Raw genomic sequence first — 72,089 nt, 5'->3', positions numbered from 1 at the left:
TAATACTATCTTTTAAAAACATAGATAGTACTTGTATGAGAAAAGCTAAAGTGTGAACAAGGCCTAAAAAATGCTTTAAACATTAGAAGTGTTAACAGTATATTTTTATCAATTTACTAGTGAGCAGCTTGCATACTCGTTGCTTGAGTTTTCCCCGAGCATGCTCGGGGTCCGCCGAGTATTTTGGTTTGCTCGGAGATATAGTTTTCATCGCCGCAGCTGCATAATTTGCGACTGCTAGACAGGCTGAATACATGTGAGGGTTGCCGAGCAACGAGTATACTCGCTGATCACTATGAATTTGCCAAATGCTAGATGAATGAAGAAAAGAGAAATCTAAGTCAAATCAATATCTGTTTTAACCACACTTTGCCAACAAAATAGCATACATTCTTCTTGATATACTTGCACACACATTTTCAAGAAACATCTTTGTCAGCTAACCACAGATCTTTGATGGTTGTAGACTTGTGTAAATCCTTGTGTCTCTTCATGTATTTCCATACAAACTTAATGAAGTAAAGATTAAGGCTATGTGGAGAACATATTATCACTTCTAGAACTCCATGATGTTATTTACACTGACAAAACAGTTGTTTTTAATTACATTGGCTGTAAGTTTGGGATCGTTGTGACTTTAGGATAAATTTGGATGTATAATGCTTTTCTGATGATAATGCATGATGTACAATGTGTACAATTATTAGGTGGGTATTTTGAGCATATCATCATTTATGCATATTTTACAACTACAAGCTGTATAAACTTTAACCCCTTCATGACCGGGGGATTTTTCGTTTTTCCGTGTTCGTTTTTCACTCCCCTCCTTCCCAGAGCCATAACTTTTTTATTTTTCCGTCAATTTGGCCATGTGAGGGCTTATTTTTTGCGGGACGAGTTGTACTTTTGAACAACATCATTGGTTTTAGCATGTCGTGTACTAGAAAACGGGAAAAAAATTACAAGTGCGGTGAAATTGCAAAAAAAGTGCAATCCCACATTGGTTTTTTGTTTGGCTTTTTTGCTAGGTTCACTAAATGCTAAAAATGACCTGCCATTATGATTCTCCAGGTCAGTATAAGTTCATAGACACCTAACATGACTAGGTTATTTTTTATCTAACTGGTGAAAAAAAATTCCAAACTTTGCTAAAAAAAAAAAAAAAAAATTGCGCCATTTTCCGATACTCGTAGCGTCTCCATTTTTCATGATTTGGGGTCGGTTGAGGGCTTATTTTTTGCGTGCCGAGATGACGTTTTTAATGATAGCATTTTGGTGCAGATACGTTCTTCTGATCGCCCGTTATTGCATTTTAATTCAATGTCGCGGTGACCAAAAAAACGTAATTCTGGCGTTTCGAATTTTTTTCCCGCTACGCTGTTTAGCGATCAGGTTAATACTTTTTTTTAATTGATAGATCGGGCGATTCTGAGCGCGGCGATACCAAATATGCGTAGATTTGATATTTTTTTTATTGATTTATTTTGATTGGGGCGAAAGGGGGGTGATTTAACCCCTTAAGCCCCGAGGGTGGTTTGCACGTTAATGACCGGGCCAATTTTTACAATTCTGACCACTGTCCCTTTATGAGGTTATAACTCTGGAACACTTCAACGGATCTTGGCGATTCTGACATTGTTTTCTCGTGACATATTGTACTTCATTTTAGTAGTAACATTTATTCGATATAACTTGCGTTTATTTGTGAAAAAAACGGAAATTTGGCGAAAATTTAGAAAGTTTCGCAATTTTCCAACTTTAAATTTTTATGCCCTTAAATCACAGAGATATCTCACGCAAAATACTTAATAAGTAACATTTCCCACATGTCTACTTTACATCAGCACAATTTTGGAACCAAAATTTTTTTTTGTTAGGGAGTTATAAGGGTTAAAAGTTGACCAGCAATTTCTCATTTTTACAACACCATTTTTTTTTAGGGACCACATCTCATTTGATGTCATTTTGAGGGGTCTATATGATAGAAAATACCCAAGTGTGAGACCATTCTAAAAACTGCACCCCTCAAGGTGCTCAAAACCACATTCAAGAAGTTTATTAACCCTTCAGGGGTTTCACAGGAATTTTTGGAATGTTTAAATAAGAATGAATATTTAACTTTTTTTCACACAAAATTTATTTCAGCTCCAATTTGTTTTATTTTACCAAGGGTAACAGGATAAAATGGATGCCAAACATTGTTGTACAATCTGTACTGAGTACGCTGATAGCCCATATGTGGGAGTAAACCACTGTTTGGGCGCATGGCAGAGCTCGGAAGGGAAGGAGCGCCATTTGACTTTTCAATGCAAAATTGACAGGAATTGAGATGGGACGCCATGTTGCGTTTGGAGAGCCACTGATGTGCCTAAACATTGAAACCCCCCACAAGTGACACCATTTTGGAAAGTAGACACCCTAAGGAACTTATCTAGATGTGTGGTGACCACTTTGACCCACCAATTGCTTCACAGAAGTTTATAATGCAGAGCCGTAAAAATAAAAAATCATATTTTTTCACAAAAATGATCTTTTCGCCCCCAATTTTTTATTTTCCCAAGAGTAAGAGAAGAAATTGGACCTCAAAAATTGTTGGCCAATTTGTCCTGAGTACGCTGATACCCCATATATGGGTGTAAACCATTGTTTGGGTGTATGGCAGAGCTCGGAAGGGAAGGAGCGCCATTTGACTTTTCAATGCAAAATTGACTGGAATTGAGATGGGACGCCATGTTGCGTTTGGAGAGCCCCTGATGTGCCTAAACATTGGAACCCCTCACAAGTGACACCATTTTGAAAAGTAGACCCCTTAAGGAACTTATCTAGATGTGTGGTGAGCACTTTGACCCAACAAGTGCTTCACAGAAGTTTATAATGCAGAGCCGTAAAAATAAAAAATCTTATTTTTTCACAAAAATGATCTTTTCGCCCCCAATTTTTTATTTTCCCAAGGGTAAGAGAAGAAATTAGACCACAAAAGTTGTTGTGCAATTTGTCCTGAGTGCGACGATACCCCATATGTGGGGGGTAAACCACTTTTTGGGTGCATAGCAGAGCTCGGAAGGGAAGGAGCGCCATTTGACTTTTCAATGCAAAATTGACTGGAATTAAGTTGGGACGCCATGTTGGTTTGGAGAGCCCCTGATGTGCCTAAACATTAAAACCCCCCACAAGTGACACCATTTTGGAAACTAGACCCCATAAGGAACTTATCTAGATGTGTTTTGAGAGCTTTGAACCCCCAAATGTTTCACTACAGTTTATAACGCAGAGCCGTTAAAATAATTTTTTTTTTTTTTTCGCAAAAATTATTTTTTAGCCCCCAGTTTTGTATTTTCACAAGGGTAACATAATAAATTGGACCCCAAAAGTTGTTGTCCAATTTGTCCTGAGTACGCTGATACCCCATATGTGGGGGGGAACCACTGTTTGGGCACATGGCAGAGCTCGGAAGGGAAGGAGCGCCATTTGGAATGCAGACTTAGATGGATTGGTCTGCAGGAGTCACGTTGCATTTGCAGAGCCCCTGATGTACCCAAACAGTACAAACCCCCCACAAGTGACCCCATATTAGAAACTAGACCTCCCAAGGAACTTATCTAGATGTGTTGTGAGAACTTTGAACCCCTAAGTGTTTCACTACAGTTTATAACGCAGAGCCGTGAAAATAAAAATTATTTTTTTTTTTCACAAAAATGATTTTTTAGCCCCCAGCTTTGTATTTTTACAAGGGTAACAGAATAAATTGGACCCCAAAAGTTGTTGTTCAATTTGTCCTGAGTACGCTGATACCCCGTATGTGGGGGGGAACCACTGTTTGGGCGCATGGCAGAGCTCGGAAGGGAAGGAGCGCCATTTGGAATGCAGACTTAGATGGATTGGTCTGCAGGCGTCACGTTGCATTTGCAGAGCCCCTGATGTACCCAAACAGTAGAAACCACCCACAAGTGACCCCATATTGAAACTAGACCTCCCATGGAACTTATCTAGATGTGTTGTGAAAACTTTGAACCCCCAAGTGTTTCACTACAGTTTACAACGCAGAGCCGTGAAAATAAAAAATCCTTTTTTTTCCCACAAAAATGATTTTTAGCCCCCCAAATTTTTATTTTCCCAAGGATAACAAGAGAACTTGGACCCAAAAAGTTGTTGTCCAATTTGTCTCGAGTACGATGATACCCCATATGTTGGGGTAAACCCCTGTTTGGGCGCACGGGAGAGCTCGGAAGTGAAGGAGCACTGTTTTACTTTTTCAATGCAGAATTGGCTGGAATTGAGATCGGACGCCATGTCGCGTTTGGAGAGCCCCTGATGTGCCTAAACAGTGGAAACCCCCCAATTATAACTGAAACCCTAATCCAAACGCACCCCTAACCCTAATCCCAACTGTAACCCTAACCACACACCTAACCCTGACACACCCCTAATTCTAATCCCAACCCTAATCCCAACCGTAAATGTAATACTAACCCTAACCCTAACCCTAGCCCTAACCCTAGCCCTAACCCTAACCCTAATGGGAAAATGGAAATAAATACATTTTTTTTAATTTTATTATTTTTCCCTAAGGCTAGGTTCACATTGCATTAGGGAAATCCGTTTAGCACTAGCGGATTGCGCTAACGCAATGTCTTTTTAGGTGTCGTGTTTAGTGGTCGCGTTAACGTCCCCGCTCTGGAAGATCGGGGATCGGACCTCGGGCGCGCCGCGGACGCTGCAAGCAGCGTCTGAGGCGCGCCACAAAAGAACGGCACCTTGCTAGCGCGAGCCGAAAATGGCACGCTCTAGCGATGCGCTACACCCGAAAATCACATTGCTGTCAATGGTTGTGCTAACGGACCCGTTGCACGGCGTTAATTGTGACATTTTCGCCGTGCAACGCTGTCCGTTAGCGTTAACCCATTAACGCAATGTGAACCTAGCCTAACTAAGGGGGTGATGAAGGGGGGTTTGATTTACTTTTATAGCGAGTTTTTTATATCGGATTTTTATGATTGGCAGCCGTCACACACTAAAAGACGCTTTTTATAGCAAAAAAGTTTTTGCGTCTCCACATTTTGAGACCTATAATTTTTCCATATTTTGGTCCACAGAGTCATGTGAGGTCTTGTTTTTTGCGGGACGAGTTGACGTTTTTATCGGTTACATTTTCGGACATGTGACAGTTTTTGATCGCTTTTTATTCCGATTTTTTGTGAGGCAGAATGACCAAAAACCAGCTATTCATGAATTTCTTTTGGGGGAGGCTTTTATACCGTTCCGCGTTTGGTAAAATTGATGAAGCAGTTTTATTCTTCGGGTCAGTACGATTACAGCGATACCTCATTTATATCATTTTTTTTATGTTTTGGCGCTTTTATACGATAAAAGCTATTTTATAGAAAAAATAATTATTTTGGCATCGCTTTATTCTCAGGACTATAACTTTTTTATTTTTTTGGTTATGATGCTATATGGCGGGTCGTTTTTTGCGGGACAAGATGACGTTTTCAGAGGTACCATGGTTATTTATATCCGTCTTTTTGATCGCGTGTTATTCCACTTTTTGTTCAGCGTTATGATAATAAAGCGTTGTTTTTTGGCTCGTTTTTTTTTTTTTTTTCTTACGGTGTTCACTGAAGGGGTTAACTAGTGGGCCAGTTTTATAGGTCGGGTCGTTACGGACGCGGCGATACTAAATATGTGTACTTTTATTGTTTTTTTTGTTTTTTTTTTTATGTAAAGAAATGTATTTATGGGAATAATATTTTTTTTTTTCTGCTTTATTTAGGAATTTTTTTTTTATTTTTTTTTACAAGTGTGGAAATTTTTTTTTTTACTTTTTCACTTTGTCCCAGGGGGGGACATCACAGATCACCGATCTGACAGTGTGCACAGCACTCTGTTAGATCGGTGATCTGACATACAGCCGGGCAGGATTAGAGCTGCAGCTGCAGCCTGATCCTGACCCGGAAGTGCTCCCTGCAGGACCCGGATGCAGCCCGGCGGCCATTTTGGATCCGGGGACTGCAGGGAGAAGACGCTCGGTACACGGTGAGCACATCACCGTGTACCGATCGTCTCAGGGAAGCCCGCAGGGAGCCCTCTCCCTGCGCGATGCTTCCCTGCACCGCCGGCACACCGCGATCATCTTTGATCGCGGTGTGCCGGGGGTTAATGTGCCGGGAGCGGTCCGTGACCGCTCCTGGCACATAGTGCCGGATGTCAGCTGCGATAGGCAGCTGACACCCGGCCGCGATCGGCCGCGCTCCCCCCGTGAGCGCGGCCGATCGCATATGACGTACTATCCCGTCCATGGGAATTAAGTCCCAGGTCACCTGGACGGGATAGTACGTCATATGGGATTAAGGGGTTAAACTTTTATGTTTTTTTTATTTTTTTCACATTTTTTTAAACTTTTTTTCTTAACTTTTGCCATGCTTCAATAGCCTCCATGGGAGGCTAGAAGCTGGCACAGCACGATCGGCTCTGCTACATAGCAGCGATCTGCTGATTGCTGCTATGTAGCAGAAATGGAGGTGTGCTGTGAACGCCGACCACAGGGTGGGGCTCACAGCCACCGCTCATCAGTAACCATAGAGGTCTCTGGGACCTCTATGGCTACAATATACAAGCATCGCCGACCCCGATCATGTGACGGGGGTCGGCGATGACGTCATTTCCGGCCGCCCGGCCGGAAGCAGTAGTTAAATGCCGCTGTCTGCGTTTGACAGCGGCATTTAACTAGTTAATAGGTGCGGGCAGATCGCGATTCTGCCCGCACCTATTGCGGGCACATGTCAGCTGTTCAAAACAGCTGACATGTCCCGGCTTTGATGCGGGCTCACCGCGGAGCCCTGCATCAAAGCAGGGGAGCCGGCATCGGACGGTATAGTACGTCCGATGCCGGTAAGGGGTTAATGTAAATCAAAAAGTAAAGATAGGAAGGCAACTAGGCAATCGTAAGGTTTTTCTCAATCTCTTAAAACATGTGGTTCAGTATAGGATCATTGTGGCATGTATTCCAAGATCGCAGCTAGTGGGTGGTGCTCAGCTATAAGAAATATCGTCTTGATCCAAACAAAGAGAAATGAAAGTGGCACTCACCCCGATGCTGCTGTCAAGTGAAGTCCTTTATTCCAGTATATACATGGACAAACAAGAGTTGAGGAGGCGGCTGGTAGTGAGCAGGGTGCGGGAAGGAGGAAGGGGGACGACGGCCGTTTCGTGCGTGTGCGCTTCTACGGGTCCATGTGTGGGAGTTAGTAACGTCATTTCCTATATAGGAGGCTGGACGACTCGATGTGATCAGGTGAGTGATTAAAATAATACTTTAAAAACACCACAAAACATCAATATGCACTTTTTACAACTTCGGTTAGACATTACTTATTGCAGAGTAATATAAAATAAATCCTTATGGAACAACAAACCCTTATGAAATAATACATTCTTATAGGAAAATAGTCATATCCAATCTATCATTTAAACCGATTGGTCCCTGTGCGTTGGTTTCAATAATCCATCTGGCCTCGCGTTGCAGAAGAAGTTTTTTGCGATCACCACCATTAGGTGGGTTATCAACTAATTCTAAGCCTGCGAATCGCAGGACATTTGGATCCGCATTATGCGTTTCTTTCATATGCTTAATAAAGCGAGGACAGCCTTTTCCTGAGGACATTGAATTATAGTGTTCCCTGAATCTATGGAACTTTGGGCGTATAGTTTTGCCGATATAGAAGAATTGGCACGGACAGGTAATTATATAAACTACATATTGGGATTTACATGTGATAAATTGGCGGACTGTGTAATGTATGGGACCTATATGAATGGGATTTTTAAGGAATCTTAAGCGGCAGAATTTACAGTTGCCACATTTATAATTTCCAGTAGGTTGTGATTTTTTTAACCAGTTACTGTTATCTTTCACAGTGAGACGATTTTTTACGAGGAGATCACCTAAGTTTTTTGTGCGTTTATAAGCGAAGGTGGGATGATGCGTCAATAGAGTAGATAAATCTCTGTCTTTTTGTAGAATATGCCAAAAAAAAATAAAAAAATAAAAAAAATAAAAACTGGCATATTCTACAAAAAGACAGAGATTTATCTACTCTATTGACGCATCATCCCACCTTCGCTTATAAACGCACAAAAAACTTAGGTGATCTCCTCGTAAAAAATCGTCTCACTGTGAAAGATAACAGTAACTGGTTAAAAAAATCACAACCTACTGGAAATTATAAATGTGGCAACTGTAAATTCTGCCACTTAAGATTCCTTAAAAATCCCATTCATATAGGTCCCATACATTACACAGTCCGCCAATTTATCACATGTAAATCCCAATATGTAGTTTATATAATTACCTGTCCGTGCCAATTCTTCTATATCGGCAAAACTATACGCCCAATGTTCCATAGATTCAGGGAGCACTATAATTCAATGTCCTCAGGAAAAGGCTGTCCTCGCTTTATTAAGCATATGAAAGAAACGCATAATGCGGATCCAAATGTCCTGCGATTCGCAGGCTTAGAATTAGTTGATAACCCACCTAATGGTGGTGATCGCAAAAAACTTCTTCTGCAACGCGAGGCCAGATGGATTATTGAAAACAACGCACAGGGACCAATCGGTTTAAATGATAAATTGGATATGACTATTTTCCGATAAGAATGTATTATTTCATAAGGGCTTGTTGTTCCACAAGGATTTATTTTGTATTACTCTGCAATAAGTAATGTCTAACCGAAGTTGTAAAAAGTGCATATTGATGTTTTGTGGTGTTTTTAAAGTATTATTTTAATCACTCACCTGATCACATCGAGTCGTCCAGCCTCCTATATAGGAAATGACGTTACTAACTCCCACACATGGACCCGTAGAAGCGCACACGCACGAAACGGCCGTCGTCCCCCTTCCTCCTTCCCGCACCCTGCTCACTACCAGCCGCCTCCTCAACTCTTGTTTGTCCATGTATATACTGGAATAAAGGACTTCACTTGACAGCAGCATCGGGGTGAGTGCCACTTTCATTTCTCTTTCTTTGGATCAAGACGATATTTCTTATAGTTGAGCACCACCCACTAGCTGCGATCTTGGAATATATGCCACAGTGATCCTATACTGAACCACATGCTTTAAGAGATTGAGAAAAACCTTACGATTGCCTAGTTGCCTTCCTATCTTTACTTTTAGCATAGCATGAACTTTATATCTCTAGTGGAATCGAGCACAGGCGAGCTTATCTAAGGCTATAGAAACAAAGCTGGTACTTCAGCGATCAATGGAGATCAGTCACAATGAAAGCATGGATTCGGATCCAGGCACATCCAAGGAGCATGGATTAATGGCTGGTAGAGAGGGTGCGGAGGAGTTCTTTATGGATTGCCACCATAAAGACGAACTTTCATTAATAAGCACTAAAACACTAGAAGCAAGAATATACTCTCTAGCTGAGAGAGAAATCCGATTATACTGGACTATTAAATCCTTAAAATCTTACGCAGACTGTGGATGGGTCCCAAGAGGACTTCATGTCTATAAGGAAATATCCCAATTTGCTGGAGACGATTCTTTCCAGAAATCTTGGGAAAAAATTCATTTACAGTGTTCACGGAATTTATTGACGTTGGTAATCACCCAAAATGAAAAAGAATATGCGGTTCTTTATGAACAGCTAGAAAATGCGAAGAAAGAATTCATCTCTCGAGTAACAGACAATCAACATAAATTGTTTTTTAAAAAACTCGACAAAAAATTGGTACTAGTTCAGATAGATACAAAACAGAAGAAAAAAGATAAATTCTTGCTGGACAAAAACGATTTCGCCACGGGACAAATTTTCTCTTGGAATAAAAACAAAAGAAAAAACTATCAAAGAAATTATCCTCCCAGAAAATCCAATAAACGCAAACAGCAGAGAGACGGATGGGTTACAGACTCCGACTCCAGCGGTATCGAAGAACAAGGAGAAAATACCAACGCCCCGGCATCTACCTCAACAACTGATATCCCTTTAGGAAGAAAATCAGAAGAAGCAGACGGAAAAATAAGCAGTCAGAAAAAACGCAAACAAGTATCTTGGAGAAGATAGAAACTGATAATAATGCACTCCAGATAATAAATTTGTCTAAAAAGATTCTTACACCCGAACAGAAAAATGTATTATCGTTAGGACTGAGTTTCTGCATCCCGGAAGAATTTAACTTCACGGAGTTTAAAATCGACCTATTTAAGGCTACAAGGAAATTGCATCTAAAAAAATTTTTCGCTCATGAAAATAATAATAAGAACTTTACAATAAATTCTTCTACAGAAAGCCCAGCCACGATCGGAACGTTGGGCTTCATGGCATTTCCCCCTACAGATCCGAGAGATATCGAGAACGCATGGTTATTGGCGAACGTGGATGAATCCACTTCGGTATCATATGATAGTACTACTGACAACGACACTGTTCCCAATTTCGAACCTTTTAAAAGTGGAATACAATCCACCTTTATGCCTCCCATTTCTCCCGGAAATACTATTGATCTGTTCCAAGATCTTGTACTGAAGGATATAGAAGCTGTATTATACCCTCATCCTCAAAAAAATCTTACTACAAATGAAGAAAAAGCAATACGAGAAATACAACAATGGGATGATGCAATTATTAGGAGAGCGGACAAGGGTGGCAATATCGTTATTTTAGACAAAACATATTACATCGAAGAAGCTATGTCTCAATTAAGCGATAAAACCACATATGCCCCCCTAGAATGCAATCCCACTATTAAATATAAGGAGAAATTGAGAACACGGTTGAATAAATATGTAGCAAAAGGGGTGTTATTAAAGAATAAAGCCGAAAAATTACTACCGGAACATCCCATTATTCCTAATTGGTACAGTTTACCGAAAATTCATAAACATGCTACCAAACCGCCAGGGCGCCCTATAATATCTGGGATCGGTTCCCTAACAGAACCCCTGTCCAAATTTCTCGACTGGTTACTCAAACCATTATTATCAAAAATTCCATCTTTTATAAAAGATTCTGGAGACTTTCTACTGGCTCTACAAACTATCGACTGGCAACCAACTTTTTCCCTCGTCTCAATAGATATCGTCAGCTTATACACGAGAATTCCTCAAAATAAGGGCATTGAAGCCATTCAAGCGATTCTATCTAATACAAACAAAGATCAAGACTTCATCGATTTTATTACTGAAAGCTTAGAGTTCGTATTGTCACATAATGCCTTCAGATTTCTCGACAAATGGTTCATTCAACACACAGGAACCGCGATGAAAATATATCACCTCTGTTTCCAATCAATATTTACAACATATACGAACATATCTAAGATTCGCTGATGATATTTTTATGGTGTGGGATGGATCAAAAACAGACTTTGATAACTTTGTACATTATCTCAACACTACCAACAAGGAGAATATGAAATTTACTGCCTGTTTTGGGGGTAATACACTTGACTTTCTAGACGTTAAAGTAGATATAATTGAGGGTAAAATCAATACATGTGTGCACAAAAAACCAAATGCAACAAATAATCTGCTTCATTATAATAGCGCCCATCCACATCATACGAAAAACGCTATACCATATAGCCAAATGGTTCGCTATAGAAAAATTACTAACAATGAAGCATCATTTAAAGAACAAATATCAAAATTAAAAACTAATTTTCAAAATAGAAATTACCCTTCTAAAATTCTCACAAACGCAGAAAATAGAGTAACAAAACTTACACAACAGAATTTATTAAAAAAACGCAGAAGGCCGACATGTCCCCCAAAGGAAAAATCAGGAAAATTTGTATTTACGTTTACACATAGTCCTATGGACAAAGAAATCCATGCGGCCATAAATAAAAACTGGCATATTCTACAAAAAGACAGAGATTTATCTACTCTATTGACGCATCATCCCACCTTCGCTTATAAACGCACAAAAAACTTAGGTGATCTCCTCGTAAAAAATCGTCTCACTGTGAAAGATAACAGTAACTGGTTAAAAAAATCACAACCTACTGGAAATTATAAATGTGGCAACTGTAAATTCTGCCACTTAAGATTCCTTAAAAATCCCATTCATATAGGTCCCATACATTACACAGTCCGCCAATTTATCACATGTAAATCCCAATATGTAGTTTATATAATTACCTGTCCGTGCCAATTCTTCTATATCGGCAAAACTATACGCCCAATGTTCCATAGATTCAGGGAACACTATAATTCAATGTCCTCAGGAAAAGGCTGTCCTCGCTTTATTAAGCATATGAAAGAAACGCATAATGCGGATCCAAATGTCCTGCGATTCGCAGGCTTAGAATTAGTTGATAACCCACCTAATGGTGGTGATCGCAAAAAACTTCTTCTGCAACGCGAGGCCAGATGGATTATTGAAACCAACGCACAGGGACCAATCGGTTTAAATGATAAATTGGATATGACTATTTTCCTATAAGAATGTATTATTTCATAAGGGCTTGTTGTTCCATAAGGATTTATTTTGTATTACTCTGCAATAAGTAATGTCTAACCGAAGTTGTAAAAAGTGCATATTGATGTTTTGTGGTGTTTTTAAAGTATTATTTTAATCACTCACCTGATCACATCGAGTCGTCCAGCCTCCTATATAGGAAATGACGTTACTAACTCCCACACATGGACCCGTAGAAGCGCACACGCGCGAAACGGCCGTCATCCCCCTTCCTCCTTCCCGCACCCTGCTCACTACCAGCCGCCTCCTCAACTCTTGTTTGTCCATGTATATACTGGAATAAAGGACTTCACTTGACAGCAGCATCGGGGTGAGTGCCACTTTCATTTCTCTTTCTTTGGATCAAGACGATATTTCTTATAGTTGAGCACCACCCACTAGCTGCGATCTTGGAATATATGCCACAGTGATCCTATACTGAACCACATGCTTTAAGAGATTGAGAAAAACCTTACGATTGCCTAGTTGCCTTCCTATCTTTACTTTTAGCATAGCATGAACTTTATATCTCTAGTGGAATCGAGCACAGGCGAGCTTATCTAAGGCTATAGAAACAAAGCTGGTACTTCAGCGATCAATGGAGATCAGTCACAATGAAAGCATGGATTCGGATCCAGGCACATCCAAGGAGCATGGATTAATGGCTGGTAGAGAGGGTGCGGAGGAGTTCTTTATGGATTGCCACCATAAAGACGAACTTTCATTAATAAGCACTAAAACACTAGAAGCAAGAATATACTCTCTAGCTGAGAGAGAAATCCGATTATACTGGACTATTAAATCCTTAAAATCTTACGCAGACTGTGGATGGGTCCCAAGAGGACTTCATGTCTATAAGGAAATATCCCAATTTGCTGGAGACGATTCTTTCCAGAAATCTTGGGAAAAAATTCATTTACAGTGTTCACGGAATTTATTGACGTTGGTAATCACCCAAAATGAAAAAGAATATGCGGTTCTTTATGAACAGCTAGAAAATGCGAAGAAAGAATTCATCTCTCGAGTAACAGACAATCAACATAAATTGTTTTTTAAAAAACTCGACAAAAAATTGGTACTAGTTCAGATAGATACAAAACAGAAGAAAAAAGATAAATTCTTGCTGGACAAAAACGATTTCGCCACGGGACAAATTTTCTCTTGGAATAAAAACAAAAGAAAAAACTATCAAAGAAATTATCCTCCCAGAAAATCCAATAAACGCAAACAGCAGAGAGACGGATGGGTTACAGACTCCGACTCCAGCGGTATCGAAGAACAAGGAGAAAATACCAACGCCCCGGCATCTACCTCAACAACTGATATCCCTTTAGGAAGAAAATCAGAAGAAGCAGACGGAAAAATAAGCAGTCAGAAAAAACGCAAACAAGTATCTTGGAGAAGATAGAAACTGATAATAATGCACTCCAGATAATAAATTTGTCTAAAAAGATTCTTACACCCGAACAGAAAAATGTATTATCGTTAGGACTGAGTTTCTGCATCCCGGAAGAATTTAACTTCACAGAGTTTAAAATCGACCTATTTAAGGCTACAAGGAAATTGCATCTAAAAAAATTTTTCGCTCATGAAAATAATAATAAGAACTTTACAATAAATTCTTCTACAGAAAGCCCAGCCACGATCGGAACGTTGGGCTTCATGGCATTTCCCCCTACAGATCCGAGAGATATCGAGAACGCATGGTTATTGGCGAACGTGGATGAATCCACTTCGGTATCATATGATAGTACTACTGACAACGACACTGTTCCCAATTTCGAACCTTTTAAAAGTGGAATACAATCCACCTTTATGCCTCCCATTTCTCCCGGAAATACTATTGATCTGTTCCAAGATCTTGTACTGAAGGATATAGAAGCTGTATTATACCCTCATCCTCAAAAAAATCTTACTACAAATGAAGAAAAAGCAATACGAGAAATACAACAATGGGATGATGCAATTATTAGGAGAGCGGACAAGGGTGGCAATATCGTTATTTTAGACAAAACATATTACATCGAAGAAGCTATGTCTCAATTAAGCGATAAAACCACATATGCCCCCCTAGAATGCAATCCCACTATTAAATATAAGGAGAAATTGAGAACACGGTTGAATAAATATGTAGCAAAAGGGGTGTTATTAAAGAATAAAGCCGAAAAATTACTACCGGAACATCCCATTATTCCTAATTGGTACAGTTTACCGAAAATTCATAAACATGCTACCAAACCGCCAGGGCGCCCTATAATATCTGGGATCGGTTCCCTAACAGAACCCCTGTCCAAATTTCTCGACTGGTTACTCAAACCATTATTATCAAAAATTCCATCTTTTATAAAAGATTCTGGAGACTTTCTACTGGCTCTACAAACTATCGACTGGCAACCAACTTTTTCCCTCGTCTCAATAGATATCGTCAGCTTATACACGAGAATTCCTCAAAATAAGGGCATTGAAGCCATTCAAGCGATTCTATCTAATACAAACAAAGATCAAGACTTCATCGATTTTATTACTGAAAGCTTAGAGTTCGTATTGTCACATAATGCCTTCAGATTTCTCGACAAATGGTTCATTCAACACACAGGAACCGCGATGAAAATATATCACCTCTGTTTCCAATCAATATTTACAACATATACGAACATATCTAAGATTCGCTGATGATATTTTTATGGTGTGGGATGGATCAAAAACAGACTTTGATAACTTTGTACATTATCTCAACACTACCAACAAGGAGAATATGAAATTTACTGCCTGTTTTGGGGGTAATACACTTGACTTTCTAGACGTTAAAGTAGATATAATTGAGGGTAAAATCAATACATGTGTGCACAAAAAACCAAATGCAACAAATAATCTGCTTCATTATAATAGCGCCCATCCACATCATACGAAAAACGCTATACCATATAGCCAAATGGTTCGCTATAGAAAAATTACTAACAATGAAGCATCATTTAAAGAACAAATATCAAAATTAAAAACTAATTTTCAAAATAGAAATTACTCTTCTAAAATTCTCACAAACGCAGAAAATAGAGTAACAAAACTTACACAACAGAATTTATTAAAAAAACGCAGAAGGCCGACATGTCCCCCAAAGGAAAAATCAGGAAAATTTGTATTTACGTTTACACATAGTCCTATAGACAAAGAAATCCATGCGGCCATAAATAAAAACTGGCATATTCTACAAAAAGACAGAGATTTATCTACTCTATTGACGCATCATCCCACCTTCGCTTATAAACGCACAAAAAACTTAGGTGATCTCCTCGTAAAAAATCGTCTCACTGTGAAAGATAACAGTAACTGGTTAAAAAAATCACAACCTACTGGAAATTATAAATGTGGCAACTGTAAATTCTGCCACTTAAGATTCCTTAAAAATCCCATTCATATAGGTCCCATACATTACACAGTCCGCCAATTTATCACATGTAAATCCCAATATGTAGTTTATATAATTACCTGTCCGTGCCAATTCTTCTATATCGGCAAAACTATACGCCCAATGTTCCATAGATTCAGGGAACACTATAATTCAATGTCCTCAGGAAAAGGCTGTCCTCGCTTTATTAAGCATATGAAAGAAACGCATAATGCGGATCCAAATGTCCTGCGATTCGCAGGCTTAGAATTAGTTGATAACCCACCTAATGGTGGTGATCGCAAAAAACTTCTTCTGCAACGCGAGGCCAGATGGATTATTGAAACCAACGCACAGGGACCAATCGGTTTAAATGATAAATTGGATATGACTATTTTCCTATAAGAATGTATTATTTCATAAGGGCTTGTTGTTCCATAAGGATTTATTTTGTATTACTCTGCAATAAGTAATGTCTAACCGAAGTTGTAAAAAGTGCATATTGATGTTTTGTGGTGTTTTTAAAGTATTATTTTAATCACTCACCTGATCACATCGAGTCGTCCAGCCTCCTATATAGGAAATGACGTTACTAACTCCCACACATGGACCCGTAGAAGCGCACACGCGCGAAACGGCCGTCATCCCCCTTCCTCCTTCCCGCACCCTGCTCACTACCAGCCGCCTCCTCAACTCTTGTTTGTCCATGTATATACTGGAATAAAGGACTTCACTTGACAGCAGCATCGGGGTGAGTGCCACTTTCATTTCTCTTTGTGTAATGTAAATCAGTTTAAAGATTATCAGGTGATGTGTATTTGTATAATGAGGCATAATGTGACCTAAAGATATCAAGACATCAACACCTTATATCGAGGTGTGCATAAATATTAGTCAACTTGTTTTCCTCTAACAAAATGGCCTAAAAAGAGATATAACTAACTCTGAAAAGTCAAAAAAGTCTGACAGAGGAATATATCACTCTTGAAATTGCTAACATATTGGAACATGATCACAGAAACATCAAAAGATGTGTTGCAAATATTAAACACGGTTACAAAAAGCTTGTTAAGAAAAAAGGACGCACATTAACTGCCTAAGTTTTGAGAAGAATTAAATGCGAAGCGAACAGGAAGCCATTATCCTCCAGTGCTGTCATACTCCTGAACTGCAACTTCCCTGGAGGCTCCAGAAGTACAAGCTGTTCAGTGCTCAAAGACATGGTCAAGGTAAGGGTTGAAACATGACCACCACTGAACAAGACACAGTCAATACTGTGCCAAGAAATATTTGAAGACAGACTTTTCAAGGGTTTTATGGACTTATAAGATAAGAGTGACTCTTGATGAACCAGATGGATGAGCCTGTGGCTGGATCAGTAACAGGCACATAGCTCCACTTCAAATCATAAAATTGAGGTTTTCTATACAGTACAGAATAATGCTCCATTGCATGCATCAAAATACCTTATTGCTGCGCAAGAAAGTAAAGGCCTTAAAGAAAAAGAATAATGGCATGGCCCCCTTCCTTATGTGACCTAAACCCTATTGTGAACTTGTGGACCCTTCTTAAGTGAGAAACTTACAGTGAAGGAAAAATGCCTCCGCCCTATTTGGTAGGCTGTGGTTAGTGCTGCCCAAAGAGTTAATTGTTAACAGATTAAGAAACTGCTAAACTCCATGGATTTACAGCTTAAGATTGTTATTGAAAAGCAGCCTTGCTATCTTGGTCACTCATACATTTTTGGCCTTTCGGTCAACAAACTGTCTTCTGTTACAGCATAATATTTCAGATTATCTGATCATTCAAGAGCAAACTGAACTGTTTCCATTTTTTACACCCCAATTCATACAGTGGGGAAAAAAGTATTTAGTCAGCGACCAACTGAGCAAGTTCTCCCACTTAAAAAGATGAGAGAGGCCTGTAATTGACATCATAGGTAAACCACAACTATGAGAGTCAAAATGAGAAAACAAATCTAGAAAATCACCTTGTCTAATTTGGCAAGATTAATTTTGCAAAATATGGTGGAAAATAAGTATTTGGACACCTAAAAACATGCAAGATTTTTTTCTCTCAGAGACCTGTAATTTCTTCTTTAGGAGGCTCCTCTGTCCTCCACTGATTACCTGTAATGGCACCTATTTGAACTTGTTATCAGTATGAAAGACACCTGTCCACAACCTCAGTCACAGTAGAAACTCTACTATGGTGAAGACCAAAAACCTGTTGAAGGACACCAGAAACAAAATTGTACCCCTGCACCAGGCAGGGAAAACTGAATCTGCAATAGGCAAGCAGCTTGGTGTAATGAAATCAACTGTGGAAGCAATAATAAGAAAATTGAAGACATATAAGACCACTGATAATCTCCATCGATCTGGCGCTTCACACAAGATCTTACCCCATAGGATCAAAATGATCTCAAGAACGGTGAGCAAAAATCTCGGAACCAAATGCGGGGACCTAGTGAATCACTTGCATAGAGTTCAGACCACAGTAACAAAGGCTACTAAGAGTAACATTCTACACCGCCAGAGACTCAGATCCTGCAGTGCCAGATGTGTCCCCCAGCTTAAGCCAGTACATGTCCGGGCTCATCTGCAGTTTGCTAGAGAACATTTGGATTATCGAGAAGAGTATTGGGAGAATGTCATATGGTCTGATGAAACCAAAGTAGAACTGTTTGGTAGAAACAAAACTCATCGTATTTGGAGGAGACAGAATGCTCTAGTTGCATCCGAAGAACACCATATCTGCTGTGAAACTTTGGGGTTGTAACATCATGCTTTGGGGCTGTTTCTCTGCAAAGGGACCAGGAGGACTGATCCGTGTACATGAAAGAATGAATGGGGCCATGCATCGTGAGATTTTGAGTGCAAACCTCTTTTTCATTAGCAAGGGCACTGAAGATGAAATGTGGATGGGTTTTTCAGCATGATAATGATCCCAAGCACACCACCAGGGCAATGAAGGAGTGCCTTTGTAAGAAGCATTTGAAGGTCCCGGAGTGGCCTAGCCATTCTCCAGATTTCAACCACATAGAAAACTTTTGGAGAGAGTTGAAAGTCCATGTTGCCCAGTGACAGGCTCAAAGCATCACTGCTCTAGAGGAGATCTGCATGGAGGAATGGGCCAACAGACCACCAACAGTATTTGCCAACCTTGTGAAGACTTATAGAAAATGTTTGACGACTGTCATTGCCAAAAAAGGATATATAGCAAAATATTGAGATGAAGATTTGTTAATGACCAAATACTTATTTTCCACCATAATTTGCTAAACAAATCTTGCCAATCAGACAAGGTGATTTTCTGGATTTGTTTCCTCATTTTGACTCTCATAGTTGTGGTCTACCTATAATGTCAATTACAAGCCGCTCTCATCTTTTTAAGTGGGAGAACTTGCACAATTGGTCACTGAGGAAATACTTTTTTCCCCACTGTAAGTTTTTGTACACAGTCGAGTTCCTTGGCCTTATTTTTCATGTCGAAAGTATTACTTTGCAGTTGCAATTCCTCCATGAATGCCTTTTGTGGCCTGAATTCTCTGAACAGTAAACGTATGTAGCTGGCTGCCAATGGTTGCTACCCATTTTGATCCAATGGCACTGTTGTACATATTTAAGGGGAAGTTAGCACAATGTGTCTTTAATAGTGTTGAGCGATACCTTCCGATATCGGAAAGTATCGGAATCGGATTGGATCGGCCGATATTCAAAAAATATCGGATATCGCCGATACCGATACCCGATCCCAATGCAAGTCAATGGGACCAAAATATCGGAATTAAAATAAACCCTTTCTTTCCTTGTAGGTTCATTCTACATGAAGGAAAACAACTAAGAATAATGCAGGATGTATTTGGGGAGTTGGAGGAGACATTAAAGTCATAGAGGTTTAGCCCAATCAAATAGAATAGCATATTTTTTTTTTTTTAAAGACGTTCGGAGTGACAAAGCTATTGACTATGTAATTTTTTTTTTTATTTTGTCAGATATTGATGTCTCACTATTCCACGCCCCTCCCCTTCTTTTTTTTTTTACTTTTCCCACACTTTAATCTTCTTCATCATCAGCATCTTTGGCATCAACTTCTTCACCTTATTCATCTTCTTCATCTTCTACCTATTTTTTTTTATTACATTCTTCATATTCATTTTATTCAACTATTATTATTCTTCCTATTCTACTTCTTCATGATATTCTCATTTGTGACAGGCATTCCCGTAGTTGTTATCTATAAAAGTTTGAAGATTACACCTTCCGTTCTGCCAGTCACAAAAGTTACATTTGTCCGCGTTCAGTTTGGCCTGCAGCATCAGGCTTTATCCAGGGGCACCACGAAAAAGAATGGACTCACCCCCATACACTGCTTAGTCTTCTTCTGCATATAATTTAGATAATATCTTTTGCTCTGATATTAAGTGTTATGCTTAATGTTCTTCTGCTCTTTGTTCTGCAGCCTCTTGTTCTTCTGCTTCTCGGTCTTCCATGTCGTCGTCTCCAGGGTCGTCGTCTCCAGGGTCGTCGTCTCCGCCGTCGTCGTCTCCGCCGTCATCGTCGTCGTTGTCATCGGGGTGGTCTTCAGGGTCGACATCTCCAGGGTCGTCGTCATCTCAGTGGTTGTCGTCTCTGGTGTCGTCGTCATCTTAGGGGTGGTCTTCCGTGTCGTCGTCTTTAGGGTCTTCAACTTGGAAATGTAGCAGAAGGTAGAAGAAGACTGAGAAAATGTCGAGAACCAGCTGATGGAACTGGAACTCGGCTGGCTACCCGAAGGTCCAAGAGCCAATGGAACTACCGAGGACCAGCTGACGTTACAGGAACCCAGTTACTAAGCAGGAGGTACCCGTGCTAAAAAGCACTACCAAGGACCGCCTGACGTTGGCGGAACTCGAATACCCAGAAGGAGGCACCTAAGCCAAAGGCTCTGCCCAGAACCAGCTGACGTTACTGGAACCAGGATGGGGAGCAGAAGGTACAAGAGCAATAGACACTGTTGAGAACCAGCTGACGGTACTGGAACCCGGATGGGTAGCCGAAGGTCCAAGAGCCAATGGAACTACCGAGGACCAGCTGACGTTACTGGAACCTGGTTACTAAGCAGGAGGTACCCGTGCCTGAAAGCACTACCAAGGACCACCTGATGTTGGTGGAACTCGGATACCCAGAAGGAGGCACCTAAGCCAAAGGCTCTGCCTGGAACCAGCTGACGGTACTGGAACCAGGATGGGGAGCAGAAGGTACAAGAGCAAAAGACACTGCCGAGAACCAGCTGACGGTACTGGAACCCGGATGTGTTGGCCAACTGTGCAAGAGCCAATGGCACGACCGAGGACCAGCTGACGGTGCTGGAACCCGGTTACTAAGCTGTAGGTACCCGCACTTAAAAGCACTACCAAGACCCGCCTGGCGTTGGCGGAACTCGGATACCCAGGAGGAGGCACCTAAGCCAAAGGCTCTGCCCGGAACCAGCTGACGGTGCTGGAACCAGGCTGGGCACGAGGGAGTACCCGTGACAAAAACACTGCCGAGAACCAGCTGGCGGTGCTGGAACCCGGATGCGTTGGCCAACTGTGCAAGAGCCAATGGCACGACCGAGGACCAGCTGACGGTGCTGGAACCCGGTTAGTAAGCTGTAGGTACCCACGCTTAAAAGCACTACCAAGGACCGCCTGGCGTTGGCGGAACTCGGATACCCAGGAGGAAGCACCTAAGCCAAAGGCTCTGCCCGGAACCAGCTGACGGTGCTGGAACCAGGATGTGGACCAGAAGGTCCACAGGAGAGGAGAGAACAGCTAGACCGCGAGGCAGCCGCAGTTACTGAACACCAACAGTCCTACAGGGGGAGCTTGGCCTACTGGCACTACAGAACCAGCCTTGACTGCCAATTCACACAGCCCACATAGGAAGCTCCTAAACTGGAGGCACCATGGAGTTGGCTTACCCGACCGCAACACGACGGGGCAACGCATAGGTGTCTCAGTGAGTTTGACACTACCCGGAACCAGCTGACGGTGCTGGAACCAGGCTGGGCACGAGGGAGTACCCGTGACAAAGACACTGCCGAGAACCAGCTGGCGGTGCTGGAACCAGGATGCGTTGCCTATTCAAGTTGTCTTCCTAGAGCCCCAACTAGCGGTGATGGAGCAAAAGGGAAAGCAGGGGGAACAGAGTGTAGGCCGAAGCCTGCACTGGAGGCAACTTTGTGTCTGCGTTGCGTTTGCAGGACACGTTGCCGGCTACACAGCGGGGGAACAGCTGGCGTTGCTGAACCCCACTGACACATTGGCTGGTGTTTTTCTCTGTGCAGCTAGCACTTCCGGGCAAAAACTGGCGGTGTTAGAGCCCAGGGTCTGAAGGAGGAGAAGAGTGTAGGCCGAAGCCTAAGTGAACCAATTTCAAAGGTAACCTTTAACCCACCCTCAGGTGTTACAATGTATAAGAGCCACACCTTGTGCAGCAGTAATGCTCCACAAGTGAAAGGTTGCTCTTTAAATTTTGCTCATTGCACACGCAGAATGAAAGACGTACACAATTTTGCCCATTGTACAGTAAAACTGTATTGGAGGCGTGACTTGTCTTTTTAAGGAGACTCAGCACAGGTGTCCAAAATAACGCCTTGGTGCTGGGCGCATCCTCCTGAGCGTTGTTATTTGCTGTACAGGAGTCTGCGCTCTTGTTATCCCTTGGCCATGCCCAGTTAGCGCTGCCCGTCTTATGACCTCATTTCATGTTGGCTGGTGCGGTTAACGATGGCCATGAATCCCAGACCCACAGTGTCTTTTCATAAAGTCACACTGCGGGGCTGGGATTCGTGGCCTTGCGCAGTAAATATGTTCGCCGCTCACACATGTCCTTACACCTGCTTCAGACTGGACGGCCTCAGCTGATCCCTTATCGCATGCCGGGGCCATGAGGCCGCACAGTCTGAAGAAGGCGGAAGGAGGGGAGTGAAGACAGGCGAAGATATGCACTTCTCGTGCCCATCAATCACACCCTCGCAGTCAAAATATATCAGACAACGAGGGGCATTGTGTCGGGCAGGGCAGACGCACAGGCACAGTGTTGTGAATTCTGTGGCAGAGTTCACTCCTGTGGTCACAAGTGGTACTTCGGCTGATTCTCTCTGGGAGCTTCCGTTTGTGGAGGAAAGTGGTACTGCAGCTTCTGAGTTTCCTCCCTCAGGTGATCTGGTGAGGTCGTTAGCTGCTTCTCTACTTAACTCCACCTGATGCTTTGATCCATGCTTCCTGTCAATGTTCCAGTGTTGGACTTGTGTTTCTCTGGATCATTCCTGTGGCCTGCTGCTCTGCATAGCTAAGTGCTTCTTTGCTATTTGTTGCTATTTTTTCTGTCCAGCTTGTCTATTTGTTTTGCTGGAAGCTCTGGGACGCAAAGGGTGTACCTCCGTGCCGTTAGTTCGGTACGGAGGGTCTTTTTGCCCCCTTTGCGTGGTTTTCTTTAGGGTTTTGTGTAGACCGCAAAGTTATCTTTCCTATCCTCGTTCTGTCTAGAATATCGGGCCTCACTTTGCTGAATCTATTTCATCCCTACGTTTGTCTTTTCATCTTACTCACAGTCATTATATGTGGGGGGCTGCCTTTTCCTTTGGGGTATTTCTCTGAGGCAAGGTAGGCTTATTTTTTATCTTCAGGCTAGTTAGTTTCTCAGGCTGTGCCGAGTTGCATAGGGAGCCTTAGGCGCAATCCACAGCTGCCTCTAGTTGTGTTTGGAGAGGATCAGGAATTGCGGTCTACAGAGTTTCCACGTCTCAGAGCTCATTCTATTATTTTGGGTTATTGTCAGATCACTGTATGTGCTCTGATCGCTATGTACATTGTGTTACTGAATTGCCTATCATAACAGTACAGGAAGCCAAAAGTACTAATGATTCTCAATAGAGGGAAAAAAGAAGTTCTGAGACCATTTTTTTCCTTTGCACTGTGATTTGTCTTTTTTTTCCCCTAGACATTTGGGTGGTTCAGGACACAGGTGTTACAATGGACATTAAAGGTCTGTCTTCATGTGTAGATCAGCTCACGGCAAGAGTTCAAGATATTCAAAATTTTGTGGTTCAGAATTCTTTGTTAGAACCGAGAATTCCTATTCCAGATTTGTTTTTTGGAGATAGAACTAAATTTCTGAGTTTCAAGAATAATTGTAAACTGTTTCTGGCTTTGAAACCTCGTTCCTCAGGTGACCCAGTGCAACAGGTTAGGATCGTCATTTCTTTTTTGCGTGGCGACCCTCAGGACTGGGCATTTTCTCTTGCGTCAGGAGATCCTGCATTGAGTGATATCAATGCGTTTTTCCTGGCGCTTGGATTGCTGTACGATGAGCCTAATTCAGTAGATCAGGCAGAAAAAAATTTGCTGGCTCTTTGTCAGGCTCAGGATGAGATAGAGCTATATTGCCAGAAATTTAGAAAATGGTCCGTGCTCACTCAATGGAATGAATCTGCGCTTGCAGCCATTTTCAGAAAGGGTCTCTCTGAAGCCATTAAGGATGTCATGGTGGGATTTCCTATGCCCGCTGGTTTGAATGAGTCTATGTCTTTGGCCATTCAGATCGGTCGACGCTTGCGTGAGCGTAAATCTGTGTACCATTTGGCGGTATTACCTGAGATTAAACCTGAGCCTATGCAGTGCAATAGGACTATGACCAGAGTTGAACGGCAAGAACACAGACGTCCGAATGGGCTGTGTTTCTACTGTGGTGATTCCGCTCATGCTATCTCTGATTGTCCTAAGCGCACTAAGCGGTTCGCTAGGTCTGCCGCCATTGGTACTGTAGAGTCAAAATTTCTTCTGTCCGTTACCTTGATATGCTCCTTGTCGTCGTATTCTGTCATGGCGTTTGTGGATTGAGGCGCTGCCCTGAATTTGATGGACTTGGATTATGCTAAACGTTGTGGGTTTTTATTGGAGCCCTTGCAGTGTCCTATTCCATTGAGAGGAATTGATGCTACACCTTTGGCCAAGAATAAGCCTCAGTACTGGACCCAGCTGACCATGTGCATGGCTCCTGCACATCAGAAGGATATTCGCTTTTTGGTGTTGCATAATCTGCATGATGTGGTCGTGTTGGGGTTGTCATGGCTACAAGCCCATAATCCAGTATTGGATTGGAATTCCATGTTGGTGTCCAGCTGGGGTTGTCAGGGGGTGCATGGTGATGTTCCATTTCTGTCAATTTCGTCATCCACCCCTTCTGAGGTTCCAGAGTTCTTGTCTGATTACCGGGATGTATTTGATGAGCCCAAGTCCGATGCCCTGCCTCCGCATAGGGATTGTGATTGTGCTATCAATTTGATTCCTGGTAGTAAATTCCCAAAAGGTCGACTGTTTAATTTATCCGTGCCTGAGCACACCGCTATGCGCAGTTATGTGAAGAAATCCCTGGAGAAGGGGCATATTCGCCCGTCGTCGTCGCCATTGGGAGCAGGGTTCTTTTTTGTGGCCAAGAAGGATGGTTCGCTGAGACCATGTATAGATTACCGCCTTCTTAATAAGATCACTGTTAAATTTCAGTACCCCTTGCCATTGTTATCTGATTTGTTTGCTCGGATTAAGGGGGCTAGTTGGTTCACTAAGATAGATCTTCGTGGTGCGTATAATCTGGTGAGAATCAGGCAAGGCGATGAAAGGAAAACTGCATTTAATACGCCCGAGGGTCATTTTGAGTATCTAGTGATGCCGTTCAGACTTGCCAATGCTCCATCAGTGTTTCAATCCTTTATGCATGACATCTTCTGTGAGTACCTGGATAAATTCCTGATTGTGTACTTGGATGACATTTTGATCTTCTCGGATGATTGGGAGTCTCATGTGAAGCAGGTCAGAACGGTTTTTCAGGTCCTGCGTGCTAATTCTTTGTTTGTGAAGGGATCAAAGTGTCTCTTTGGTGTGCAGAAGGTTTCATTTTTGGGGTTCATCTTTTCCCCCTCTACTATCGAGATGGATCCGGTTAAGGTCCAAGCCATCCATGATTGGACTCAGCCGACATCTCTGAAAAGTCTGCAAAAGTTTCTGGGCTTTGCTAATTTTTATCGTCGCTTCATCTGCAATTTTTCTAGTGTTGCCAAACCATTGACCGATTTGACCAAGAAGGATGCTGATTTGGTCAATTTGTCTCCTGCTGCTGTGGAGGCTTTTCAAGAGTTGAAGCGTCGTTTTTCTTCTGCCCCTGTGTTGTGTCAACCAGATGTTTCTCTTCCGTTCCAGGTCGAGGTTGATGCTTCTGAGATTGGAGCAGGGGCTGTTTTGTCACAGAGAGGTTCTGGTTGCTCAGTGATGAAACCATGCGCTTTCTTTTCCAGGAAGTTTTCGCCTGCTGAGCGAAATTATGATGTGGGCAACCGAGAGTTGCTGGCCATGAAGTGGGCATTCGAGGAGTGGCATCATTGGCTTGAAGGAGCTAAGCATCGCGTGGTGGTATTGACTGATCATAAGAACTTGACTTATCTCGAGTCTGCCAAGCGCTTGAATCCTAGACAAGCTCGTTGGTCGTTGTTTTTTGCCCGTTTTGACTTTGTGATTTCGTACCTTCCGGGCTCTAAAAATGTGAAGGCGGATGCTCTGTCTAGGAGTTTTGTGCCCGACTCTCCGGGTTTATCTGAGCCGGCGGGTATCCTCAAGGAAGGAGTAATTGTGTCTGCCATCTCCCCTGATTTGCGGCGGGTGCTGCAAAAATTTCAGGCTAATAAACCTGATCGTTGTCCAGCGGAGAAACTGTTTGTCCCTGATAGGTGGACGAATAGAGTTATCTCTGAACTTCATTGTTTGGTGTTGGCTGGTCATCCTGGAATCTTTGGTACCAGAGAGTTAGTGGCTAGATCCTTTTGGTGGCCCTCTCTGTCGCGGGATGTGCGTACTTTTGTGCAGTCCTGTGGGATTTGTGCTCGGGCTAAGCCCTGCTGTTCTCGTGCCAGTGGGTTGCTTTTGCCCTTGCCGGTCCCGAAGAGGCCTTGGACACATATCTCTATGGATTTTATTTCTGACCTTCCCGTTTCTCAAAAGATGTCAGTCATTTGGGTGGTCTGTGATCGCTTTTCTAAGATGGTCCATCTGGTACCCTTGTCTAAATTGCCTTCCTCTTCTGATTTGGTGCCTTTGTTCTTCCAGCACCAAATCAGAAGAGGAAGGCAATTTAGACAAGGGTACCAGATGGACCTTGTTCTTCCAGGTTTTGGCGAGCCTTTTGTGTTAGGATGGGCATTGATTTGTCTTTTTCCTCGGCTTTCCATCCTCAGACAAATGGCCAGACCAAACGAACCAATCAGACCTTGGAAACATATCTGAGATGCTTTGTTTCTGCTGATCAGGATGACTGGGTGTCCTTTTTGCCTTTGGCTGAGTTCGCCCTTAATAATCGGGCCAGCTCGGCTACCTTGGTTTCGCCGTTTTTCTGCAATTCTGGGTTCCATCCTCGTTTCTCTTCAGGACAGGTTGAGTCTTCGGACTGTCCTGGTGTGGATACTGTGGTGGACAGGTTGCAGCAGATTTGGACTCAGGTAGTGGACAATTTGACCTTGTCCCAGGAGAAGGCTCAACTTTTCGCTAATCGCAGACGCCGTGTGGGTCCCCGACTTCGTGTTGGGGATCTGGTTTGGTTATCTTCTCGTCATATTCCTATGAAGGTTTCCTCTCCTAAGTTTAAACCTCGTTTTATTGGTCCGTATAGGATTTCTGAGGTTCTTAATCCTGTGTCTTTTCGTCTGACCCTTCCAGATTCTTTTTCCATACATAACGTATTCCATAGGTCATTGTTGCGGAGATACGTGGCACCTATGGTCCCATCTGTTGAGCCTCCTGCCCCGGTTTTGGTGGAGGGGGAATTGGAGTATATTGTGGAGAAGATTTTGGATTCTCGTCTTTCAAGACGGAAACTCCAGTATCTGGTTAAATGGAAGGGTTATGATCAGGAAGATAATTCCTGGGTTTTTGCCTCTGATGTCCATGCTCCCGATCTTGTTCGTGCCTTTCATGTGGCTCATCCTGGTCGGCCTGGGGGCTCTGGTGAGGGTTCGGTGACCCCTCCTCAAGGGGGGAGTACTGTTGTGAATTCTGTGGCAGAGTTCACTCCTGTGGTCACAAGTGGTACTTCGGCTGATTCTCTCTGGGAGCTTCCGTTTGTGGAGGAAAGTGGTACTGCAGCTTCTGAGTTTCCTCCCTCAGGTGATCTGGTGAGGTCGTTAGCTGCTTCTCTACTTAACTCCACCTGATGCTTTGATCCATGCTTCCTGTCAATGTTCCAGTGTTGGACTTGTGTTTCTCTGGATCATTCCTGTTGCCTGCTGCTCTGCATAGCTAAGTGCTTCTTTGCTATTTGTTGCTATTTTTTCTGTCCAGCTTGTCTATTTGTTTTGCTGGAAGCTCTGGGATGCAAAGGGTGTACCTCCGTGCCGTTAGTTCGGTACGGAGGGTCTTTTTGCCCCCTTTGCGTGGTTTTCTTTAGGGTTTTGTGTAGACCGCAAAGTTATCTTTCCTATCCTCGTTCTGTCTAGAATATCGGGCCTCACTTTGCTGAATCTATTTCATCCCTACGTTTGTCTTTTCATCTTACTCACAGTCATTATATGTGGGGGGCTGCCTTTTCCTTTGGGGTATTTCTCTGAGGCAAGGTAGGCTTATTTTTCTATCTTCAGGCTAGTTAGTTTCTCAGGCTGTGCCGAGTTGCATAGGGAGCCTTAGGCGCAATCCACAGCTGCCTCTAGTTGTGTTTGGAGAGGATCAGGAATTGCGGTCTACAGAGTTTCCACGTCTCAGAGCTCGTTCTATTATTTTGGGTTATTGTCAGATCACTGTATGTGCTCTGATCGCTATGTACATTGTGTTACTGAATTGCCTAGCATAACAGCACAGGCAGCCAACCAATGATGTCAGAAGACGGCCAGTGTTACCAAAGGGGGGTGCTGCGTGTCATTTAAAAAGGAGAATCACACCTCAGGGACAGTGTAATGGTCTCGAATGAGACACATTTTGTACGTGTTGAGTTCCACGTGGGCAAGGAGAAAAAGTCAGCCACCTTGTACAAATGCAGCATTACTGCTGTACAAGGTGGCTGTTATACATAGAAACACCTGTGGGATTGGGGGGTAGGGTCCCTTTAATTTCAGTTCAGGTGCCTGCGTGGCGTTTGCAGGACACGATGCCGGCTACGCAGCAGGGGAACAGCTGGCGTTGCTGAACCCCACTGACACATTGACTGGTGTTTTTCTCTGTGCAGTTAGCACATCCGGGCCCCAACTGGCGGTGTTAGAGCCCAGGTTCAGCAGGAGGAGGAGAGGAGCAGAGTGTAGGCCGAAGCCTGCACTGGTGGCAGCTTTTGGTCTGTTGTGCCAGCGTGGCTTGTGCTGGACACGATGCCGGCTACACAGCAGGGGAACAGCTGGCGGTGCTGAACCCCACTGACACATTGGCTGGTGTTTTTCTCTGTGCAGCTAGCACATCCGGGCAAAAACTGGCGGTGTTAGAGCCCAGGGTCAGCAGGAGTAGGAGAGTAGCAGAGTGTAGGCCGAAGCCTGCACTGGTGGCAGCTTTTGGTCTGTTGTGCCAGCGTGGCTTGTGCTGGACACGATGCTGGCTACACAGCAGGGGAACAGCTGGCGGTGCTGAACCCCACTAACACATTGGCTGGCATTTTTCTCTGTGCAGCTAGCACGTCCGGGCAAAAACTGGTGGTTTTAGAGCCCAGGGTCAGCAGGAGGAGGAGAGGAGCAGAGTGTAGGCCGCAGCCTAATTGAACCAATTTCAAAGGTAACCTTTAAACCACCCTCAGGTGTTACAATGTAGAAGTGCCACACCTTGTGCAGCAGTAATGCTCCACAAGTGAAAGATTGCTCTTTAAATTTTGCTCATTGCACACGCAGAATGAAAGACGCACACAATTTTGCCCATTATACAGTAAGACTGTATTGGAGGCGTGACTTGTGTTTTTAAGGAGACGCAGCACAGGTGCACAAAAATAACGCCTTGGTGCTGGACGCAGCCTCATGAGCGTTGTTATTTCCTGTACAGGAGTCTGCGCTATTGTGATCCCTTGGCCATGCGCTGTGAGCGCTGCCTGTCTTCTCACCTCATTTTATGTCGGCCGGTGCAGTTAGCGATGGCCATGAATCCCAGACCCGCAGTGGCTTTTAATAAAGTCACACTGCAGAGCTGGGATTCATGGCCTTGCGCAGTAAATATGTTCGCCGCTCACTCATGTCCTTACACCTGCTTCAGACTGGGCGGCCTCCGCTGATCCCTTATCGCATGCCGCGGCCATGAGGCCGCACAGTCTGAAGAAGGCGGAAGGAGATGAGTTAAGACAGGCGAACATATGCACTGCACATGCCCATCAATCACACCCTCGCAGTCAAAATAGATCAGACAACGAGGGGCGTTGTGTCGGGCAGGGCAGACGCACAGGCACAGCCAGCCAACCAATGATGTCAGAAGACGGGCAGCGCTACCAAGGGGGGTGCTGCGTGTCATTAAAAAGGAAAGTCACACCTCAGGGACACTGTAATGGTCTCTAATGAGACACATTTTGTACGTGTTTGTTGAGTTCGACGTGGGCAAGGAGAAAAAGTCAGCCACCATGTACAAATGCAGCAGTACTGCTGTACAAGGTGGCTGTTATACATAGAAACACCTGTGGGGGGGCAGGTTCCCTTTAATTTCAGCTCAGGTTCCTGCATGGCGTTTGCAGGACACGATGCTGGCTACACAGCAGGGGAACAGCTGGCGGTGCTGAACCCCACTGACACATTGGCTGGTGTTTTTCTCTGTGCAGCTAGCACGTCCGGGCAAAAACTGGCGGTGTTAGAGCCCAGGGACAGCAGGAGGAGGAGAGGAGCAGAGTGTAGGCCGAAGCCTGCACTGGTGGCAGCTTTTGTTCTGTTGTGCCAGCGTGGCTTGTGCTGGACACGTTGCCGACTACACAGCAGGGGAACAGCTGGTGGTGCTGAACCCCACTGACACATCAGCGAGTGTTTTTTCTGTGTAGACAACACTTCCAGGTGACAACTGACAGTGTTGAAACCCAGGGAATCAAAGAGGAGCAGAGTGTAGGCCGAAGCCTGCACTGGTGGCAGCTTTTGGTCTGTTGTGCCAGCGTGGCTTTTGCTGGACACGTTGCCGGCTACACAGCAGGGGAACAGCTGGCGGTGCTGAACCCGACTGACACAATGGCGGGTGTTTTTCTCTGTGCAGCCAGCACTTCCGGGCACCAACTGGCGTAGTTAGAGCCCAGGGTCTGCAGGAGGAGCAGAGTGTAGGCTGAAGCCTAGTAGAACCAATTTCAAAGGTAACCTTTAACCCCCCCACAGGTGTTGCAAAGTACAAGAGCCACACCTTGTGCAGCACTAATGCTGCACAAGTCAGAGGTTGCTCTATGAATTTTGCTCATTGCACACGCAGAATGAAAGACGTACACAATTTGGCCCATTATACAGCAAGACTGTATTGGAGGCGTGACTTGTGTTTTTAAGGAGACGCAGCACAGGTGCACAAAAATAACGCCTTGGTGCTGGGCGCAGCCTCATGAGCATTGTTATTTGCTGTACAGGAGTCTGCGCTGTGAGCGCTGCCTGTCTTCTTACCTCATTTCATGTCGGCCGGTGCGTTTAGCGATGGCCATGAATCCCAGACCCGCAGTGTCTTTTAATAAAGTCACACTGCAGAGCTGGGATTCATGGCCTTGCGCAGTAAATATGTTTGCCGCTCACTCATGTCCTTACACCTGCTTCAGACTGGGCGGCCTCAGCTGATCCCTTATCGCATGCCGCGGCCATGAGGCCGCACAGTCTGAGGAAGGCGGAAGGAGATGAGTTAAGACAGGCGAACATATGCACTGCACATGCCCATCAATCACAACCTCGCAGCGAAAATATATGAGACAACGAGGGGGGTTGTGTCGGGCAGGGCGGACGCACAGGCACAGGCAGCCAACCAATGATGTCAGAAGACGGGCAGCGCTACCAAGGGTGGTGCTGCGTACTATTAGAAAGGAAAGTCACACCTCAGGGACAGTGGAATGGTCTCAATGAGACACATTTTGTACGTGTTGAGTTCCACGTTGGCAAGGAGAAAAAGTCAGCCACCTTGTAAAAATGCAGCATTACTGCTGTACAAGGTGGCTGTTATACATAGAAACACCTTGGGGTGGGTGGCAGGGTCCCTTTAATTTCAGTTCATGTGCCTGCGTGGCGTTTGCAGGTCACGTTGCCGGCTACACAGCAGGGGAACAGCTGGCGGTGCTGAACCCCACTAACACATTGGCTGGTGTTTTTCTCTGTGCAGCTAGCACGTCCGGGCAAAAACTGGCGGTGTTAGAGCCCAGGGTCAGCAGGAGGAGGAGAGGAGCAGAGTGTAGGCCGAAGCCTGCACTGGTGGCAGCTTTTGTTCTGTTGTGCCAGCGTGGCTTGTGCTGGACACGTTGCCAACTACACAGCAGGTGAACAGCTGGTGGTGCTGAACCCCACTGACACATCAGCTAGTGTTTTTTCTGTGTAGACAACACTTCCAGGTGGCAACTGACAGTGTTGAAACCCAGGGAATCAAAGAGGAGCAGAGTGTAGGCCGAAGCCTGCAGTGGAGCAAGTTGAAAGGGAACCTTTAATCCCCCCCAGGCATTTGTTGCTGAAAGAGCCATCTTGTACAGCAGTAATACTGCACATGGAAAATGGTGGCTCCTAAAATTATGCTCCTTGCAAACGCTGAAGTACACTCATATAATGTGTCCCCTCACACCGTTAAACCGTCCCAAAGATGGGACTTTCCTTTGTAATGTGACACTGCACAGCCGTCATTCCAACCCCCTTGGTGCCGTGCGCCACCTCCTCAACGTTGTTTGGTTCTGTCACGGAGCCCGCGCTGTAATGTTATCCCTTGGCCATGCAAAGTTAGCGGTGCCTGTCTTCTGACATCATTTAGGTGTCAGGCTGGCAGTGCCTGTGCGTCCAAGCTGCCCGAGATCCAACCTCGCAGTGTCATCTAATGTAATCCCACTGCGGGCCTGGGATCCATGGGCATGCGCAGTGCATATCATCGCCTCTCACTCCCCTCCTTCCTGCTTCTTCAGACTGTGCGGCGTCACGGCCGTGGCATGCTATTAGGGATCAGCTGACGCCGCATAGTCTGAAGAAGCGTGAAGAAGGGGAGTGAGAGGATAGTATATGCACTGCGCATGGCCATGGATACCAGGCCCACTGTGGGATCACATTAGACGACACTGCGAGGTGGGATTTCGGGCAGCGTGGACGCACAGGCGCAGCCAGGACGACAACAAATGATGTCAGAGGACGGGCAGCGCAAACTGTGCATGGCCAAGGGATAACATAACAGCGCAGGGTCCATGACAGAATCAAACAACGCTAATTAGGCAGCGCACGGAGCCAAGGGGGTAGGAATGACGGCTGTGCTGCGTCACATTACAAAGGAAAGTCCCACCTCCGGGACGGTTTGACGGTGTGAGGGGACACATTACATGAGTGTGTAGTTCAGCGTTTCCCAGGAGCATAATTTAAAGAGCGACCTTTTCCTTGTGCAGTATTAGTGCTGCACAAGGTGGCTCTTTCAGTAACAAACGCCTGGGGGGGGGGACAGGTTCCCTTACATTTTTGTTGTGCCAGCGTGGCGGTCGCATGACACGTTGCCGGATACACAGCTGGGGATCAGCTGACGTTACTGAACCCCAATAACAGAGGAGTGACTGTTGACTGTGCAGACAGCACTTCCAGGCACCAACTGGCGGTGTTAGAGCCCAGGGACAGCAGGAGGAACAGATTGGAGGTATTGCCGCACACACAGCTGGGGATCAGCTGACGTTACTGAACCCCAATAACATAGGAGCGACTGTTCACTGTGCAGACAGCACTTCCAGGCACCAACTGGCGGTGTTAGAGCCCAGGGACAGCAGGAGGAGCAGAGGAACAGAGTGTAGGCCGAAGCCTGATTGGAGCAAGTTGAAAGGGAACCTTTAACCCCCCCCAAGACGTTTGTAGCTGAAAGAGCCATCTTGTGCAGCACTAAGGATGCAAAAGGAAAAGGTTGCTCTTTTAATTATGCTCCTTGCAAACACAGAAGTAAACACTAAAAATGTGTCCCCTTATACCGTAAAACCGTCCCGGAGGTGGGAATTTCCTTCGTAATGGGACGCAGCACAGCTGTCATTCCTATCCCCTTGGTGCTGTGCGCTGCCTCCTCAGCGTTGTTTTAAGCTGTCACGGAGCCTGCGCTGTTCTGTTATCCCTTGGCCATGCCCAATTTGCGCTGCCTGTCTTCTGACATAATTTGGTGTCAGGCTGTGAGTGCCTGTGCGTCCACGCTGCTACAGATCCCACCTTGCAGTGTCGTCTAATGTAATCCCACTGCGGGCCTTGGATCCATGGGCATGCACAGTGCATATCCTCGACTCTCACTCCCCTCCTTCCCTCTTTTTCAGACTGTGCGGCGTCACGGCCGTGGCATGCTATTAGGGATCAGCTGACGGCGCACAGTCTAAAGAAGGCGGAGGGAGATGAGCGAGAGCCCGAGGGGAAGATATGCACTGCGCATGCCCATGGATCCCAGGCTCGCAGTGTGATTCAATCAGAAGACACTGCGAGGCGGGATCTCGGGCAGCGCGGGCGCACAGGCGTAGCCAGCCTGACACCAAATTATGACAGAAGACAGGCAGCGCAAATTGGGCATGGCCAAGGGATAACAGAACAGCGCAGGCTCCGTGACAGCTTAAAACAATGCTGAGGAGGCAGCGCATGGCACCAAGGGGGTAGGAATGACGGCTGTGCTGCATCACATTACGAAGGAAAGTCCCAGCTCCGGGATGGTATAATGGTATCAGTGAACACATTTTATAAGTGTTAAGTTCAAGGAGCTAAACTAAAAGAGCTACCTTTTCCTTGTGCAGCATTACTGCGCACAAGGTGGCTCTTTCAGTAACAAACGCCGGGGGGGACAGGTTCCCTTACATTTAGGTTGTTGTGCCAGCGTGGCGGTCGCAGGACACATTGCCGGCTACACAGCCGGGGATCAGCTGACGTTACTGAAACCCAATAACACTGGATTGTATGTTTTGACTGTGCAGCCTGCACTTCTGAGCCGCAACTGGCGGTGTTGGAGCCCAGGAATAGCAGTTCAGGTGGTAGAAAGATGAACACATCAGGAGACCTGGATGACATCCAATTACTTAATCAGGCAGAGGAGTGTCAAATTCCTGCGAGATCCAGGCCTGGTTCATTTTCAGGAAAGTAAGCCGGTCAACGTTATCGGAGGATAGTCGCATGCGACAGTCTGTTAGTACACCACCTGCGGCACTAAAGACACGTTCCGATAAGACACTAGCCGCAGGGCAAGCCAGCACCTCCAATGCATACTGGCTTAGCTCTGGCCATGTATCCAGCTTAGAGACCCAAAACTTGAACGGGGAAGAGCCGTCTGGGAGTACAGTAAGAGGGCAAGCCATGTAGTCTGTCACCATCTGACGGAACCGTTGCCTCCTGCTGACTGGAGCCGCCGGTGATGGTGTAGACATTTGGGGCGGGCACACAAAAGTTTGCCACAGTTGTGCCATACTGGGCTTGGCTTGGGCAGAGGCACTGCTTCTGCTCCCTCTTTGTGCAGAGCCTCCCCCACTGCCTCGATGCACTGAGCTGCTTTGTAAAGCACTAGCAGCACTCCTCTCAGTTGGACTGGAGAAGATGATGGAATTCACCAGTGTGTCGTGGTACTCCCGCATTTTATGCTCCCGGGTCAACGCTGGGATGAGGTTTTGGACGTTGTCCCGGTAGCGAGGATCGAGGAGGGTGAACACCCAATAATCAGGCATGTTGAGAATGTGGTCAATGCGGTGGTCGTTTCTCAGGCACTGCAGCATGAAATCCACCATGTGCAGCAGACTGCCAACTGGCCCAGAAACACTGTCCCCTGCTTGAGACATGATCTCTGCTCGCTCGTCATCACCCCACCCTCGCTGTACACACTGACCACTGGACAATTGTGTCACTCCCTCCTCTGGAGGGAGCTCTTCCTCCTCCATTGACTCCTCCTCATCCTCCTCACAATGTGGCCCCTGCGTACCCCTTTGTGAGGAACCACGTGGCGCTGACTCTCCAGAAGCTGATGGAAAAGGTGACTCCTCATCCTCCAACTCTTCCACAACATCATCCCTTAACGCTTGCAAAGTTTGTTGAAGCAGGCAGATAAGGGGGACAGTCATGCTGACTAGTGCATCATCTGCACTTGCCATCCGCGTGGAATAATCGAAAGGATGCAAAACCTGGCAGACGTCCTTCATAGTGGCCCACTCTGTGGTTGTGAAGTCTGATCGGCGCTGACTGCGACTTTTTAGCGCCTGATGCAGCTGGTACTCCATTACTGCTTGCTGCTGCTCACACAACCGCTCCAACATATGTAACGTGGAGTTCCACCTGGTAGGTAGGTCACATATGATGCGGTGTTCCAGAAGGCGGAATCGGCGCTGCAGAGCAGCAATGCGGGATCTTGCCAAGCTGGAACACCGCAAGTGAGCACACTCTAGGCGGACCTTGTGCAGCAGTGCATCAAGATCCGGAGAGTCCCTCAGAAAGCTCTGCACAACCAAATTGAGCACATGTGCCAGACATGGGATGTGAGTGAGGTTGCCAATGGGCAAAGCTGCCACCAGATTTCGGCCATTGTCACACACTACCATGCCTGGCTGGAGATTCGCTGGCACTAACCACACATCGCTCTCCTGCTTGATGGCATTCCAGAGCTCCTGCACTGTGTGGCTTCGATTCCCCAAAGAAACTAGTTTCAAGACGGCCTGTTGACGTTTGGCCACGGCTGTGCTCATGTCAGTCGTAACAGGTAAACGTTCACGGGTCCATGTGGAGGGGGACTGTGACGGCTCCTGCAGCGATGATTCTGAGGAACTTGTGTATGAGGAGGAGTCAATGCGTACAGACTGGATTCCTGCAATCCTTGGAGTGGGCAGGACACGTCCTGCGCCACTCACACGATCTGTACCTGGCTCAACAACATTAACCCAATGGGCAGTGAGGGAAATGTATCGCCCCTGTCCATGTTGACTGGTCCACGCATCGGTGGTGAGGTGGACCTTGCTACTGACGGCGTTCAGTAGCGCGTGTTTTATGTGTCCCTCCACATGCTTGTGCAGGGCAGGGACAGCTTGCCTGCTGAAGTAAAAGCGGCTGGGCACCTTGTACTGTGGGACTGCCAATGCCATCAAGTCACGGAAGCTGTCAGTCTCCACCAGCCTGAATGAGAGCATTTCCAGTGACAGAAGTTTGGCAATGCCTGCATTCAGAGCCTGTGCTCGGGGGTGGTTGGCTGAGAATGCCCGCCTTTTCTCCCATGCCTGTACTACCGATGGCTGTAGAGTAGACTGGGAGTGTGAGGATGACTGGGAATGTGGTGCTGTGGGTGGAATTACACTAGGTCTCTGGACAACAGTCCCAGAGGTTCTTCCATGGCGATCCTGGGAGGAAGCCAAACCAGCTGTGCGTGAGCTGGAGGAAGAGGCAACACGAGCTGAAGGGGTGGTAGCTGCCGCTGTTGGTTGGCCTAGGTCTTCAGTGTGTTTTTGTAACTCCACCGCGTGCCTGGTCCGCACATGTTTCCACATATTTGTGGTATTAAGGTTGCTGACACTTTTACCTCTTTTGACTTTCTGATGACACAGCTTGCATTTGACAAAACAAATATCATCTGCAACTGTGTCAAAAAAGGACCATGCACTGCAAGTCTTGGGAGCGCCCTTTTTGGCTTTTGAAAGAGACAGGCTCCTAACGGGTGCCAAAGTGGAGGCTACAGGCTCCGCAGTCTTCCCCCTCCCTCTCCCTCTTTGGCCCGTTAGGGGAATCTCTTCCTCAGAGCTGCTCCCACCACCTTCCTGTTCCTCACGCCACGATGCGTCAAGGACCTCATCATCTCCACTACCCTCTGCCACCAACTGCTCCTCCTGGGTAGTCTCGGCAGCACAGTACGCACCAGAAAGCGGCACCTGAGTTTCATCATCAGATGCGTACTGCGCTGTGGTCACCGCTGGCACTGGCCCACCCGCCTCTTCAGAGTCAGAGAGACAAAGCTGTTGGGCATCACTGCACACTGCCTCTTCTTCCATTTCTCCAATGCTGCTTGGCTGGCCCCCTGTTTCCAAGCCAAGAGATTCCGAGAACAGAAGTAGAGACGGCTCCTGTCCTGGGCTCTCTGACTGCCTGGCCAATTTGGCAGGTGGTGAAGAGACAGATGGCTGCTCTCCAGTGGTCTGTGCCTGAGAGGATGTGGCACTAATTGAAGTCGATGCCGATGCGTTAGCTGCCATCCATTTGACAACGGCGTCAATTTGATCTTCACGCAGCAGCGGTGCACGGCGCTCTCCGACAAAGCTGCGCATGAAGGACTGTTACCTGCTGAAACTGAGTGATGATGAGTCACCGGTGCCCGCAGCAGGCACAGAATCACCACGTCCTCTCCCTGCTCCTCTCCCTGCTCTGCGCCCACGCCCACGTGCCTTACTCCCTGCCCTCTTCATCTTGGTTGACAGATAAAGATAAGCAGAAAAGTACTAAGGCCTTAGTGTGCTTATTCATGAAATGCTCCTCCTAACAGGTGTAAGAAACACTAATGTTGTAAAGTGTGGACTAGACTTTATTATTGATAAAATGTGGCCTACACAAGTGTTAAGTGGTGTTTGGTGAACTTTACTTTTTTTTTTCTGCAGATCGGGCTACAGAGCGACTTAAACTCACACGGAGACCGTGCAGACAGCCGTAAACGGCGCTGCAAGGCCCAAAAACACTCCTCTAAGTTATCCTATGTAGTGTTTTTCCACTATTTAGCTGGAGACGGGTGGAAAGACACTAATAGGAAATTTTTAAAAAATTTTTCAACAGGCTGCACTATTTCAAAAAAAGGACAAGTTATTTAACGGTATGAGGCAGTAACGCACCCTGAGCTGAATACAACCGGCTGTGGCTGCACACAGACTACAGGGCGAGCTGCGCTCACACGGAGACCGTGCAGACAGCCGTAAACGGCGCTGCAAGGCCCAAAAACCCTCCTCTAGGTTATCCTATGTAGTGTTTTTCCACTATTTAGCTGGATACGGGTGGAAAGACACTAATAGGAAATTTTTTAACAAATTTTCAACAGGCTGCACTATTTCAAAAAAAGGACAAGTTATTTAACGGTATGAGGCAGTAACGCACCCTGAGCTGAATACAACCGGCTGTGGTTGCACACAGACTACAGGGCGCGCTGCGCTCACACGGAGACCGTGCAGACAGCCGTAAACAGCGCTGCAAGGCCCAAAAACCCCACTCTAGGTTATCCTATGTAGTGTTTTTCCACTATTTAGCTGGAGACGGGTGGAAAAACAGTAATAGGAAATTTTAGAAAAAATGTGCAGCAGGCTGCACTATGAGCAAAAAAGGACAATGGATAGAACTGTATGAGGCAGTGTGAACCCCCCCTGAGCTGAATACAACCGGGTATATGGCTGCACACAGACTACAGAGTGAGCTGCACACACACACACACAGAGACCTTGCAGAACGCTGTTAAAACAGCGCTGCAAGGCAAGAGCAAGGTGAACAGTGAACAACACACAGCGTTTGCTAAATTAGCCTTGGAAAAGCAAAATAAAGCAATTAGCTATCTCCACTGGCCCTCAGTTAGAACACAGCGTCCTGTCCCTAACTGAAATCACAGCAGAGTGAGCGCAAAATGGCGGCAGCGTTTTTTATAGTACATGGTGACATCATTTCAGCAGCCAATCACAGCCTTGCCAGTAGTTACATGCCCACCATGCTAAACAGGATGTGCCCACACTTCCATTCATTCCTCATTGGCTGCTGCGTGCAGTTTGAATTCTGGGAACTTCCAATTCCGGTATCCGATACGCGGGAAGTATCGGAATTCGGTATCGGAATTCCGATACCGCAAATATCGGCCGATACCCGATACTTGCGGTATCGGAATGCTCAACACTAGTCTTTAATCCACAGTCTGCTTTGAAATGTTTGCAGGGAGGAAGGCCTTGCAAATGCAGTATAACATGCATGTCTTGCCATGGTTGATGTCCTGTGTCAAGAAACTGTCATTCTATATCCTCCTCTCAAATCATCTCAACTCAGCAGAACATGGCTGTTCCTCACCCAGGTTTAAGCTTCCTACATAGGTTTTTTTTGTTCCAGTTAATAGCTGTATTCCAACCTATATATGAAAATGACATGTTGGGTATAATTAGTCACTCATACACCTGAATATAATCCCACAAGATTTCTAATTATTTGCAAGTGTTCACAAAAGAATTGATGTTGCTTTGAAAGTAATAGTCAATTTTGCACAGCACTATATGCGTACAGAACAGAATACAAAAAATTAGTAACATTTAGGCAATTTTCACACACAGAAGTTTGACAGTCAGTGTGCGTTCCACAATCTTCAGACAGCTAGCGGGTCTACTACATAGGCATTTATAAAACTGCTGTGTTTGAGTCAGGAGACCCATGGAGTGTTCAGAAATCATATTCCTTAAAAAGTTTATGAAATTTGGTCATGTGAATCTTGCCTTAATGTGACCTGTAAAATTATGCTGCAGTCACACATCTGTGTGTCAAGTTTTAAGGAAGGACCATGATGCATGGTTTGACCGCAGGTCTCCTTACCTGAACTTAGCCTCAAATATGTCTACCAATATAACTAAATTTAACTACACAAATAACATGCCATCTTGATAACTTTTCTCAGAAGGTTATCCCACATGATTGTATTAAATGTGTATTTTTAAGTTGAGGAGCTCAGAGATATGCAATCTTTTTACTTCCTGGTTTCTGGTGTGATGGTTACTCCTCATTAAGTGACAGTTATGGTGAATAGTTGAATTGTAGTATTAGAAGAACTATAAAGCTTATCACAAATTCTGCTGTGGCACATTAATCCCTTCATCCCGAAGCCTGTTTTAACCTTCCTGACACTGCCAATTTTTCAATTCTGACAAGTGTCACTTTATGAGCTAATAACGCTGGAATGGTTCAACAGATCCCACTGATTCTGAGACTGTTATTTCAAGATATATTGTACTTCATGTTAGTGGTAAAATTTGCTGAATATGACTTGCACTTATTTTGTAAAATATTGGAAATTTGGCAAAAAGTTAAAAAATTAGGCATTTTTTTAACTTTTAATTTTCATGCCCTTAAAACAGAGTTATGTCACACAAAATAATTAATAAATAACATTTCCCACATGTCTACTTTACATCTGCATAATTCTCAAACATAATTTTGCTTTTGTTAGGAGGTTTGAAGGGTTAAAAATTTGTATAAGAAAATAAAAAAATAGCGGCATTCACCGGTCCTGTAAAATCCAATGTTTTTACTCAGAAAAACAAGTTTAAAACTGGCTGCTTCCCTCTCTGCAGCCTGTTTTAAACATGGTTTTCTGAACAAAGACATTGGAGTTTACACGATAGGTGAGTGCCACTATATTTTCTTCTCATATACATGTTTGCTTCTCATTTGTGAGCACCCAGTACCTGCAGGCTTGATTACTCATTCCAAGGATCGGTTTAAGGACAAGTTAAAACACACAGGTTGAATGGTGCCAGATTTTCTTTTCTTTTTGTTTCTGCAACAGTGTTACAAATTTGTTCAGCTATGTGTCATTTTTCCAGCAAAATTTACAAAACCATTTTTTTGCAAAGACCACATAACATTTGGAGTGACTTTGAGTAGGCTATATGACAAAAAATACCCAAAGTCGCGCAATTGTAAAAACTGAACTCCTCAAAGTGCCTAAAACCACATTCAAGAAGTGAATTAACATTTTAGGCACCTCACAGGAATTAAAGTAATATGAAAGGAAAAAATTAACATTTTAATTTTTTCCATAAAAATGTACAGGAGAAAATGACCATATAATTTGTTATGCTGCAATTTCTCCCGAGTACACCGATACTAAATACATGGAGGAAAACTTTTGTTTTGGTGCACGGCAGGGCTCAGAAGGGAAGGAATGCCAATTGACCTTTGGAATGTAAAATTGGCTGGAATAGATAGCGAATGCCATGTTGCGCTTGCAGAGCCCTTGATGTACTTAAGTAATAGGAAAACTATTGTTTTGGTGCACAGCAGGGCTCAGAAGGGAAGGAATGCCAATTGACCTTTGGAATGTAAAATTGGCTGGAATAGATAGCGAATGCCATGTTGCGCTTGCAGAGCCCTTGATGTACTTAAACAGTGGAAACCCACAAGTGACCCCATTTTAGAAACTGCACACCACAAAGAACTTATCTACAATTGTGGTGAGCACCTTGAATCCACAGGTGCCACAGGTAATTTTATATTGTTGTGTCGTGAAAATTAAAAAAAACTACATTTTTCCCACAAAAATGTTGCTTCAGTCACAAATATTTCATTTTCACAAGGGTTGAGTTCTAGAGTGTAATTTTTGCTTGAACAGATTGCAAATACCCTGGCCCTGACATGCCAGAACACCAGAAACTTCTGCAAGTGAACCTACATGTCTTAATGAATTTATCTAGAGATGTAGTTAGCATTTTTTTAAACCTTAAGCGACACACAAAATTTTATAACATTGGGCTAAGTCAATGGAAAATTTCTATTTTTTCCACTAAAATATTACTTTGGCTTCAAGTTTTCAATTTTCAAAATGGATAATAGGAGACAATGTACCACAAAATATGTTACTTAATTTTTATTGAGTACGCCAATACCTCATATGTGGTCAAAATTTACTTTTAAGGCACAGTGCAAAGCTGTAAAGGACCCTTTCCTATTTAGCTGTTGGAATCACTTTTCTTCCACTGGAAATCAGCGCCCCCTGGTCCTTAGCATGGTTCTTGGAAGGAATAAGTCATGTGCCAGTCCTTCGTACTGACCACACATATATTTATGCATGAAAATGAAATCCCCTCTGAAGCGTCTTTTTTCTAAGCCAAACAAGCCCAACTTTTTCAACCGATCATCATATGAGAGGGCTTCCATCCCTTGTAAAAATCTAGTTGCCCGCCTTTGAACTGACTCTAAATTCTGAATGTCTTTTTTTAAATGTGGGGACCAAAATTGGATCCCATATTTTAGATGTGACCTCACAAGCATGGTAGCTCAGTGAATAGCACTGCAGCCTTGCAGCGCTGGAGTCCTGGGTTCAAATCCCATCAAGTAAAACATCTGCAAGGAGTTTGTATGTTCTCGTGTTTGCGTGGGTTTCCTCCGGGTACTCTGGTTTCGTCCCACATTCCAAAGACATACCGATAGGGAATTTAGATTGTGAGCCCCATCAGGGACAGCGCTGAAAATATGTGCAAAACTGTAAAATGCTGTGGAATATGTTAGTGCTATATAAAGATTATTATTATTATCATTATTATTAAAGGGGTAACAATACATTGGGATCTCGGGATATTATCTCTCTTTTTATACACTGTAAAATCTTGCTTGCTTTTGCGACTGCTGCTTGACATTGAATACTGCTGCTCAGCTTCCTTGTAACCAGAATACCCAAGTCCTTCTCCTGTTCTGTAGTCCCAAGTTTGGTCCCATATAATGTATATGCAGCAATAAGATTACTCCATCCCAGGTGCACTATACATTTATCTACATTGAACCTCATTTGCCAAGTGTTTGCCCATTCAGACATCTTATCCAGATCGTTTCGCAAAATTGCAATGTCAAGTTCAGATTTTAGTATTCTACATAGTTTGGTGACAATTCTTTGTTTCCTGCCTTTCAGCCAGTTCCTTACCCATCTGCATATAGTTTCCCCCAGTCCCTGCTTATGGAGCGTCGGTATGAGGCTGTTATGTGGTACAGTATTACATGCCTTTGCAAAGTCCAGATAAATCACATCAGCTGCATTACTAACATAAAGACTTGAACTTACCGCCTCACAGAAACCCAGCATGTTAGTAGACACAACCTATCTTTCATGAATCCATGCTGGTTGCCAATTATTATATCATTATCTACATCTACAATATATTTCTGCAGGTCATCTCTTATAATGACCTCAAAACTTTAGCACTCTACTGATGTTAGGCTTACTGGACTGTAAGTACCTGGCTCAATCTTCTTACCTTTCTTAAATATCTGTACCACATCAGCCATCCTCCAATCCTATGGCACCACCCCTGTTACATGGGAGTCTAAGGCTATGTGCACACGTTGTGGATTTGGCTGCAGATGTGAAGGAACAAATTATGAAATATTCTCCATTTTGTGCTTTGACTCCATTTTGTTGTTGGTTAAAGATAAATTCTGTTATTTACTTAGGTAGAAGGTTACAGCTGCTATGAAATAACTCTGTCCTGTTTCTCACGAAGATAACATTTTGTTATTCAGCTAGTCTATGGTTCATAATTGGTATAAAGACCTTGAGTATTCTAACTCGAGTGAGCCAGATAAGAGACTCGTGGGTGTATCGCTATACAAGACTGAGGCATCTGTTAATATGTTTTTTATGCCAAAAAGACACGACCATATCTGTAGTTTCCATTTTTCCTGTATCCTCATGGGTTAAGTTTTTCCTGCATTCTTATAGGTTAAGAATTGTGAGCGTATTCTTATGCTGATTGGTTGAAGTATAATTTCTATGATTATGAAAACTCATACACAATAAACGGGGGCCCAGAGATCTGCTCGATCCCCCACACAGAGGCACGAGTCTCCGTCTGGTCATTTTAAGTTGCCGGCAACGCCCTTTAGATTAATTTGGAAATCACTGAGTCAACCGAGAAGGATCACTTTAGATCCTCCCTCAACAGCTTGGCGCCCATAACGTGGGGCCCCAAACAGGAACGCCTCTGCCCCCCGGAGGACAACAAAACAAAGGACCCTCGGAGCGGACACAGGCACTGGAAAATTGGGACTGATCATCCCCCACAATAACCACGGTAAGTTGGCAGTTATACTGTCCAGACTGACCGTTTGGTGTGGTTTTCCTGTGTTTGTTGCTGCAAAGAGGATCTGAGGTTTGTCCCCGATGGTGGGGTGATTTTTGGGTGGAATCATATAGAGGTGTAGTTCCGTTGGGAGCCCAGTGCTCAAACCGTACCTCATAAGGGACGGACACCCCGGATTGACCAGTGATGTAATTCTCTTTATAGTCAAAATATCCTGAATTCCTGATCATTGTTAGAATCAGGCGCAGTGAGGTGATCGAAGATTGGGTAGGATACGTAACTCAGGAATATATAGAAGTATACAGTATATATATCCAGAGGTATTCCGAGGGAAGTCTAAGACGCCCTCCTCCTTTCACTGAGTACTGCATTTTTGGGTTGTCCCAGCGGGGGACAGGTAAACCTAGTGAAATAGACTATATAAGGCCGCTCTGGTACTATGCACGACAAAGTAAGGATATTTAGCTCTAAAGGAGAATCATGTTTCCATGGAAGTAAGAGAAGACTTTGAATTTGTGTGATGAATCTGATATTGTTAGCCCAAAGATGAGGAAAATATTCTCAATCATTGGTTTTTCTAAGTTGTTCTGGTATATGAATTGTGTGATGAAGGTTTTGTAGAAATTAATTAAGTCTGAGAACTGCTGTATTCTGCTTCTGTGTGTAGATTTCCAAAATATCCGATGGGAGGGGTAGGTCAAACAGCTGCGCTATTGCTTTCTTTTGTGTTGAGGAATGCTGTGATGTTCTTATCTGTTCTATGTTTCTGGTATGGAGGGGGCACAATGCTGCGTCCTCTCTGAATTTTCTATCCTTGTGTAGTATATGCTGGGAGATCTGTGCTTTATTTAAAGCAATAGTACAATATTGTATTGAAGTAGAAAGAAATATTGTATGTTTAAAGTAAAAAATGGCGCCTAGTTTTAGAAGGAAACTTGAAAGAGATTGTTTGGTTATCAGTGTGATTGAAAGATTGGTAAAAGATTCACCTGCTTCAAGTTGAGTGGTTGATATACAGCAAATTAAGGATTAACTGAGAAAGTGAATTCGGATTTGTTTTTGTTACGTTGAAAAAGGAAAGTTGTCTATTACTATGACAAAAACTGGATGTTTGTGGTACAAGAAGGAACTGAGAAAGTGATTGAGGGTAATGTGTTAGAAAGACAAATAATTAAAAATAATAATCTGAAACAGGGGGTCTCCCTGCTAGATGATAAGGTCCCTCCCCAGGAAATCAAGCCTCTTCTCCCGACTGTAAGCTCTGTGCCCCTTAACCCCAAAGCTCCAATATATCCTGGGTTGCCAAAACTTAGTGCGCCCCCACCCTATGATCCTGCCGGGTGGATTTGTGATGTATGCAGAGTTACTAATTCTCAGCTGAGACAGGTCTGTTACAATTGTGAAGCAAGAAGACCCGGAGTTGTAGCCCCCACCTTTCCCTTGCTAAACGCTGACGGAACTTATTATCAGCCACCGCCAGCACCAGTCCCTGCTATGCTTAGTATTGCTAGTGGTTATGAGTATCCACCCCCTCCTACTTTAGTTACCCGATTCATAAACATCCCCATGTCCTTCTATAGACAAATAGCAGCGAATCGAGAGATTTATTCCACTCCCCGGAGAGATCTGTTACACTTACTCCATGTGAAGGCTGGGGTGGGGTATTTTCCAATTATTGAGGGTGGCATAATGTATAATGTGAATGGGGGAACCCATGAGAGTGATGTTGATTTCTGCAATGCTTTAAAGGTTTGGGCACAAGATAGACTAGCGGACCAAGCTACCTCCCTCACAGATGTCACACAGGACAAGGGGGAGACTGCCGAGAAGTTCTATGGGCGTCTTATGGTAGTACTTAAAGATTTGGGGTTTTCACTGTATAATAAAGCCCATTCACACCTTTTTGCAGTTGCTTTGATGTCCGGCCTTAAATCTGAATTGAAAGAGGCAATAATGTCAGTTAGACCTGACATCGAGAATTCCACTCCGGACGATGCACTAAAAGTAATTAAAAGTTTTCAAAAGAATTTAGCACGTTCTGCATCAACAGTAAAATCAAGGGTTAAAACTGTAGCTGCAGTAGCTGCAGGGATTTCTGCTCCAATCTCAGCCCCCCCCCCCCACAGCTGCAAGGACGCAGCTCCATTCCTTATCAGTGGCCCACCAGACTCCAGCTCCAGCCCTCCTCCCACCTTACACAAATCCAGTCCCATACTCCAATATCCCTTTTTAACCCTATGTCTGGGAATCTCCCTCCCAAGCCCCGCCATGTCAATTCTCAGATCAAGAGCTTGTTTTAATTAGAGTAGATGGCAGACCCAATAAATATACTCTCACAAAACCCATCCCTGTGGGACCTTTCCCTGAAATTACTGCTCAGTTTGTAATATCTCCCTCATGTCCGGTAAATTTACTGGGGGCAGATTTATTATCACAGTTCTGCTCCAGAATATAATTCCAAGATGATGGTGAGATGGTACTTACGTTATATAACCTCTATGCAGATGAACACAATGAGATCTGTATCTTACATGCCCTTTCCACAGTGATGATGGCCCTGATAGGCCCAGATCCACCCCCAATAATGCCTGTAAAACCAGTAAAAGTGTTTCTCAAACCTGGTGCCCCTTTCCCCAAAGTCCATCAGTACCCTTTGAAATATGATCAGGAGCAGGACCTCAAGGGGCAAATACAAACGTTACTCGATAATGGTGCACTGGTACCCTGTGTTTCCCCATGTAACACACGCCCTTGTTTCCCGTTAAGAAAAAGACCCCACCCGGCTAACCCCCTGTGTACCGGCTGGTACAAGACCTACGGGCAGTTAATGCAGCTACTGTTCTAGAAACTCTAGTGGTGCCTAGGCCACATGCTCTCTTGTCCCAGATATCTCAGGATTCTGCTTGGTTCACAGTTGTCGACCTTGCCAATGCCTTCTTCAGCATTCCATTACACCCAGATTGCCAGTTTCTGTTTGCATTCACTTATCAGGGACGACAATTGACGTGGACAGTTATGCCACAAGGGGCCCAAAACAGTCCCAATCAGTTTGCAAAAAATATGGGCGAGTGTCTTTTACCCTGGCAGTTAAATCACCCCTATGTCACGCTGCTTCAGTATGTGGCTGATCTTTTGTTGTGTGCACGGACAGAGCAGGAAGTCATTGTTGCCACTGTTAGCCTCCTCAAGTATCTGGCAGATCTGAACTGTCGGGTTTCGGCCTCGAAACTTCAGTTCTGCCTTGGTCAAGTGATATTTTTGGGTCACTGTCTCCTTCAGGGTGCCAGACACCTCACAGAAGAAAGAAAAATAGCCGTCAGCTCCCTTCCTTTCCCAAAAGATGAGACTGCACTCCAGCGTTTTCTTGGACTATGTACTTATTGTTGTCAGTGAATACCGGACGCATCCCATATAATGCTACCCCTCTACAATGCCCTGAAAGATGGTTCAAGATATGGTGATGATTTTGGCAGATTCCACACCGGATACGCTGTTACTACGGAAGATACTGTAGTGCACGCAGCTGCACTCCCTCCCTCACTGTCAGCACAAGAAGTAGAACTTCAGGCTCTGTCTACTGCATGTGTTCTGGCCAAAGACAGGCGGGCTAATATATACATGGACTCACAGTATGCATTTGGTATTGCTCATGATTTCGGAGCCCTATGGGCCAATCGAGGGTTTGTTACTACTGCCGGGACTCCAGTGGAGAATGCTGAAGCGGTTAAAACCCTCATGGACTCAATCAAATTACCTACTCAGGTGGCCATTATCAAAGTTAAGGAGCACGGTACTATGGAACAGTCCACAGACTGTTGGTAACACCTTTGCGGATATGCAAGCAAAAGCTGCTGCTCTCCTACCCGTTGATCAGACGATACCAACTATGGTGACCACACGCTCTCAGCGTAAACAGTTACAAGAAACACTGACTCTACAGGAACCTGATGATCTATGCCAGACTGAGGTTTTCTGTCGGACCTCGCGAGGCCGCTTAATGACGATGCAGAGATTGTCTCCAAAGGAAGAAGTGAAGCAGTGGAAGGCTGATGGAGCATGTATGGATAATGGTCTCTGGAAAAAGGACCAACTTGTGTGTCTCCCTAAGTGGATATACCCTGCTATTGCCACATGGGCCCACACATCGAGGAAAAAACCAGGCCCTTGCCCTGGTACAAAAATTCTACTGGGCTCCAGGTATTTCTACAGTCCTGACAGCACTCAACCGTGCATGTAATATCTGTCAGACCTGCAATCCCGGTCAACTTCAACGTGTACCCCCAAAAGCATCTTGCTAAGCCCGACTATCCTTTCCAAAGGCTCCAGGTAGACCACATCACGTTGCCCAAGTCTGGAAGGTATGAATATTGTCTGGTGGTTGTCGACATGTTCTCCAATTGGCCGGAAGCATTCCCCGTTACCAACATGACTGCAAAGACCACAGCAAAGAAACTGGTGATGGAAGTTATATGCAGATATGGTGTTCCAGAAGTTGTTGAAAGTGACCAAGGCCCGGCTTTTTCTTCTCATGTGTATCAGAAGGTCCTGACAATGCTTGGATCCGCTGTAGCCCTCCATACTCTGTACCATCCACAATCTAGTGGGAAAGTTAAGAGGCTGAACGACACGCTGAGGGGACAATTGACCAAAATGATGCAGGAGACTACGGCTCCATGGCCAGAGCTCCTACCCATTGTACTGTAAAACATTCGTACTACCCCTATTGCAAAACATGGCCTGTCCCTATATGAGATATTGTTTGGTGCTAGGTTCTCAGTTGCAAATTTCAAGCCTCAGTAGTTATCAGAAGAAACTGATCGTGCTCTTCAATATGTTATTCAGTTTAGTAAAAATCTTGCTAACACCCATGTTTTAGTTTATACTTCCCTTCCAGATTCAGCAGAAACCGACACTTGTCACAATGTGAAGCCTGGTGGTTTTATGGTCGTGAAAAGCTATGCCAGAAAACACGGACTAGAACCCTTGTATGACGGTCCCTACCAAGTCCTCCTCATTACTTCTATGTCAGTAAAGCTGGAAGGAAGGCCGACGTGGATCCACGTATCGCACTGCAAGCTGGTCAAACAGACTAGTGGCAAATAAGGGGACATAATGTTTTGGTTTTTCGCATTTCCATATAATAATATTGATAACCGAATGGGACAGCCTAAATTCTCCAACATCCTTGAATAATAAGTTTGTACAATATCATGAAAGATTAGTAGTACAGATGGGTATAGCCAATAAAATTGTCAGTTCTATTTTCATTTACCCTATGATTACACAAATGTGGGATAAATTGCTTAGGGCCACAGATTATCCAGATGATCAAATTTGGGATATATTGGATATACTTAATACTACTGTTGCTGTCCAAAACTAACTTATCATAGTCACTAATCAACACACTGTAGTACTGGATTACTTAACAGTAGTGTTGAGCGATACCGTCCGATACTTGAAAGTATCGGTATCGGATAGTATCGGCCGATACCCGAAAAATATCGGATATCGCCGATACCGATATCCGATACCAATACAAGTCAATGGGACATCAAGTATCGGAATGTATCCTCATGGATCCCAGGGTCTGAAGGAGAGGAAACTCTCCTTCAGGCCCTGGGATCCATATTAAAGTGTAAAATAAAGAATTAAAATAAAAAATATTGTTATATTCACCTCTCCGGCGGCCCCTGGACATCAGCGGGAGGATCCGGCGTCCGGCACGGCTTCTTTCTTCAAAATGCGCGCCTTCAGGACCTGTGGAATGACGTCCCGGCTTCTGATTGGTCGCGTGCCACCCATGTGACCGCCACGCGACCAATCAGAAGCCGCGACGTCATTCCTCAGGTCCTAAAAGGCGCTCATTCTAGGACTTTAGCTGAGGAATGACGTCGCGGCTTCTGATTGGTCGCGTGGCGGTCACATGGGCGGCACGCGACCAATCAGAAGCCGGGACGTCATACCACAGGTCCTGAAGGCGCGCATTTTGAAGAAAGAAGCCGTGCCGGACGCCGGATCCTCCCGCTGATGTCCAGGGGCCGCCGGAGAGGTGAATATAACAATATTTTTTATTTTAATTCTTTATTTTACACTTCCGATACCGATACCCGATATCACAAAAATATCGGATCTCGGTATCGGAATTCCGATACCGCAAGTATCGGCCGATACCCGATACTTGCGGTATCGGAATGCTCAACACTACTTAACAGCAGTACAGGGTGGTATGTGTAAGATTATTGGACCCACATGCTGTCATTATATAGAACCCAATAGTACAATAAAGTTAAAGTTAGAGGACATTCAAAGACTTAGAGATCAATATGATAAAGACAATGACCGTAATAAGGACAGTTGGTGGGCAGACACCTTCTCCTTTCTTAATCCAGCCAATTGGTTTGAGGGACTTGGGGGCTGGATAGCTGGAATCTTGCAAAGTTTGTTGCACATCGCTGCCTTTATCCTTGTCATGTATGTAATACTAAAACTTGTTCTTTGGTGTATTTCTGTATGTATTAGGAAATTCTGCACTAAGACAACTAATGATGAAACCAAAAGCGTTGCCACCCCTGCTCTTCTCTACACCGATTTCACAAAGTTACCAGATGAAGATGTTGAAGCCAAGCGCATGGCTATCTTCAAAAGATCCCCACCACCGTTATCAACAATTGTTATTCATAAATTCTAGTATACAGGGGGGACGGGTACGCCGCAACAGCCATGGCTGGTAACATGGCACCAGTCATGTGAAGACCAGTACCCCTCGAGCTTATAGCTTGGGATAGTACCTCTGATGCTGGACATTAATTAACAAAATTTATCTAGGGGGGAATGTGAAGGAACAAATTATGAAAGATTCTCCATTTTGTGCTTTGACTCCATTTTGTTGTTGGTTAAATATAAATTCTGTTATTTACTTAGGTAGAAGGTTACAGCTGCTATGAAATAACTCTGTCCTGTTTCTCACGAAGATAACATTTTGTTATTCAGCTTGTCTATGGTTCATAATTGGTATAAAGACCTTGAGTATTCTAACTCGAGTGAGCCAGATAAGAGACTCGTGGGTGTATCGCTATACAGGACTGAGGCATCTGTTAATATGTTTTTTATGCCAAAAAGACACGACCATATCTGTAGTTTCCATTTTTCCTGTATCCTCATGGGTTAAGTTTTTCCTGCATTCTTATAGGTTAAGAATTGTGAGCGTATTCTTATGCTGATTGGTTGAAGTATAATTTCAACCATCCACAATCTAGTGGGAAAGTTAAGAGGCTGAACGGCACGCTGAGGGGACAATTGACCAAAATGATGCAGGAGACTACGGCTCCATGGCCAGAGCTCCTACCCATTGTACTGTACCACATTCGTACTACCCCTATTGCAAAACATGGCCTGTCCCTATATGAGATATTGTTTGGTGCTAGGTTCTCAGTTGCAAATTTCAAGCCTCAGTAGTTATCAGAAGAAACTGACCGTGCTCTTCAATATGTTATTCAGTTTAGTAAAAATCTTGCTAACACCCATGTTTTAGTTTATACTTCCCTTCCAGATTCAGCAGAAACCGACACTTGTCACAATGTGAAGCCTGGTGGTTTTATGGTCGTGAAAAGCTATGCCAGAAAACACGGACTAGAACCCTTATATGACGGTCCCTACCAAGTCCTCCTCATTACTTCTATGTCAGTAAAGCTGGAAGGAAGGCCGACGTGGATCCACGTATCGCACTGCAAGCTGGTCAAACAGACTAGTGGCAAATAAGGGGACATAATGTTTTGGTTTTTCGCATTTCCATATAATAATATTGATAACCGAATGGGACAGCCTAAATTCTCCAACATCCTTGAATAATAAGTTTGTACAATATCATGAAAGATTAGTAGTACAGATGGGTATAGCCAATAAAATTGTCAGTTCTATTTTCATTTACCCTATGATTACACAAATGTGGGATAAATTGCTTAGGGCCACAGATTATCCAGATGATCAAATTTGGGATATATTGGATATACTTAATACTACTGTTGCTGTCCAAAACTAACTTATCATAGTCACTAATCAACACACTGTAGTACTGGATTACTTAACAGCAGTACAGGGTGGTATGTGTAAGATTATTGGACCCACATGCTGTCATTATATAGAACCCAATAGTACAATAAAGTTAAAGTTAGAGGACATTCAAAGACTTAGAGATCAATATGATAAAGACAATGACCGTAATAAGGACAGTTGGTGGGCAGACACCTTCTCCTTTCTTAATCCAGCCAATTGGTTTGAGGGACTTGGGGGCTGGATAGCTGGAATCTTGCAAAGTTTGTTGCACATCGCTGCCTTTATCCTTGTCATGTATGTAATACTAAAACTTGTTCTTTGGTGTATTTCTGTATGTATTAGGAAATTCTGCACTAAGACAACTAATGATGAAACCAAAAGCGTTGCCACCCCTGCTCTTCTCTACACCGATTTCACAAAGTTACCAGATGAAGATGTTGAAGCCAAGCGCATGGCTATCTTCAAAAGATCCCCACCACCGTTATCAACAATTGTTATTCATAAATTCTAGTATACAGGGGGGACGGGTACGCCGCAACAGCCATGGCTGGTAACATGGCACCAGTCATGTGAAGACCAGTACCCCTCGAGCTTATAGCTTGGGATAGTACCTCTGATGCTGGACATTAATTAACAAAATTTATCTAGGGGGGAATGTGAAGGAACAAATTATGAAAGATTCTCCATTTTGTGCTTTGACTCCATTTTGTTGTTGGTTAAATATAAATTCTGTTATTTACTTAGGTAGAAGGTTACAGCTGCTATGAAATAACTCTGTCCTGTTTCTCACGAAGATAACATTTTGTTATTCAGCTTGTCTATGGTTCATAATTGGTATAAAGACCTTGAGTATTCTAACTCGAGTGAGCCAGATAAGAGACTCGTGGGTGTATCGCTATACAGGACTGAGGCATCTGTTAATATGTTTTTTATGCCAAAAAGACACGACCATATCTGTAGTTTCCATTTTTCCTGTATCCTCATGGGTTAAGTTTTTCCTGCATTCTTATAGGTTAAGAATTGTGAGCGTATTCTTATGCTGATTGGTTGAAGTATAATTTCAACCATCCACAATCTAGTGGGAAAGTTAAGAGGCTGAAAGGCTCGCTGAGGGGACAATTGACCAAAATGATGCAGGAGACTACGGCTCCATGGCCAGAGCTCCTACCCATTGTACTGTACCACATTCGTACTACCCCTATTGCAAAACATGGCCTGTCCCTATATGAGATATTGTTTGGTGCTAGGTTCTCAGTTGCAAATTTCAAGCCTCAGTAGTTATCAGAAGAAACTGACCGTGCTCTTCAATATGTTATTCAGTTTAGTAAAAATCTTGCTAACACCCATGTTTTAGTTTATACTTCCCTTCCAGATTCAGCAGAAACCGACACTTGTCACAATGTGAAGCCTGGTGGTTTTATGGTCGTGAAAAGCTATGCCAGAAAACACGGACTAGAACCCTTATATGACGGTCCCTACCAAGTCCTCCTCATTACTTCTATGTCAGTAAAGCTGGAAGGAAGGCCGACGTGGATCCACGTATCGCACTGCAAGCTGGTCAAACAGACTAGTGGCAAATAAGGGGACATAATGTTTTGGTTTTTCGCATTTCCATATAATAATATTGATAACCGAATGGGACAGCCTAAATTCTCCAACATCCTTGAATAATAAGTTTGTACAATATCATGAAAGATTAGTAGTACAGATGGGTATAGCCAATAAAATTGTCAGTTCTATTTTCATTTACCCTATGATTACACAAATGTGGGATAAATTGCTTAGGGCCACAGATTATCCAGATGATCAAATTTGGGATATATTGGATATACTTAATACTACTGTTGCTGTCCAAAACTAACTTATCATAGTCACTAATCAACACACTGTAGTACTGGATTACTTAACAGCAGTACAGGGTGGTATGTGTAAGATTATTGGACCCACATGCTGTCATTATATAGAACCCAATAGTACAATAAAGTTAAAGTTAGAGGACATTCAAAGACTTAGAGATCAATATGATAAAGACAATGACCGTAATAAGGACAGTTGGTGGGCAGACACCTTCTCCTTTCTTAATCCAGCCAATTGGTTTGAGGGACTTGGGGGCTGGATAGCTGGAATCTTGCAAAGTTTGTTGCACATCGCTGCCTTTATCCTTGTCATGTATGTAATACTAAAACTTGTTCTTTGGTGTATTTCTGTATGTATTAGGAAATTCTGCACTAAGACAACTAATGATGAAACCAAAAGCGTTGCCACCCCTGCTCTTCTCTACACCGATTTCACAAAGTTACCAGATGAAGATGTTGAAGCCAAGCGCATGGCTATCTTCAAAAGATCCCCACCACCGTTATCAACAATTGTTATTCATAAATTCTAGTATACAGGGGGGACGGGTACGCCGCAACAGCCATGGCTGGTAACATGGCACCAGTCATGTGAAGACCAGTACCCCTCGAGCTTATAGCTTGGGATAGTACCTCTGATGCTGGACATTAATTAACAAAATTTATCTAGGGGGGAATGTGAAGGAACAAATTATGAAAGATTCTCCATTTTGTGCTTTGACTCCATTTTGTTGTTGGTTAAATATAAATTCTGTTATTTACTTAGGTAGAAGGTTACAGCTGCTATGAAATAACTCTGTCCTGTTTCTCACGAAGATAACATTTTGTTATTCAGCTTGTCTATGGTTCATAATTGGTATAAAGACCTTGAGTATTCTAACTCGAGTGAGCCAGATAAGAGACTCGTGGGTGTATCGCTATACAGGACTGAGGCATCTGTTAATATGTTTTTTATGCCAAAAAGACACGACCATATCTGTAGTTTCCATTTTTCCTGTATCCTCATGGGTTAAGTTTTTCCTGCATTCTTATAGGTTAAGAATTGTGAGCGTATTCTTATGCTGATTGGTTGAAGTATAATTTCAACCATCCACAATCTAGTGGGAAAGTTAAGAGGCTGAAAGGCTCGCTGAGGGGACAATTGACCAAAATGATGCAGGAGACTACGGCTCCATGGCCAGAGCTCCTACCCATTGTACTGTACCACATTCGTACTACCCCTATTGCAAAACATGGCCTGTCCCTATATGAGATATTGTTTGGTGCTAGGTTCTCAGTTGCAAATTTCAAGCCTCAGTAGTTATCAGAAGAAACTGACCGTGCTCTTCAATATGTTATTCAGTTTAGTAAAAATCTTGCTAACACCCATGTTTTAGTTTATACTTCCCTTCCAGATTCAGCAGAAACCGACACTTGTCACAATGTGAAGCCTGGTGGTTTTATGGTCGTGAAAAGCTATGCCAGAAAACACGGACTAGAACCCTTATATGACGGTCCCTACCAAGTCCTCCTCATTACTTCTATGTCAGTAAAGCTGGAAGGAAGGCCGACGTGGATCCACGTATCGCACTGCAAGCTGGTCAAACAGACTAGTGGCAAATAAGGGGACATAATGTTTTGGTTTTTCGCATTTCCATATAATAATATTGATAACCGAATGGGACAGCCTAAATTCTCCAACATCCTTGAATAATAAGTTTGTACAATATCATGAAAGATTAGTAGTACAGATGGGTATAGCCAATAAAATTGTCAGTTCTATTTTCATTTACCCTATGATTACACAAATGTGGGATAAATTGCTTAGGGCCACAGATTATCCAGATGATCAAATTTGGGATATATTGGATATACTTAATACTACTGTTGCTGTCCAAAACTAACTTATCATAGTCACTAATCAACACACTGTAGTACTGGATTACTTAACAGCAGTACAGGGTGGTATGTGTAAGATTATTGGACCCACATGCTGTCATTATATAGAACCCAATAGTACAATAAAGTTAAAGTTAGAGGACATTCAAAGACTTAGAGATCAATATGATAAAGACAATGACCGTGATAAGGACAGTTGGTGGGCAGACACCTTCTCCTTTCTTAATCCAGCCAATTGGTTTGAGGGACTTGGGGGCTGGATAGCTGGAATCTTGCAAAGTTTGTTGCACATCGCTGCCTTTATCCTTGTCATGTATGTAATACTAAAACTTGTTCTTTGGTGTATTTCTGTATGTATTAGGAAATTCTGCACTAAGACAACTAATGATGAAACCAAAAGCGTTGCCACCCCTGCTCTTCTCTACACCGATTTCACAAAGTTACCAGATGAAGATGTTGAAGCCAAGCGCATGGCTATCTTCAAAAGATCCCCACCACCGTTATCAACAATTGTTATTCATAAATTCTAGTATACAGGGGGGACGGGTACGCCGCAACAGCCATGGCTGGTAACATGGCACCAGTCATGTGAAGACCAGTACCCCTCGAGCTTATAGCTTGGGATAGTACCTCTGATGCTGGACATTAATTAACAAAATTTATCTAGGGGGGAATGTGAAGGAACAAATTATGAAAGATTCTCCATTTTGTGCTTTGACTCCATTTTGTTGTTGATTAAATATAAATTCTGTTATTTACTTAGGTAGAAGGTTACAGCTGCTATGAAATAACTCTGTCCTGTTTCTCACGAAGATAACATTTTGTTATTCAGCTTGTCTATGGTTCATAATTGGTATAAAGACCTTGAGTATTCTAACTCGAGTGAGCCAGATAAGAGACTCGTGGGTGTATCGCTATACAAGACTGAGGCATCTGTTAATATCTTTTTTATGCCAAAAAGACACGACCATATCTGTAGTTTCCATTTTTCCTGTATCCTCATGGGTTAAGTTTTTCCTGCATTCTTATAGGTTAAGAATTGTGAGCGTATTCTTATGCTGATTGGTTGAAGTATAATTTCTATGATTATGAAAACTCATACACAATAAACGGGGGCCCAGAGATCTGCTCGATCCCCCACACAGAGGCACGAGTCTCCGTCTGGTCATTTTCAGTTGCCGGCAACGCCCTTTAGATTAATTTGGAAATCACTGAGTCAACCGTGAAGGATCACTCTAGATTCTCCCTCAACACAGATACGCAGAAGATTGGCAGCTGCGGATTCGCAGCTGTTTTCCATGTGGTTTACAGTACCATGTAAACCTATGGAAAACCAAATCAGCAGTGCACATGCTGCGGAAAATACCACACGGAAACGCTGCATTTTATTGTCAGCAGCATGTCAATTCTTTGTGCGGATTCCGTAGCGGTTTACACCTGCTCCTCAATAGGAATCTGCAGGTGTAAAACCACAGGTGGAATCTGCAAAAAAACACAGGAAATTTGGGGTAAAGCGGCTGTAAATCCGCAGGTAAAACACAGTGAGTCTTACCTGCGAATTTTGCAAAAACAGTGCAGAAAAATCTGCACACGAATCCGCAACATGTGCACATGAAGAAGCCGTCAGTGAAACGCGCGTTGGGGCAGAGGGACGCCGAGGAGAGACTACATTGTATACTGCGGGTAACTAACATCTTTTTATGCCGATATCGGCACTTATCACTTTAGTCATAGGGGTTTCTCCCCTTAGAGTACCATATGTGTCACTTGTACAATATAGGATGGTCTAAAAATTTAGACAGGAACACATGATACTACATATGGTCCATACTAGACTATGATCTTTTTCTATTAGTGAGGTATTTTGCCTCTCTTTACTTCACAGCACTGCAGCATCATAGTATTTAGTGGTTCTCCTATGGATATGTCCCTCTTTTTAATGGTCTTTGTACCCTTTTTTTGTGAATTTTTGTGATTTTGTGTTTATATATTTTTTGTCATTTGATGTCTATGTATGTTTTATTTTTGTATAATAAATTATATTTTATTAGAAAGTACCTTTTGTTTTGGGATTGCTGTGTAGTATTATCACCAAATCTATGTGATTTATGTTCTAGTATCTAGTGGTACTTATATCCCCAATTCAGGGGTATTCTACTGAGGGGCAACCTATGTGAATTGAACATGTGCACATAGCCTAAGGCTGTAAGATACAGCTGTCTGTCAATTAGGCTACTTTCACATTAGCGTCAGGCTCGGCCCGTCGCAGTGCGTCGGGCCAAGGTACCGACGCATACTGTGGAAGCGCCGCACAATGGGGGCAGCGGATGCATTTTTTCCATGCATCCGCTGCCCCATTGTGAGTTGCGGGGAGGAGGGGGCGGAGCTTCGGCGGGGCATGCGCATCCGAATCCAAAAATGGCGGACACAACGCGCAAAAAAAGTTACGTTGAACGTTTTTTGTGCCGACGGTCCGCCACAACATGGCGCAACCGTCGCACGACGCTTGCGACGTGTGGCAATATGTCGCAATGCGTCGGTAATGTTAGTCTATGGGGAAAAAACGAATCCTGCATACTTTGCAGGATGCGTTTTTCTCCTAAACGACGCATTGCGACGTAGGCAAAACGACGCTAGTGTGAAAGTAGCCTTACTGAGCTCAATTCCCTCAGTATCCATGGATGAATGCCATCTGGGCCGTGGGATTTGTCAATATTTAAATTGCTTAGACGCAGGCTTACTTGTAGTAGACTAATTATTTCAGGTGGTGAACTTTGATTTTTGCCTTGTTGAATGATCCCCGGAACAGTTAGTTCGCTGGTGAACACGGATGAAAAGTGCCTGTTTAATAACTCAGTCTTTTCTTTGTCCTCTATTATCATATTCTTATAGTCTTTTAATGAGCTTATACCATCTTTTTTTTTCTTTTTGACATTGATGTATTTGTAACATTTTGGGGGATTTATTTTAATGTCACTGGCAATTTGTTTCTCTGTGGATAACTTTGCTAGCTTGATTTCTTTTTTTGCATTTCTTACTTATATCTTTATACTCCTGAAATGCTATTTCTGTATTCACGGCCTTCAGGATTTTGAGCGTCGTTTGCTTTAGACTGATTAAACTTTGTAGTGTCTTCTTTATCCATAATGGTTTCTTTATATTCCTTGACATTTTAAACCAGAGGGTATACATTTTCTACAGGATTCTAGTAGTATATCCTTATACAAGTCCCATTTATGGTCAGTATTCCCAGTTACCATGAGATGATCCCAGTCTACATGATTAAGCTCTTCCCTTAATTTGTTGAAATCAGCTTTCCTAAGGTTCCAGGTTTTTGCATTTCCCCTTTTGAATGCTTGCCTGAAAATTACTTTGAAACTTACCATATTATAGTCACTGCATCCCAAATGTTCCCTGATCTGTACATCTGAAATTGTATCCGGCATATTTGACTGAACCAGGTCCCACATATTACCTCCCTTGTTCGGGTCATCTACCAGCTGAGAGAGTTAATTATCCTCAATTGTGGATAAGAACTTGCAGCTTTTAGCACAAGTAGAAGATTCTATATCTCTTTAAATGTATGGATAGTTAAAATCCCTCATAATAAGGACCCTATTATTATTTGCTGCCTTTTTAATTTGTTGCAGCATCTCCTTCTCTCCCTGTTCAGCTATATGGAACAGGCTGCCACAAGAGGTAGTGAGTTCTACTTCGATGGAAGTCTTCAAACAGAGGCTGGACAGACATCTGTTTGGGATGATTTAGTGAATCCAGCTTTGTGCAGGGGGTTGGACCAGATGACCCAGGAGGTCCCTTCCAACGTTACCATTCTATGATTCTATGATTCTATGATATTAAGAGGCGTGTAGCAAACTCCAATTAGCAGCTTTCCATTATAGCCATCCCCATATTCATTTATCCATACTTACTCTACATTGTCGCAGCTCCCTCCAATGTTGTCATTAAGTCATTAAGTTAGATTTAATAAAAATATACCCCCCCACCTTTCCTGTCATTTATGTCCATTCTAAATGTAGTATAACCTTCTATGTTTGTCATCCAGTCATGGCTTTTGTCCATCACGGTTTCCGTAATGTCCAACTCATCGTATTCTGTGACTGACATGAGAGTTTACAGTTCATTCATTTTGTTTGCAAGATTTCTTGACTTTGCCAGTAGACATTTAATATTTAACACATTTATTACTCCTTCTCACCTTCCTATGTTCCTTTCATGTCCCAGGCCCCCTAAATCCTGAATGACTCCAACTGTCTCACTCTCTATATATCTACTTTATCTATCCTTTTCAGCACATCTACCCTGTCTCCCCCATATCCTAGTTTAAAAGCTCCTCCATCCGTCTGACCATTTTTACCCAAGCACAGCTGCACATTCTCCATTGAGATGGAGCCTGTTCCTACTATAGAGCCTGTAGAAGTTGGGCCAGTTTTCCATGAACCCAAACCCTTCCTTCCTGCACCTATTTCTAATTCGCTTATTTATCTTCCTAAGCTCCCGTTGTCTTTCTAGTGATGCTTGTGGCACCAGCAGTATTTCTGAAAACACCACCTTGGAGGTCCTGGCCTTCAGCTTCTCTCCTAGTTCCCTGTAATCATTTTAAGGACCTCTATCCAGCTTTGTAATTGTTAAAGATGCTTCAGCCCAGTTCTCCATGAACCCAAACCCTTCCTTGCTGCACCTATTTCTAAGCTACTTAATTGTCTCCCTAAGCTCCCGCTATATTTCCAGTGATGCTCTTGGCACCGGCAGTATTTCTGAAAATACCACCTTGGAAGTCCTGACCTTCAGTGTTAGGGCTAGCGGAACGCACCAAATAATTAGAAATATAGTGTAAGGTGTGTTCACAGCCCAGGGTCCACCTTGCAGAGATGGAACCTGCTGCTAAGTAATGACGGACTATATGGCGGTATAATAAGGATTCACACACGGGTTAACCTCACCCAGTATGAAGAAAGCGAACCCTGTTGCGTCACAGGGCCACAGTACCGCACAAAGAGCGCAAGCAATGAGTCACAGAACTCTACCCCAAGACTTGGGATAGAGTACAACTAGACCTTATGCACTCGACACCGCAATTGGGGTGTCAGAGTAAGAGAAATAATAATTAAGATGCACGAGAGTTCGTGTGGTGCCGCACTGGCGGACACCACTAACCACCCAGACTTGGGTTAGGAAAGCGCTGTGATAGTGCACGGTGCCGCCCTGGCGGTCACAGCAAATAGATGCTGTTTCGTGTGTTCTAGTGCTGATATCAAGTCGGGTGCTAGATAGCAATCATCCACCTTTCGCGAGCAGTCAAACACAAGGGAGGGAATAATTAAAGAGCAACTTTCTCTCATCAACACACACATGTTCACAAGTGTACACTAGTGCATGGCTGAGCGGCCATGCAAACCTTTTATAGCGGCAGTGCTACAAGACTTTCCAGATGGACCAATAGGAGCCGCAACAGGACCTGAGCATGTGACCCTCAACCTCCAATGGGAGGTCATCCCGTGGGCATGCTCAGTATGTGAAAAGCAGGACTTAGTCCCAGAGAGACCTGCTCGCTGCTGAACATTGCTGGATACAAGGACAGAGACTGGCAGGGCAGTAGGAACCAATCGTCCAGTATCAGCCTGAGCTATACACTGGAACCGACGTCTCCACTGAGCAGACTCCACTGTGGCTGGAGAAGAATGGGAGACCGCAGCGGAGATGGTTCGAGATTCCAACTGTGCAGAGGCGGGAACTAGACACCTAACATTCAGCTTCCCTACTAGTTCTCTGTATTCATTTTTAAGGACCTTCCACCTTCCTCTAACTTTGCCACTTGTTGCAATGTGTACTATGACCGCTGGGTTTTTCCCAGCCCCTCCCATCTATTTGTCTATCCGATACGCAATATGCCAAACCAAAGCACTCGGCAGTTAACACACTGTTCGGCGTTCACAGTCTCGGCGGCAGATGACCCTGTCTGTCCACCTATCTATAGAGTCCCCTACCACCAACATCTGTCTGGCCTATGCTGCACTCCTATGTCCCTTCTTCCTACAGCAATCATTTTTCTGTTTGCTAGGAGCAACATCCTGATGTAGTGATCCCAGTCTTGGGCTTGCTTTTCTAATATCAGCCTAACAAGCATATTTACTAGGTTGTGCCAGATCATGAGTGAGCTCCCTGGCCCTTTTCCCCCACCCCTTCTTTTAACATTTACCCAGCTAGGTACTTCTCTGTTCTGATCTTCTACATACCTCCACCCTCCTCCATATCACTGGCCCCAGCCAGCACAAGCTCAGTGAGCTCTAAACTCTCCAGGTTTGCAATGCTGCTGAGTGTTGCAAGCTGCATATTTAGGTCCATTGCCTAGGCTTCAAACATGTAACACGCTGACATCGACTGCAGACATATTCACTCTCAAATGGCTGTTCAAGGCATGCATACATCTCACAAGCTGCACATCAGGATAACATTTTCCATGGAGCATATATTCAATGGAGATAATCCCTCAGATAAAAGCAGAAAAACACCAAACTATGCTCTTGTGTTATGATATTATGTTTAACTATGTACTTCCCTGGAACCCTGTACTAAAAGACAGCCCCCTTTCCACTCAGCAGCCTTTGCTTGGAGTATATGATACTTATAGTAATTAAAGCAGAAAGCTCAGGTGTGTCACAGAACTTTAGACTATTAGGTGGTGAAGAAAAAATAATTACATCTTTACCAAAAAAAGTTGTTTTATCCCCAGATTTTACATTGTCACATGGAGAAATGGATCAAAGTGGCACAAAAATGTGTATCGCAATTTCTGCTGAACGTGGCAATACTCCATATGTAGCTGTACTCTACTACTTAGCCACATGATGATGTTTGAAAGAGAAGGAGCGTTATTTGACTATTAGAGAACAAATAATCATAGAATAGTTTCCGTACTCAATATACAGAGTATCACGGGGTTACCGTGATAGAGCAGAGCCAGAAGACCGCAGTGTCTGATGGCTCCTGCTTCGCCGCTGAGAAGAAGCACTCCTCCGGTGTATTAAATGTGTTTGTTTTCTTTCAGCGGGACAGGGGTTAATCGACCATGTGGAAACCCCTGCATTCAGCTGTGCTTGGTTAACCACTCCTCCTTCCTATAAAAGCTAGGCCTGCTGGCCAGGTCCTTGTTTGAGTTAGCTCTTGCTAGATAGACCTGGAGAGAGAAGCTGGTGTTTGGAGAGCTGGAGGAGTTTATTGAGCTACTGTTGCTTGGTTTGTTCACTTGGAAATTTCTCTTCCTTACCTGCCTTATTTAATTCCCTACTTCCTACACACCCTGGTGAATACCTCTGTTATTTGTGAGAGTATATTTTGTGTGAGTGGAGTATTCTTTTACCCTTATACAGTAGTGCTTCTCTTCCCTGGATGGGGAAAGGGATTATCGTAGGGCTGCAGCTATAAGACAGGGCCAGGATGGAGGCCCCGGAATCCTCACCAACTGAGGTATTCCAAGGAACAGGCCAAGTTAGGGCACCCCTAGTGGCCAGGAAAGATGCCCCTGGTCTGAGTTTACTCGCCAGTCCTATCATGACACAGAGTTCCTAAGTGCCTGAAGAGTAGAATCAGCCTTCAAGTGACTCTATTTTGGAAATTACACCACTCTGGGAATTTATCTACAGGTTTAGTCATAATTTTGACTCTATGGGTATTTGCCAGAAACAAGCAGCAGTGAATGTTGCTGAGAGAAAATTGCAAACATGCCATTGTATTGCCCATACATTGTAATGCCCAGTACATTGTGTCCAGCTTTAAATTAAGCTGGTTATCATCATGTAGAAAAGCCAAACTTGGAAGCTAACTGCAGTTCAGGCACTCTGTGTGTTAGGTGCTGGGATTCCTCCACTGCTCAGGATGGATCCCAAGCCTTGTCTTCTCCTGCGGTCCCTCATTCAGTCTCAACCGCAGTGAATGCTGCTGAGCAAAGATGTCAGTTTAAGCGTCTTGCTCAGATTTGGGCTGTACGATTGGTTGCTGCTGCCTCTCTTGGTTCAGCTCTAGTAACTTGCAATACTCAGCTGCATGCAGTAACTCCTGAGACTAAGTCTAGGTTTTGCTTTACTGAGCATGCTCGTGGGTTGACTTCTCGTTGGCGGTCAACCGCCACATGGTCAGGTCCTGGTCTGTCTCCGGATTGGCCAGTGAGCAAGGTCCTGTCAGGTTGACAGAAACTATGAAAGGATCTTTGTTGTGCCCGTCGATGAGCTAAGATCATTGACGTTTGGTGTGGGTGTGTGGAACCCCATGGACTGTGGACCCCTATGGACTCTGCAGTTTGAGCTCAGGGCAGGCTCAGTGCCTTTAGAATTCTGGCTTATCCAGAGAGGAGCTCGTTTGTGTGAATTCAGGGCAGGCGTTAGAATTCCGGCCCCTCTGGAGAGGAGATCTGTGTGTGATTGGAGTCCACTACCAGTTCCCTTGCCTCAGTGAGATAGCAAACTCCTGTGAAGTCAACAGGGTTCGTGTTAGCATCTAATCACTCTGTGGCTCTGTGCCTATAACACAGCTCTGCTGCAGAGCATCTTTCCATTGCTGTGTGTGATTGGCACAGCCAGGTGCTTCTCCACTGAGTGACATTAACTCGCCATTGTCCTTTTAGCTGCAGTTTATCATCCCTGCACGGTAGACCACGTGTGGCGAACGCACTTTATTATTATAATTTATTTAGTGCATTCCACCCATCCTAACACTGTGGAGCTAAGAAGGGAGTGAGGCATTTGTATTTGAGAGCAAAGAATTCACTGGATTTCTTCTAGGGTGTGAATAGCCACAGTGCTTTTTCAGAGCCCTTTTACTGGTAACCCTGTGAATAGCCACAGTGCTTTTTCAGAGCCCTTTTACTGGTAACGCTGAAGCTTCCTATATTTCCATTGACAGATGAGACATGAGTGAGGGCTTGCTTTTTTGTGAGTCGATTTGAAGCTCTTGTTGGGAACATTTTGCATAACATTTTGGATCACTTTTATCCTGCTCTCTACGCTAAACGCTTACATCAGGGGTTTCAATCTAAATCTTTGAATGACGTGATTTAATTGAAACTCCCAATTGATAAAACAACTTTATTCTTTGGGTGGACATGATTACATTTTATATAATTTTTTATGTTTTGGCACTTTTACACTATAAAAACTAGGAAATTGCGTTTTCCCAATGGGAGCAGAGTGCGTTCCATCAGAGGGGTTAAGCACCCACAATCGGCACTGTTTGTGTTGCTGCAGGGTGTCAGCTCTCATATAAAGCCTGCATTTGATTGTGGCGTGGCTCTGCATGTGCCTGCGACATCATCATGCAGTACATGTATGGCAGTTTGCAGATGTTGTTAAGGGGTTAATATATCAGTTGTTTGTGCACACCACACTTCTATCATTGTATTTACCTATAAAGGTAAATTAGCATTTCAACAAGCACTAGGCTTCTAACAGCAAGAGCAGAGAGCAGTGATTGCTACAAGCTGGTGATTTTGCAAGATTTAGAGCAGCATCAGTCTTTCAGGAATTGAGAGGGGGAGGGAGATGAGCATCTAAATGCAGTATAGAATGAATGGGCAGGAGAGATGTGATTAGGATGTTAAGAGTTAACTCCTGTCCTTTAAGACATACTCTCAGCCAGTCTAGAAGCAATGTTGCATGGAAACGAGCTGTGCATTGTAAAATATAAAAGCTGCCATTGCAGAATGATGGCAGTGTATAGAAAAAGCAAATCCAATGCAAGCTTGCTTATTTCCACTCTATCTATTTAATACACTTTGAAAATATTAGAATACCCCTTTAAGGTAAGATAACACAGCAAAAGCCATTGATTTATCTCAAGTTAAGTGTCAATTTACCCTTTTCTTTGCCATTAAATACTGGTGCTGTGTCATCTACATTCTTGTAACCATGGCTATGGATGGGACTGCAACACAACCATATCTCCATGAGTGAAACAAATATCAGCCCCTAAAAAGGACTGCCATGAAACCTGTACACTTGTAAATCAGTTATTAAATAAAACATACATAGGCATTAAAAAACAGGACCGCTGAAATACTGCAGTTAAGCGCCATGAAGGATCAAAACATATAAAGAAAAGGCACACACAGAACTAATATGTAACAAAAATTCTTTATCAAGTCACAGCAATAGTAAGTGTTCCTATGTCTACCTCTGTAAGCAGCAACAGACAGTTGAAAGTTGATATATATATATACAGTCATAGTGGAAATGTTGATGCCCTTTCAGAAAATGAAGTATTTCTACCAGAAAATAATCGCAGTTCAACATGTTTTATTATACACATGTTAATTTCCTTTGAATGTATTGGAACAACAACAGAAAAAACAGAACAAAGTAGGCAAATTGGAAATGATTTCACACAAAACCCCCAAAAAGACTGGAAAAAATTGTTGGCACATTTCCAAAAATGTGGGTAAACAACTTTGTTTCAAATATGTGATGCTTGTTCAAACTCACCTGTGGCGAGTAGCAGGCGTAAATCACACCTGAAGCAAGATAAAAAGAGAAGTTGACTCAATCTTGGAATTGTGTGTCTGTATGTGCCACACTAACTATGGAGAACAGAAAGAGGAGAAGAGAACTGTCTGAGGACTTGAGAACCAACATTCTGGAAAAATATCAACAATCTCAAAGTTACATGTCCATTTCCAGATATCTTGATGTTCCTTTGTCCACAGTGTGCAACACAATCAAAATGTTTACAACCCATGGCGCTGTAGCTAATTTCACTGGATGTGAGCAGCAGAGAAAAATTGATGAAAGGTTGCAACGCAGGATAGTCCGGATGGTGGATAAGCAGCCCCGATCAAGTTAAAAAGAAATTCAAGCTGTCCTGTAGGCTCAGAGTGCATCAATGTCAGTGCAAACTCTCCATTGAATGAAATGAAAACCTATGGAAGGAAACCCAGGAGGACAACACTGCTGACACAAAGGCATAAAAAACTAGACTACAGTTTGTCAAAATGTACGTTAGTATGCCAAAATCCTTCTGGAAAGGCGTTTTGTGGACAGATGAGACCAGAATAGAGCTATTTGTTAAAGCATATCATTCTACTGTTGAGAAAAAAAATGAAAACAGTATCTCCAATGAAATATGGTGGCAATTCAAAGACATGCTGGGATTGTTTTCACGAATGTGGCACTGGGTGCCTTGACTGTGTGCAAAGCATCATGAAATATGAAGATAATCAAATGATTTTTATTGTCACATTGTAGTGCCCAGTGTCAAAAAGCTAGGTTTCTTCTTAGGTCAAGTGTCTTCCAGCAGGATAATGACCCCAAACATACTTCAAAAGCACCCAGAAATGGATGGAAACAAAGCACTGGAGAGTTCTGGAGTGGCCAGCAATGAGTCCAGATATAAATCCAGACCAAAAAAAGGAAAAAAGTAAGCGTCACAGCTCGACTTCTCAGAGATTATAAACTCAAAGTGGAGAGTTTCCCAACAAAAGGTAGTCCGATCAGGTGAAAGGCGGTGCTTGCGTGAAACAAAGTGTCCATATAAATAAAAAAGTAGAAAAAACGCAGTAGCACTCACCAATCAGTGGCAATACAAACGTCCTTTATTGGAACATGCAGTAAACCATCTTCACGGTTCCAGGGAGGGAGTGAGAGTAGGAGTGCGACAGGCAAGACGACGACGGTCGTTTCGCGCTAATGCCAAGCGCTTCAACGGGTCTGTGTCCAGGAGGAAGTGACGCCTAGATAAGCAGGTAAGAAACAACTGGCTCCTCCCGCGCCACCTCCCCCTGAGACAACCAAAGTGCACAGTGTGTGTAAAATAACACAAGACAAAAACAATTAAAAACAACAACAACAGTTGGAGCACCTCATTACATTCGGCAATATAGAATAAGAACGGTAGCTATTTATAAATGTCCAATCAATTCAGAATACTATTAATGTCCCCTATACAAAGACATACAAAGGAGTCCACACCTGAATTCTCCTGACTTATCAGGAGGAAAGAAAAAAAAAAATGAGAAATATATAAGCGGCTAGCAAATACTTGCTGGAATAACTTCTACATAATGGAATAGTTACCAGATATACAGTTAGGGCCAGAAATATTTGGACAGTGACACAATTTTCGCGAGTTGGGCTCTGCATGCCACCACATTGGATTTGAAATGAAACCTCTACAACAGAATTCAAGTGCAGATTGTAACGTTTAATTTGAATGGTTGAACAAAAATATCTGATAGAAAATGTAGGAATTGTACACATTTCTTTACAAACACTCCACATTTTAGGAGGTCAAAAGTAATTGGACAAATAAACATAACCCAAACAAAATATTTTTATTTTCAATATTTTGTTGCAAATCCTTTGGAGGCAATCACTGCCTTAAGTCTGGAACCCATGGACATCACCAAACGCTGGGTTTCCTCCTTCTTAATGCTTTGCCAGGCCTTTACAGCCGCAGCCTTCAGGTCTTCCTTGTTTGTGGGTCTTTCCGTCTTAAGTCTGGATTTGAGCAAGTGAAATGCATGCTCAATTGGGTTTAGATCTGGAGATTGACTTGGCCATTGCAGAATGTGCCACTTTTTGGCACTCATGAACTCCTGGGTAGCTTTGGCTGTATGCTTGGGGTCATTGTCCATCTGTACTATGAAGCGCTGTCCAATCAACTTTGCAGCATTTGGCTGAATCTGGGCTGAAAGTATATCCCGGTACACTTCAGAATTCATCCGGCTACTCTTGTCTGCTCTTATGTCATCAATAAACACAAGTGACCCAGTGCCATTGAAAGCCATGCATGCCCATGCCATCACGTTGCCTCCACCATGTTTTACAGAGGATGTGGTGTGCCTTGGATCATGTGCCGTTCCCTTTCTTCTCCAAACTTTTTTCTTCCCATCATTCTGGTACAGGTTGATCTTTGTCTCATCTGTCCATAGAATACTTTTCCAGAACTGAGCTGGCTTCTTGAGGTGTTTTTCTGCAAATTTAACTCTGGCCTGTCTATTTTTGGTATGGATGAATGGTTTGCATCTAGATGTGAACCCTTTGTATTTACTGTCATGGAGTCTTCTCTTTACTGTTGACTTAGAGACAGATACACCTACTTCACTGAGAGTGTTCTGGACTTCAGTTGATGTTGTGAACGGGTTCTTCTTCACCAAATTAAGTATGCGGCGATCATCCACCACTGTTGTCATCTGTGGACGCCCAGGCCTTTTTGAGTTCCCAAGCTCACCAGTCAATTCCTTTTTTCTCAGAATGTACCCAACTGTTGATTTTGCTACTCCAAGCATGTCTGCTATCTCTCTGATGGATTTTTTCTTTTTTTTCAGCCTCAGGATGTTCTGCTTCACCTCAATTGAGAGTTCCTTTGACCGCATGTTGTCTGCTCACAGCAACAGCTTCCAAATGCAAAACCACACACCTGGAATCCACCCCTGACCTTTTAACTACTTCATTGATTACAGGTTAACGAGGGAGACGCCTTCAGAGTTAATTGCAGCCCTTAGAGTCCATTGTCCAATTACTTTTGGTCCCTTGAAAAAGAGGACGCTATGCATTACAGAGCTATGATTCCTAAACCCTTTCTCCGATTTGGATGTGGAAACTATCATATTGCAGCTGGGAGTGTGCACTTTCAGCCCATATTATATATATAATTGTATTTCTGAACATGTTTTTGTAAACAGCTAAAATAACAAAACTTGTGTCACTGTCCAAATATTTCTGGCCCTAACTGTAAATCCCATTGAACACTTGTGGAGTGATCTTAAAATTGCTGTTGGTAGAATGCATCCTTCAAATATGAGAGACCTGGAGCAGTTTGCAAAAGAAGAGTGCATGAAAAGAAGCTGCGGAGACACCATCACGTGTTTCTCGACGCAAGCAGTGAATAGCCAGGCCTTTCCCCGGGAAGGAACAACCACGGGAAGGGCAGCATCCTATGAAGGAAAGCCACCTATGCCAAGCATGGTATCCATCCACAGACAGCTGTTTCGGGGTTTTTGCCCCTCATCAGTGTGGAGTAGGAATCTGGCTATTAGGAGCAGTGCCTAGTAAAAAGGCTATAAAGGCACAGATGATTGGCCTCGGGGAGACCAAAACATCCAACACCGCGGAGACACCATCACGTGTTTCTCAACCCCGAAACAGCTGTCTGTGGATGGATACCATGCTTGGCATAGGTGGCTTTCCTTCATAGGATGCTGCCCTTCCCGTGGTTGTTCCTTCCCGGGGAAAGGCCTGGCTATTCACTGCTTGCGTCGAGAAACACGTGATGGTGTCTCCGCAGCTTCTTTTCATGCATCTGCATATTTCCCATAAGGGATGGGGGCAGTGTTCTGGAATCACTGCGTTGAGAAACACGTGATGGTGTCTCCGCGGTGTTGGATGTTTTGGTCTCCCCGAGGCCAATCATCTGTGCCTTTATAGCCTTTTTACTAGGCACTGCTCCTAATAGCCAGATTCCTACTCCACACTGATGAGGGGCAAAAACCCCGAAACAGCTGTCTGTGGATGGATACCATGCTTGGCATAGGTGGCTTTCCTTCATAGGATGCTGCCCTTCCCGTGGTTGTTCCTTCCCGGGGAAAGGCCTGGCTATTCACTGCTTGCGTCGAGAAACACGTGATGGTGTCTCCGCAGCTTCTTTTCATGCATCTGCATATTTCCCATAAGGGATGGGGGCAGTGTTCTGGAATCACTGCATTGAGAAACACGTGATGGTGTCTCCGCGGTGTTGGATGTTTTGGTCTCCCCGAGGCCAATCATCTGTGCCTTTATAGCCTTTTTACTAGGCACTGCTCCTAATAGCCAGATTCCTACTCCACACTGATGAGGGGCAAAAACCCCGAAACAGCTGTCTGTGGATGGATACCATGCTTGGCATAGGTGGCTTTCCTTCATAGGATGCTGCCCTTCCCGTGGTTGTTCTTTCCCGGGGGAAAGGCCTGGCTATTCACTGCTTGCGTTGAGAAACACGTGATGGTGTCTCCGCAGCTTCTTTTCATGCATCTGCATATTTCCCATAAGGGATGGGGGCAGTGTTCTGGAATCACTGCGTTGAGAAACACGTGATGGTGTCTCCGCGGTGTTGGATGTTTTGGTCTCCCCGAGGCCAATCATCTGTACCTTTATTGCAAAACAAGAGTGGTCCAAAATTCCAGTTGAGAGATGTAGAAAGCTTGTTGATGGCTATAGGAAGCGATTTATTGCAGTATTTTATTTTATTCCAAAGGTTGTGCAATGATCTAAAGCCATGCAATAAATTGTATATTTGCATACATGTATTTTCTCAATCGCAACCTTTTTTTTTTTTTTTTACACAATTTGGTATTGATTTTCTTCATATCTATAGCTGGGAATCACAGTTACACAGTTTCAAGGGGTTTCCCATCTTAGCCGTGACAGGCTGAGAATGCAGTAGAGGTGGCAGTGCAACTGTGTACTACAGCAGTCCTCTTAGCTGTGATCACATACACACATTCGAAGCCCCCCAGTGGCACATAGATGTAATGCATCAAGGTTACT

Source organism: Ranitomeya imitator, chromosome 3 (assembly GCF_032444005.1).
Source record: "Ranitomeya imitator isolate aRanImi1 chromosome 3, aRanImi1.pri, whole genome shotgun sequence".
Lineage (NCBI taxonomy): Eukaryota > Metazoa > Chordata > Amphibia > Anura > Dendrobatidae > Ranitomeya > Ranitomeya imitator.
This window is presented reverse-complemented; position numbering follows the sequence as displayed.